At 40.6% G+C, this 72,089-nt stretch overlaps 1 protein-coding gene across 2 annotated transcripts; it reads left to right on the top strand.

Annotated features, from left to right (window-relative positions):
* The first annotated feature begins 36,652 nt into the window (after positions 1-36,652).
* LOC106586021 (short stature homeobox protein) lies at positions 36,653-55,171 on the top strand. 2 transcript variants are annotated; one of them, XM_045707749.2, is made up of 5 exons: positions 36,653-37,026; positions 38,508-38,716; positions 45,395-45,452; positions 45,736-45,845; positions 49,342-55,171. In XM_045707749.2, exons 1-5 carry the CDS (start codon positions 36,777-36,779, stop codon positions 49,579-49,581), a joined length of 867 nt encoding a protein of 288 aa, XP_045563705.1. In that variant the 5' UTR covers positions 36,653-36,776; the 3' UTR covers positions 49,582-55,171. The 2 variants fall into 2 exon arrangements, with proteins under 2 accessions (XP_045563705.1, XP_082824971.1); XM_082968845.1 differs by having other exon boundaries at positions 36,655-37,026; positions 45,757-45,845.
* Positions 55,172-72,089: the final 16,918 nt, after the last annotated feature.

The following is a 72,089-nucleotide window of genomic DNA, read 5'->3' as shown; positions in this document are numbered from 1 at the left end:
TCACCAAATTAGATCTCAGGAGCTCTTATAACTTGGTGCGTATCCGAGATGGAGACGAGTGGAAGACCGCATTTAGTACCACATCGGGCCATTATGAGTACCTCGTCATGCCATATGGGTTAAAGAATGCTCCCGCTGTCTTCCAATCCTTTGTGGACGAGGTTCTCAGGGACATGCTCGGGCAGGGGGTGGTGGTGTACATTGATGACATCTTGATCTACTCCGCCACTCGCGCCGCGCATGTGGCTCTGGTGCGTAAGTGCTTGGGCGGCTGCTGGAGCATGACCTATACGTCAAGGCTGAGAAATGTGAGTTCTTCCAACAAGCCGTTTCTTTTCTGGGATATCGCATTTCCACCACAGGGGTGGTGATGGAAGATGACCGCGTTACGGCTGTGCGTAATTGGCCGACCCCTACCACTGTGAAGGAGGTGCAGCGGTTCTTGGGGTTCGCCAATTATTACCGGAGGTTTATCCGGGGTTTTGGCCAGGTGGCAGCTCCCATTGCCTCACTGATGAAGGGGGGTCCGGTGCAATTGCGGTGGTCGGCAGAGGCGGACAGAGCCTTCCGTCATCTGAAGGTTCTGTTTACCAACGCTCCGGTGCTGGCGCATCCGGATCCCTCTTTGCCATTCATAGTGGAGGTGGACGCGTCCGAGGCTGGGGTGGGAGCTGTGCTTTCGCAGCGTTCGGGCGCTCCTCCGAAGCTCCGCCCCTGCGCTTTCTTTTCTAAGAAGCTGAGCCCGGCGGAGCGCAACTATGATGTGGGGGACAGGGAGTTGTTAGCCGTGGTCAAGGCTTTGACAGTGTGGAGACATTGGCTTGAGGGGGCACGTCATCCTTTTCTCATCTGGACCGACCACCGTAACCTGGAGTACATCCGGGCAGCGAGGAGACTTAATCCTCGTCAAGCCAGGTGGGCCATGTTCTTTATGAGGTTTCAGTTCACCCTTTCGTACATCCCGGGTTCTCGGAACCGGAAGGCCGACGCACTGTCACGTCTCTACAACACCGAGGAGCGGACCATCGATCCCACTCCCATACTCCCTGCGTCCTTTCGGCTGATTATTTTAGAAAGAGCGGGTCCAGATTGTCTAGCCCAGCTGATTTGTAGGGATCCGGATTTTGCAGCTCTTTCAGAACATCAGCTGTCTGGATTTGGGTGAAGGAGAAGCGGGGGGGTGGGGGGGGGGGGCTTGGGCAAGTTGCTGCAGGGGGGGTTGAGCTGTTGGCCAGGGTAGGGGTAGCCAGGTGGAAAGCATGGCCAGCTGTAGAAAAATGCTTATTGAAATGATCGATTATAGTATATTTATCGGTGGTGAGTGTTTCTTATCCTCAGTGCAGTGGACAGCTGGGAGGAGGTGCTCTCATTCTCCATGGACTTTACAGTGTTCCAAAACTTTTGGGAATTAGTGCTACAGGAAGCACATTTCTGTTTGAAATAGCTAGCCTTAGCTTTTCTAACTGACTGAGTACATTGGTTCCTGACTTCCTTGAAAAGTTGCATATCGTGGGGGCTATTCGATGCTAATGCAGAACACCACAGGATGTTTTTGTGCTGGTCAAGGGCAGTCAAGTCTGGGGTGAACCAAGGGCTATATCTGTTCTTAGTTCTTCATTTTTTGAATGGGGCATGCTTATTTAAGATGGTGAGGAAAGCACTTTTGAAAAGCACTTTTCTGAAGATAGATGGGAGTCGATCAATTCACATATGGTGTCCAGAGCACAGCTGGGGCCTATAGGGGGTCTATAACAAGTGGTAACGGTGAGAGACTTGTTTCTGGAAAGGTGGATTTTTAAAAGTAGAAGCTCGAATTGTTTGGGCACAGACCTGGATAGTATGACAGAACTCCGCAAGCTATCTCTGCAGTAGATTGCAATTCTGCCCCCTTTGGTAGTTCTATCTTGTTGTAAAATGTTATAGTTAGGGATGGAAATGTCAGGATTTTTGGTGGCCTCCCTAAGCCAGAATTCAGACACGGCTAGGACATCCGGGTTGTGCTAAAGCAGTGAATAAAACAAACTTAGGGAGGAGGCTTCTAATGTTAACATGCATGAAAACAAGGCTTTTACGGTTACAGAAGTCAACAAATGGGAGCGCCTGGGGAATGGGAGTGATGCTGGTGACTGCAGGGTCTGGGTTAACATCTACATCACCAGAGGAGGAGTAGGGTAAGGGTACGGCTAAAGGCCATAAGAACTGGTCGTCTAGTGCTTTCGGAACAGAGAGTAATAGGAGCAGACTTCTGGGCGCGGAAGAATAGATTCAAGGCATAATGTACAGACAAGGGAATGGTAGGATGTGAGTACAGTGGAGGTAAACCTTGGCATTGAGTGAGAATGAGAGAGGTTTTGTCTCTAGAGGAACCATTTTAGCCTGGTGAGGTCACCGCATGTGTGGGGGGTGGAACAAAAGGGCTAGCGAAGGCATAGTGAGCAGGGCTGGAGGCTCTACAGTGAAATAAGACACAAATCACTAAACAAAACAGCAATAGACATGGCATACTGACATTAGGGAGAGGCATGTGTAGGCGAGTTATCATAGGGTCCAGTGAGTAGCTAGGCGAGCTGGAGACACAGTGATTCAGACAACTAGCAGGCCGGGGATAGCAGGCTAGCAGAAGGGCCTCAGGGGGACATTGCAACGGAGGAGCCTGTTTAACCTGTTAGGGCTAGAGGGCAGTATTGACACAGCCGGATAAAAAACGTACCCGATTTAATCTGGTTACTACTCCTGCCCAGTAACTAGAATATGCATATAATTATTGGCTTTGGATAGAAAACACCCTAAAGTTTCTAAAACTGTTTGAATGGTGTCTGTGAGTATAACAGAACTCATATGGCAGGCCAAAACCTGAGAAGATTTCATGCAGGAAGTGGCCTGTCTGAGAAGTAGTGTTTCATCTTGGCTCTTTTTATTGAAGACTGAGGATCTTTGCAATAATGTGACACTTCCTACGGCTCCCATTAGGCTCTCAGAGCCCGGGAAAAAGCTGAACGATATCGAGGCAGGCTCTGGCTGAAACACTTTATCGCTTTTGGCAAGTGGCCGCTCAGAGTACTATGGGCTTAGGCGCGTGCCCGAGTCGACCGAATGCTTTCTTTTCTTTTGTCTGTTTACCTAAACGCAGATTCCCGGTCGGAATATTATCGCTTTTTTATGAGAAAAATGGCATAAAAATTGATTTTAAACAGCGGTTGACATGCTTCGAAGTACGGTAATGGAATATTTAGATTTTCTTTGTCACGAATTGCGCCATGCTCGCCACCCTTATTTACCCTTTCGGATAGTGTCTTGAAAGCATGAACAAAACGCCGCTGTTTGGATATAACGATGGATTATTTTGGACCAAACCAACATTTGTTATTGAAGTAGAAATCCTGGGAGTGCATTCTGATGAAGACAGCAAAGGTAATAACATTTTTCTTATAGTAAATCTGACTTTGATGAGTGCTAAACTTGCTGGGTGTCTAAATAGCTAGCCCTGTGATGCTGGGTTATCTACTGAGAATATTGCAAAATGTGCTTTCAACGAAAAGCTATTTTAAAATCGGACATTTCGAGTGCATAGAGGAGTTCTGTATCTATAATTCCTAAAATAAATGTTATGCTTTTTGTGAACGTTTATCGTGAGTAATTTAGTAAATTCACCGGCAGTGTTCGGTCACATGCTAGTCACATGCTAATGTTAAAAGCTGGTTTTTGATATAAATATGAACTTGATTGAACAAAACATGCATGTATTGTATAACATAATGTCCTAGGGTTGTCATCTGATGAAGATCATCTTAATGCTACATTTAGCTGTGGTTTGGGTTTATGTGACATTATATGCTAGCTTGAAAAATGGGTGTCTGATTATTTCTGGCTGGGTACTCTGCTGACATAATCTAATGTTTTGCTTTCGTTGTAAAGCCTTTTTGAAATCGGACAGTGTGGTTAGATTAACGAGAGTCTTGTCTTTAAAATGGTGTAAAATAGTCATATGTATATTCCTCTGACACCGCCTAGCATACAAACTACAGTTCAAAAGTTTGGGGTCACTTAGAAATGTCCTTGCTTTTGAAAGAAAGCTACAGTGTCGACATTGTTAATGTTGTAAATGACCATTGTAGCTGGAAACGGCCGATTTTTATTGGAATATCTACAGGGGCTTGCGAAAGTATTCACCCTCAAAGCTGGGACCAAGAGACTGAAAAACAGTTTCTATCTCAAGGCAATCAGACTGATAAACAGCCATCACTAGCACATCAGAGGTGGCTGCCTATAGACATAGATGGGGAATGACAGTCCACTTTTAGAAATGGATCTCTAGCCACTTTAATAATGTTTCCGTATCTAGCATTACCCAAATCAAATCAAATTTTATTGGTAACATGCACATGGTTAGCAGATGTTATTGCGAGTGTAGCGAAATGCCTGTGCTTCTAGATCCGACGGTGCAGCAGTATCCAACAGGTAATATCAACAATTCCACAACAAAACCTAATACACACAATCTAGTAAAGGAATGGGATAAGAATATGTAAATATACAATTATATGGATGAGCAGTGACAGAGCGGATAAGATGCAATAGATAGTATAGAATAGATAGTGTAGGATACAGTATACAGTATATACATATGAGATGAGTAATGCAAGACATGTACAGTGGCTTGCGAAAGTATTCACCCCCTTGACATTTTTGCTATTTTGTTGCCTTAAAACTTGGAATTAAAGATTTTGGGGGGGTTTGTATCATTTGATTTACACAACATGCCTACCACTTTGAAGATGCAAAATATTTTTTATTGTGAAACAAACAATAAATAAGACAAAAAAACTGAAAACTTCAGCGTGCATAACTATTCACCCCACCAAAGTCAATACTTTATAGAGCCACCTTTTGCAGCAATTACAGCTGCAAGTCTCTTGGGATATGTCTCTATAAGCTTGGCACATCTAGCCACTGGGATTTTTGCCCATTCTTCAAGGCAAAACTGCTCCAGCTCCTTCAAGTTGGATGGGTTCCACTGGTGTACAGCAATCTTTAAGTCATACCACAGATTCTCAATTGGATTGAGGTCTAGGCTTTGACTAGGCCATTCCAAGACATTCCATTATCATCAACCATCACTCCTGTTTTCCAATGGCACATTGTTTTAGCAAATCCAAGTTTATCATTTTAAAAGGCTAATTGATCATTAGAAAACCCTTTTGCAATTATGTTAGCACAGCTGAAAACTGTTGTCCTGATTAAAAAAGCAATAAAACTAGCCTTCTTTAGACTAGTTGAGTATCTAGAGCATCAGCATTTCTGGGTTTTATTACAGGCTCAAATTGCCAGAAACAAAGAAATTTCTTCTGAAACCCGTCAGTCTCCTCTGGTTCTGAGAAATGAAGGCTATTCCACACGAGAAATTGCCAAGGAACTGAAGATCTGGTACAACTCTGTGTATTACTCCCTTTACAGAACGCCACAAACTGGTTCTAACCAGAATAGAAAAAGGAGTGTGAGGCCCCGGTGCACAACTGAGCAAGAGGACAAGTACATTAGAGTGTCTAGTTTGAGAAACAGACGCCTCACAAGTCCTCAACTAGCAGCTTCATTAAATAGTACCCCATAAAACACCAGTCTCAAGGTCAACAATGAAGAGGCGACACCGGGATGCTGGCCTTCTAGGCAGAGTTGTAAAGAAAAAGCCATATCTCAGACTGGCCAATAAAAATACAATATTACGATGGGCAACAGAACACAGATACTGGACAGAGGAAGTTTGGAAAAAAGTGTTATGGACAGACAAATCTAAGTTTGAAGTGTTCGGATCACAAAGAGGAACATTCGTGAGACGCAGAAAAAATGTAAAGATGCTGGAGGAGTGCTTGACGCCATCTGTCAAGCATGGTGGAGGCAATGTGATGGTCTGGGAGTGCTTTGGTGCTGGTAAAGCGGGAGATTTGTACAGGGTAAAAGGGATCTTGAAGAAGGAAGGCTCTCACTCTATTTTGCAACGCCATGCCATATTCTGTGGACGGCACTTAATTGGAGCCAATTTCCTCCTACAACAGGTCAATGTTGGGGGCGGCAGGTAGACTAGTGGTTAGAGCGTTGGGCCAGTAACCGAAAGGTTGCCAGATCAAATTCTCGAGCTGACTAGGTAAAAATCTGTTGTTCTGCCCCTGAACAAGGCAGTTAACCCGTGCTTCTACACCTGCATTGCTTGCTGTTTGGGGTTTTAGGCTGGGTTTCTGTACAGCACTTTGTGATATCAGCTGATGTAAGAAGGGCTATATAAATACATTTGATTTGATTTGTTCCTAGGCTGTCATTGTAAATAAGAACTTGTTCTTAACTGACTTGCCTAGTTAAATAAATAAAAACAATTATGACCCAAAGCACAGCTCCAAACTATGCAAGAACTATTTAGGGAAGAAGCAGTCGGCTGGTATTCTGTCTATAATGGCGTGGCCAGCACAGTCACTGGATCTCAACCCTATTGAGCTGTTGTGGGAGCAGCTTGACCGTATGCTACGTAGAAGAGCCCATCAAGCCAATCCAACTTCTGGGAGGTGCTTCAGGAAGCATGGGGTGAAATCTCTTCAGATTATCTCAACACATTTACAACTAGAATGCCAAAGGTCTGCAAGGCTGTAATTGCTGCAAATGGAGGATTCTTTGACGAAAGCAAAGTTTGAAGGACACAATTATTATTTCAATTAAAAATTATTATTTATAACCTTGTCAACATCTTGACTATATTTCCTATTCATTTTGCAACTAATTTCAAGAATGTTTTCATGGAAAACAAGGACATCTCTAAGTGACCCCAAACTTTTGAACTGTAGTGTAGGTCCTGGATGACAGGAAGCTTGGCCCCAGTGATGTGCTGGGCCATACGCACTACCCTCTGTAGCGCCTTACGGTCAGATGCCGAGTAGTTGCCATACCAGGCGGTGATGCAACCGGTCAGGATGTTCTCGATGGTGCAGCTGTAGAACTTTTTGAGGATCTGGGGACCCATGCAAAATCTTTTCAGTCTCCTGAGGTGGAAAAGGTGTTGTCGTGCCCTCTTCACAATTGTTTTGGTGTGTTTGGACCATGATAGTTCTTTGGTGATGTGGACACCAAGGAACTTGAAACTCTCGACCCGCTCCACTTCTGCCCCATCGATGTTAATGGGAGCCTGTTCGGCCCTCCTTTTTCTATAGTCCACAACCAGCTCCTTTGTCCTGCTCACATTGAGGGAGAGCTTGTTGTCCTGGCACCCCACTGCCAGGTCTCTGACCTCCTCCCTATAGGCTGTCTCATCATTTTCAGTGATCAGGCCTACCACTGTTGTGTCGTCAGCAAACTTGGCATGAGTGAACAGGGAGTACAGGAGGGGACTAAGCACGCACCCCTGATTACAGTGATTAGAAATGTAACATCAGTGTAATTTACGCCTGTAATACTTAACATTAAACATTTTGTCGGAAGCCAATATTTCATTTTGAAAGGGATCTGTTGTTTTTGTGTCATAAGGATGTTTACTACTGTCAACCTTATAATAAACAACACTGGAATTGGAGTAACTGGAAAGTTCATCTGCATATAGATTCACTTGTAACTTTTAATAGTCCTTTCACTTTCCATTCTAAAATGATAAAAATTATATTTAATGAGGCTAAACGTTTTCAGCGCGAGAAAGCAAACATGTTAACTTTTCCTTTAGTTTTGTATATACTGTATATCCAGGACTTTAGAAGGGTGGGATACATTGAAAATGAGAGTTTGTTACAGCCATTGTACAGGCTCTGGATTTTATTGTTTACCACAGCCTCATTCCCATCCCTATACCCCAGCTACAGCCTCAATCCCATCCCTATACCCCAGCTACATCCTCAATCCCATCCCTATACCCCACCTACAGCCTCAATCCCATCCCTATACCCCAGCTACAGCCTCAATCCCATCCCTATACCCCACCTACAGCCTCAATCCCATCCCTATACCCCAGCTACAGCCTCAGTCCCATCCCTATACCCCACCTACAGCCTCAGTCCCATCCCTATACCCCAGCTACAGCCTCAATCCCATCCCTATACCCCAGCTATTGCCTCAGTCGCATCCCTATACACTATACCCCAGCCCCAGCACTATACCTCAGCCCCAGCACTATACCCAGCCCCATTAGAAGTCCCAGCCTAAGCCCCAGCTAAAACTAGCTCACTTATTGCCTATCCCCAGGCAAGCCCTGTACAACCTAAGCTGTTTTCTGAGTACTGGGAACCTATTATTAGTGCTTGTTAAATAGAGTGATAATGTCCATCTGTATTTCATCGGTCTGTTCTCTACTTCCACTTGGTAAGAACATTATCACTTGCTAAGTGTGTCTGGGCAGACTCCAAATTTTATCTGACACACAGTGTAGACACACACATAAACCATCAAACAAACCTCAACATGACAGTGAGTAAATATTTAAAAGTGTGAACCAAGGAGTGACACGTGCGCAAGCACACCGTTTTTTGCATCTCTGATTAGATATTTTATATTGCTCTAATTCTGGTTGAAATAAAATCCCTTTTATTTCAACAGGATTTAGGACTACAGTAAATAAACTATCTGATCACAGAAGCAAAAGACTGTGTGCTTGTGGGTATAGTAATTCACAGTGCGGGACATCTGGGCACAGCGAGGGGACCTTCCACACGGGCGAACTACACGGACTCCCGTGCCAGAGAAGAGGCCCCCAGAACCGACCGGCAGTATTATGTAAATTTAATTTAGTTAATTCAGTGGCCCTATTTGAGGGAAATCTGCCACAAACACCTGCCACAGTTTCAGAAGACAAGGACACAGATCCGCTATGACACGGTCTTTATTAGATAAACGAGGCAGGTCCCCCATAACAGCATTTGGTGGAAGGCACCATCAATTCTCGTGCATTTAGATCACAGAGATTGAAGATGACACTGAGAAGCTCCAGCTCACTAGACTCTAGCCTCACGGGGTGAAGGCAGGGTGTGTGTGTGTGTGTGCTTGTGCGTGCGTGTGTGAGTGCATGTGTGCATGTGAGTCTGTGTGTGTGTGAGCATGAGTGTGTGTATATGTCTGACTGCTCTTGTGTGTGTTTACTTTCTGTCTCCCCGCCAAAAAACTGACTGATGTATTTTTCAGCTTCAGTTCCACAATCAAAGAGGCTCTTGTGGCTTTTCTGATGCATCATGTAAATTTCATAAAGATGGGAGCAGAGCAGAGGAGAGTCAGGGAGTCAGAGAGTCAGAGACAGCAGTAGAAAGCTTATTTGTTGTCTGTTTGTCTTTAAGTCTGACATCCTGTCTTTGCTCCTGTCTATCTCACTTCTCCTCCACTTACTCTCTCCTCTTTGGACATGGTGCTAGTCAAAGAGTGTGTTTGTGGGTGAGTGCCTTTGTGTGTGCATGCACGTGTGAGCGTGCATGCGTGTGGTGTGGTAGTCAGAGAGAGATATAGCTCCCAACTTTCAACACAAAGCCAGAGTGAGACATGAAGAGATATCAAGCCAGGACTGGGTTTATGAAAGACGATCAAAGAATAAGAGCAAGGCCTATAACATGTGGAGTAAATGTTAGGGAACATTTGCTGTCATGTACTGTACATATCACTTGCGATGAGTCGAAGAGTAGAGGAGGAGTACAGAGAAGGAGTGAAGAAATTAAGTGTGTGTGTCTGTGTGCACTTGGGTGAGGAACAGGGCTGCGGGCCCACACATACAGTATATTCCTCAGCTGCAGTGTTGGCAGGTCCTGAGCCTACTGTGTACTTTTGTAATGATTCAATTGGCCCATACAGCATATGCTCCCCTCTGCATCATAAAGTTCAATTAAACATTTTGTAATTTGATTTGTGTGTGGGTGTGTGTGTGTGTGTGTGTGTGTGTGTGTGTGTGTGTGTGTGTGTGTGTGTGTGTGTGTGTGTGTGTGTGTGTGTGTGTGTGTGTGTGTGTGTGTGTTTATTGAGTTCAAAATCAGCAAAATACAATAGTTTAGTTTGTGAACTTTCTGTAATGTTTGGTCTGGCCAATTTGGGAGGGTCATCTGTTCTAGTGGATGACTCCAAGGGTTGAGCTGAAGTTGAAGTATTAGTGGCTAATACAAAACAATGATACTTGTTTCAAGCCATGGATCTTTGTGTTTGTCCAAAAAGGCAACAGTACAGGCAGGGAAAAGGCTAGTAACTTCATCCGGGAGATCAAGCAATAGGTTGATAACAGGAAATCCGATTGGCTAAAGTACAGGCAGGGAATAGGCAAAAGGCGTCATTAGTGAGGCAGGCCAAAACTATCATACACAGGAGGATAAAATTATGGGAAAAAAACAGAGCTCCGAATAGAAGTGTGTCACAAAACAAACAATACCTCAAAATGATGGGGTGCAAAGAACTGAACCAAATAGTGTGTGATAATGACATACAGGTGTGTGAACAGATAATCAGAATTCAGGTGATTGGGATCTGGAAAGTGAGCTGCGTTCAGGGGATCTATGTGTTTGAGAGAGTGAGCTGGAAAGTGGGTGTAAGGGTCCTGTGTGTAGCTGGTGTAGAGAGTCAGGCACAGGACAGCAGATATAAGTAATCAACGTACCTTGCTCAAAAAGACAAATTTACAAAGTACCATCACAAGCCCACAAAGACGGATCGAATTACAATAAACAATCACTCACAAACACAAAATGGGGAACAGAGGGTTAAATAATAAACAAGTAATTGGTTGAGTGAAGCCAGGTGTGTAAGACAAAGACAGAACAAATGGAAAATGAAAAGTGGATCGGCGATGGCTAGAAAGCCGGTGACGTCGACTGCCGAATGCCGCCCGAACAAGGAGAGGGACCGACTTCGGCGGAAGTCGTGACAGTGGGCTGGAAAGTGAACTGCGTTCAGGGGATCTACGTGTTTGAGAGTGTGAGTTGGAAGCAGACATTACAAAAGGTATTTGCCTAAGATATAAGGTTTACATATACCATATACTTACAATCTGAAAATGAAACTGTTGGTGTATACAACATAATTACAATCTGAAAATGCACATCGCCAAGAGGTTCAAGAATCTATATATGATAAATAAATAAAATAATCACACGTCTTAGGCCTGCATTCAATCTGAAGGGCATTCTAGAGCGCAGTTGACAATGTGGCTTTTAAAGTCAATGTTCGTCCCTCGGTCATTTTTTGTGGAGATGGCATTCATGTTCAACGCTGCAAATGTCGGCTCAAACGGAGGAAGCTTGTAAATGTCAAGTACTATCAAATCAAATATAATTTTATTGGTCACATACACGTGATTAGCAGATGTTATTGAGGGTGTAGCGAAATGCTTGTGCTTCTAGCTCAAACAGTGCAGTAATATCTAACAAGTAATATCTAACAAATGACACAACATATACCCAATACACACAAATCTAAATAGGAATGATTTAAGACTATATACTGTTAAAGTCGGAAGTTTACATACATCTTAGCCAAATACATTTAAACTCAGTTTTTTTACAATTCCTTACATTTAATCCTAGTAAAGATTCCCTGTTTTAGGTCAGTTAGGATCACCACTTTATTTTAAGAATGCTAAATGTCAGAATAATAGTAGAGAGAATTATTTCTTTCAGCTTTTATTTCTTTCACCACATTCCCAGGGGGTCAGAAGTTTACATACACTCATTTAGTATTTGGTAGCATTGCCTTGAAATTGTTTAACTTGAGTCAAACGTTTCGGGTAGCCTTCCACAAGCTTCCCAAAATAAGTTAGTGAATTTTGGCCCATTCCTCCTGGCAGAGCTGGTGTAACTGAGTCAGGTTGGTAGACCTCCTTGCTCGCACTTGCTTTTTCAGTTCTGCCCACAAATGTTCTATGGGATTGAGGTCAGGGCTTTGTGATGTCCACTCCAATACCTTGACTTTGTTGTCCTTATGCCATTTTTTCCACAACTTTGGAAGTATGCGTGGGGTCATTGTCCATTTGGAAGACCCATTTGCGACCAACTTCCTGACTGATGTCTTGAGATGTTTCTTCAATATATCCTCATAATTTTCCTCCCTCGTGATGCCATCTTTTTTGTGAAGTGCACCAGTCCCTCCTGCAGCAAAGCACCCACAACATGATGCTGCACGGATGGGATGGTGTTCTTCGGCTTGCAATTCTCCCCCCTTTTCCTCCAAACATAACGATAATGGTCATTATGGCCAAACAGTTCTATTTTTGTTTCATCAGACAAGAGGACATTTCTCCAAAAAGTATGATCTTTGTCCCCATGTGCAGTTGCAAACCGTAGTCTGGCTTTTTTTATGGCGATTTTGGAGCAGTGGCTTCTTCCTTGCTGAGCGGCCTTTCAGGTTATGTCAATATAGGACTCGTTTTACTGTGGATATAGATACTTTTGTACCTGTTTCCTCCATTATCTTCACAATGTCCTTTGCTGTTGTTCTGGGATTGATTTGCACTTTTCGCACCAAAGTACATTCATCTCTAGGAGACAGAACGTGTCTCCTTCCTGAGCGGTATGACGGCTGCGTGGTCCCATGGTGTTTATACTCGCGTACTATTGTTTGTACAGATGAATGTGGTACCTTCAGGCATTTGGAACTTGCTCACAAGGATGAACTAGACTTGTGGAGGGCAACAACTCTTTTTCTGACGTCTTGGCTGATTTCTTTTGATTTTCCCATGATGTCAAGCAAAGAGGCACTGAGTTTGAAGGTAGGCCTTGAAATACATCCACAGGTACACCTCCAATTGACTCAAATGATGTCAATTAGCTTATCAGAATCTTCTAAAGCCATGACATCATTTTCTGGAATTTTACAAGCTGTTTAAAGGCACAGTCAACTTAGTGTATATAAACTTCTTACCCACTGGAATTGTGCGACAGTGAATTATAAGTGAAATAATCTGTAAACAATTGTTGGAAAAATTACTTGTGTCATTGTCAAAATAGATGTCCTAACTGACTAGCCAAAACTACAGATTGTTAACAAGAAATTGGTGGAGTGGTTGAAAACCGAGTTTTAATGACTTCAACCTAAGTTTATGTAAACTTCTAACTTCAACTGTAGATATGGATGAACGATGTCAGAGCGGAACAGACTAAGATACAGTAGAATAGCTTAAAAAACAGTATTTACATATGAGATGAGTCATGCAAGATATCATTGACCTGGCCAAGGTTTTCGACTCTGTCAATCACCACATTCTTATCGACAGACTCAACAGCCTTGGTTTCTCAATTGACTGCCTCGCCTTGTTCACCAACTACTTCTCAGAGAAAGTTCAGTGTGTCAAATTGGAGGGCCTGTTGTCCAGACCTCTGGCAGTCTCTGTGGGTGCCACAGGGTTCAATTCTCGGGCCGACTCTTTTCTCTGTATATATCAATGATGACGCTCTTGCTGCTGGTGATTCTCTGATCCACCTTCTTTTGACACTGTTATTAACTAACCTCCAGACGAGCTTCACTGCCATACAACACTCCTTCCATGGCTTCCAACTGCTCTTAAATGCAAGTTAAACTAAATGCATGCTCTTCAACCGATCGCTGCCCACACCTGCCCCCCAGTCCAGCATCACTTCTCTGGACGGTTCTGGCTTAGAATATGTGGACAAGTACAAATACCTAGGTGTCTGGTTAGACTATAAACTCTCATTCCAGACTCACATTAAGCATCTCCAATCCAATATTACATCTAGAATCTGCTTCCTATTTCGCAACAAAGCATCCTTCACTCATGCTGCCAAACATACCCTCGTAAAACTGACTATCCTGCCGATCCTTGACTTCGGCGATGTCATTTACAAAATAGCCTATAGTATCTCTACTTGCACATGTCATCTTCTGCACACCTATCACTCCAGTGTTTAATTGCTAAATTGTAATTCTTTTGCCCTATGTCCTATTTATTGCCTTACCTCCCTTATCTTACCTCATTTGCACACACTGTACATATACTTTTCCTATTTTGTTATTGACTGTATTTTTTTTTATTCCATGCATAACTCTGTGTTGTTGTTTGTGTCGCACTACTTTGCTTTATCTTGGTCAGGTCGCAGATGTAAATGAGAACTTGTTCTCAACTAGCCTACCTGCTTAAATAAAGGTGAAATAAAATAAAATAAAAATATGTAAGCATTATTAAGTGAATGAGATACCTATAATAGTATAGACAAGAGTATATACACGAGATGAGTAATGCCATATATGTAAACATTAAGTGACTAAGATCCTGTAGAATAGTATAGAATACAGTATATACATACTGATTGAGATGAGTAATACAAGAAATTGAAACATTATTAAGTGACTAAGATACCATAGAATAGTACAGATACATATGAGATGAGTAATGCCAGATATCTAAACATTATTAAAGTGACTAGTATTCCATTCCTTAAAGTAGCCAGTGATTTCTAGTCTATGCCTATAGGCAGCAGCCTCTAATGTGATACTGATGGCTGTTTAACAGTCCGATGGCCTAGAGATAGATGTTTTTCAGTCTCTCGGTCCCAGCTTTGATGCACCTGTACTGACCTCGTCTTCTGGATGATAGCGGGTGGACAGGCAGTGGCTCGGGTGGTTGATGTCCTTGATGATATTTTTGTCCTTCCTGTGACATCGGGTGCTATAGGTGTCCTGTAGGGTAGGAAGTTTGCCCCCGGTAATGCATTAAGCAGACCGCACCACCCTCTGGAGAGACTTGCGGTTGCGGGAGTAACAGATGTCGTACCAGGCGGTGATACAGCCCAAACAGGATCATCTCAAATGTGCATCTTGAAAAATTTGTTTGAGTTTAAGGTGACAAGCGAATTTCTTTAGCCTCCTGAGGTTGAAGAGGCTCTTTTGCGCCTTCTTCACCAAACTGTCTGTGTGGGTGGTTCTTTTCAGTTTGTCAGTGATGTGTACACCAAGGAACTTGAAGCTTTCCACCTTCTCCACTGTGGTCCCATCAATGTAGAAAGGGGGGTGCACCCTCTGCTGTTTCCTGAAGTCCACAATCATCTCCTTTGTGTTGTTGACGTTGAGTGAGAGGTTGTTTTCCAGTTACCACACTCCCAGAGCCCTCACTTCCTCCCTGTAGGCTGTCTCGTCATCGTTGGTAATCAAGCCTACTATTGTTGTGTCGTCTGTAAACTTCATGATTGAGTTGAAGGCATGCTTGGGCACGCAGTCGTGGGTGAACATGGAGTACAGGAGGCGGCTGAGAACGCACCCTTGTGGGGCTCCAGTGTTGAGGATCAGTGGAGTGGAGGTGATGTTTCCTACCTTCTCCACCTGGGGACTGCCTGTCAGGATGTCCAGGACCCAGTTGCACAGGACGGGGTTCAGACCCAGGACCTCGAGCTTAATGATGAGCTTGGAGGGTACTATGGTGTTGAATGCTGAGCTATAGTCAATAAACAACATAGGTATTCCTCTTGTCCATATGGGATAGGGCAGTATGCAGTGTGATAGCGATTGCATCGTCTGTGGATCTATTGGGGGCAGTAAGCAAATTGAAGTGGTCTTGGGTTGGAGGTTAGGTATAGGTGACTTGATCCTTGACTAGTCTCTCAAAGCACTTCATGATGACAGAGGTGAGTGCTAGTCATTAAGTTCAGTTACCTTTGCCTTCTGGGATACAGGAACAATGGTGGCCATCTTGAAGCACGTGGGGACAGCAGACTTGGATTGGGAGAATTTGAATATGCCCGTAAACACACCAGCCAGCTAGTCTGCGCATGCTCTGAGGACGCGGCTAAGGATTCCGTCTGGACCAGCAGCCTTGCGAGGGTTAACGTGCTTAAATGTTTTAATCACGTTGGCCACAGAGGAGAGCCCACAGTCCTTAGTAGCGGGCCGCATTGGTGGCACTGTATTATCCTCAAAGCGTGCAAAGAATGTGTTTAGCCTGTCCGGAAGCAAGACGTCAGTCTCGGCGACATGGCTGGTTTTTCTTTTGTAGTCCATGATTGTCTGTAGTCCCTGCCACATTCGTCTCATGTCTGAGCCGTTGAATTGTGACTCCACTTTATCTCTATACTGATGTTTAGCTTGTTTGATTGCCTTGCGGAGTGAATAACTGCACTGTTAATATTCTGCCATATTACCAGTCACCTTTCCATTGTTAAATGCAGTGGTTTGCGCTTTCAGTTTCGTGGAATGCTACCATCCATCCACGGTTTCTGGTTAGGGTAGGTTTTAATTGTCACAGTGGGTACTACATCTCCTATACACTTCCTTATGAACAAAGTCACCGTATCCGTGTATGCATCTAGATTATTTTCGCATGCTACTCGGAACCTTTCCCAGTCTATGAGATCAAAACAATCCTTTAGTCTGGATTGCTATTGGTCAGACCATCATTGAATAGTACGAAGCATGGGCACTTCCTGTTTGAGTTTCTGCCTATAGGACGGGAGGATCAAGATGGAGTCGTGGTCAGATTTGCCGAAAGGAGGGCGGGAGAGGGCCTTGTAAGCATCCCAGAAGTTTGAATATCAATGGTCAAGAGTCTTAGTAGCTTGAGTAGGACAGTCAATATGTTGATAGAATTTCGGCAGCCTAGTCTTCAGATTTGCTTTGTTAAAATCCCCAGCTACAATAAATGCAGCCACAGGATATGTGGTTTCCAGTTAGCATAAAGTCCAGTGAAGTTCCTTGAGGGCCATCAAGGTTTTGGCTTGAGGTGGGATGTAAACGGCCGTGGCAATGACAGAGGAGAATTCTCTTGGGAGATAATATGATCGGCATTTAATTGTGAGGTATTCTAGGTCGGGTGAACAAAATGACTTGAGTTCCTGTATGTTCCTCGAATTACACCATGAGTTGTTAATCATAAAACACACCCCCCAACCTTCTGCTTCCCGGAGAGATATTTATTCATGTCTGCACGATGTACTGAGAATCCTGCTGGCTTTACTGACTTCAACAGAGTATCCCGAGAGAGCCATGTTTCCATGAAACAAAGTACGTTACAGGCCCCGATGTCTCTCTGGAAAGAAATCCTTTGTTATCCGAAGACTGAACATTAGCGAGTAATATACTCGGAAGCAGTGGGTGGTGTGCGCGCCTCCTAAGTCAAACCAGAAGGCCGCCTCGAGTGCCTCTCCTCCTCCGGCGACGTTTTGGGTCGACCTCTGGAATAAGTTCCATTGCTCTGTGGAGAGTGAACAAAGGATCTGCTCCAGGGAAGTCGTATTCCTGGTCGTAATTCTGGTAGTTCTGGTGATTTACCGCTGCTCTAATATCCAATAGTTCTTCCCGGCTGTATGTAATGACACAAAACATTTCCTGAGCTAATGTAAAAAATAGTACATAAAAGAAGTTGCAAAGTTTTCGAAGAGCTAGTGGCGATGCTGCCATCTCCGTCGGCGCCATCTTGTTCATCGATGTACGATGTGCCTTGAGATTAAACCCAGCCTTACTATAGTGAGATTAAACCCGGCCTTAGTGTAGAGTTATAACATCATAATATGTATTTACACTAACAAATTACAAGACTTGTAGTCTCACATTCCCCATAAAAACCTGGACCATACTCCAGACAGGTGGTAACACACTGTAAACCCCAAGTTATTTTTAATTCAAATACTTCTAGTAAATTTTACTCAAAGTCAATGATAGGTCATTATTACTTATAATGTTTACCTGGTACTAAATGAGAAGTCACAACAAGTATGTTTATTTAAGATATGATAACAAATTAACATTTTATCCAGCATGCTCTACCGCAGGTTGATTTTCTTTTTGCATGTATATTCAGTGATTGATTAAATGTTATGCTACACACATATATATATATATATATATATATATATATATATATATATATATATATATATATATATATATATATATATTGATCCTAAACTAATCGAATCATTGAATTTTTGCAATTGTATTTTTTTTTTAATGTAACCTTTATTTAAATAGGCAAGTCAGTTAAGAACAAATTCCTATTTACAATGACGGCCTACCCTGGCCAAACCCGGACAACGCTGGGCCAATTGTGCGCCGCCATATGGACTACCAATCATGGCCGGATGTGATACAGCCTGGATTCAAACCAGAGACTGTAGTGACGCCTCTTGCACTGAGATGCAGTGCAAATGGCTTGGGTAGGTTCCTCCCACTGTTCTTAACCCTGGCGGGTGAATACAAATTTCAACTGTTGGATAGATGCTGGCTAGATTCCAATAGGAATTACACATCACTTTACAAACCAGCATAATGTGAATTACAGTTAGGGTTGCAATGTTCTGGTACATTTCCCAGGTTTTTTATTATTATTATTGAAAATGTTTGGGAAAGTTTGTAGAATTTTGCAACCCTACTTGCAGGCCTGATGTGGCCTATAAACTAAATAAGGCGTTATGATATATGTAATGGTTCAATTATAATATTTGCCTAAGAACTCACTTGGTGAAGGCCATGGGATTGAAAATGAATGACTTCAACAACCATGCCTCTGTCAAAAACAAATAGAGGCATGGGTGGTAACTCCCACTCCCAATTCAATCGAAAAGGCAAGGCACACTGTGAAAATACTGGAGGCGTTGCTTAGTGGGGGCATTACGTTTAAGCAGGGGCGCAACTTTGGTTTTAGAAGTGGGGGAGACGTAGTTATTATTACATTTTTTTTATCCAGTCGGGTAAACACTCCAAACAGCCTACCTGACCGCTCGGAGGCGTCCGCATGACCCTAAAGCACACCATTGTCTCGTTTTGTATCACATTCCAATGGGGGGGACAAAAATGAAAGTTGTACCCTTGAATAAAAGTATAGCTTACAAAAACTGCATTTGTATTACTCATATGAAGGTAGTACTGCTCACTTCAGCTATTTAAGTTTCTTAACTTGTTTTTTTTATGTAATCAGTTTCCTAAAAATGTTTGAGTAGCCAGAACTTATCCTGTTTTACAGTGTACTTTCTGTTTGACAGGCGAAACCAGAGTCCCTCTTCATCACTTCCAGGACTCTGACACGTTCTCGGCTGCGACACCGCCACACATTTGGGATGTTTTATTGCTAAATATTGATAGTGGATGAATGGAGCACCAGATGTCTATCAAAACCTGGGCCATCAGTGAAGTGGGTCCAGCCCTCTTTCGACTGTCTGTCACCACACACACACACACATGCGCGTGCACACACACATACGACACCGAAAGCATATTAGCTGGATTACTGAGACAGGCAGAATAGCAGTTTGTTTCAGAAGAGGAAATTGTTTGGAGGGTTGAGTTATTTTTCGAGGTAGAATTCAAACTTGCGGTAACACTTTCTATGAAGTACATACATTTAATGCTTTATAACATGTTTTATTATGTTACCTTTTGCGTTTAAAGTGTAAGTGAAAGAGGATGTTAATGTGCTTCATACTTGGGTATGAATGGCTAGCTAGCTAGTGACAAGACTGCCTCTCTAAACAGGAATGCCACAGCTAAATTGCCTATCTACAGGGAGAGATTTGATAGAGCCGGGAGATAGTTAGCTAGCAGCAGTTGGCACTGTCAGACTTGTGGCCAAACAGGCATTTTCAATGCAGTTGACAGTGATAAACAGCTTTGCTTTAAAATGATCAATCAGGCCGGTTATGACTTAGGAAATGTATGCCTTTCCTACGCACGCCTTTCCTAAACACTTCTCAGTATTTGGTATTCAGACTTACCTTATTCAGTCGTGTAACGAGCTCTGCAGGTGTGGCTACCTAGCGTGCTCTGAATAGGCCAACAGATTTTCTTGTTGAGTTTTCATTCAATAGGGTTTTCAGTACATGTATCTTAAACCATCAGTTTAAATACGGTGTACCTTTTAGTTAGAATATTGTAGACAGTCTCAATAGAATATAACTACAGAACGAGTTCAGAATATTAGGGATCAATGAAAGAAATCCATCTAAATATATGCTTATTCGCCTCCGTTTCAGCACCAATTGGTGTACATAGAATTATAATAGGGAGAATAGTGTACAATAGTAGGCTATACCCTCGTCTATTGCCTGCACTAACCATGGGACAGTGTGATGACATGGCCAAGATTGCGCCATGCATCACGTTCAAACAGTTACAGCTTCGCTCCATAATGATTTAATTAGCATACATGTCTTTTTAATATATTATCCACTGTTACTAATGATCCTCAGCAACAACCACACGGCCATGATGGCTTTCACAGAAGAAGCAAATGAAGGTTAACGAAACAATGTAATTAAGTGGAATGATAATGTAGGCTATATCAACTGAAGGGAAATAAAAACAATGATTTATTTTATTTCACCTTTATTTAACCAGGCATGCTAGTTGAGAACAAGTTCTCATTTACAACTGCGACCTGGCCAAGATAAAGCAAAGCAGTGCGACACAAACAACAACGCAGAGTTACACATGGAATAAACAAAACATACAGTCAATAACACAATAGAAAAAAGTCTATATACAGTGTGTGCAAATGAGGTAAGATAAGGGAGGTAAAGCAATAAATAGGCCATAGTGGCGAAATAATTACAATTTAGCAATTAAACGCTGGAGTGATAGATGATACACTGGATAATAATACACTGGAAGTTGAATATGTGTGGTTATTAGGTCTACCGACAGTTGATACGGATAGTGGCTAATATTTGACATGACAGAAATATGAAGAGTTAGTAGGGGTAGCCTATAACGAACACATTCGCGAGAGCAAGTTAAAAAGCTGTACAATTTAAATTCAGCATAATGGCACAGCATTTCATAAACTTTACTGTGGGAAAGTTGATATGTTGATATGCTTCAGTTTGCTGCCATTTGACTGGTTTCACGTTTGTTTCCAGCAATTCAAATAGAGCTAGAACTAGTGTAATTCATGTTTACAATTCCCTTATCCAAACGGATTAGTCATTTACCTAGTATGGTGTTATTTCTATCTGAAAAAATGAAGTAGGTTCGCTATAGACCTTATTCATGGTTTCCTCATGCATAAAAGTGGTGGAATTATTAGGGAATTAAGTCAAGGTCAGAATACGGCGTGTCTGTAGACACACCTCCAGCACGTCTTATTTTATTTGATCTCCACCCCAAACGAATAGTTGGTGAATAGCATACTATTGTCATGCTTAGGTTCAAGGTCAGAATACGCATAGAGAGAAAAGTGCATAAGAAAGGAATTACGTTCCATATATGTGCACTTAACTTAGGTCGGAATTTCCCCAATAGTGAATAATAAGGAGAGAAAGGGAAAAGGAAAAACAGGGCTCTTTTTTATTTTCTTAATTATTCATGCCCAGGAGGAATGCTCTCTCTCCTTTTTTTTGTCAGCTGACACATACAGGTGCTGTAGGCCACTGTGGCACAGACTATGTGTGTGTGTGCGTGCGTGTTTTCATGTGTGCGTGTGTGTGTGTATGTGCTTGTGTGTTTGTGCAATTGTCAGTTTCCTCATGAACGAGTGTGTTTCTGTCTCTACAACGTCTGTATGTGTGTACATAGGTGACACAGACACCAATCCCTGCCGTGACAGAAGGAGCAGCATTTCTTGCTGCCACAAATCAAAGTGAAGAAGGGAAGAGAAACAATAAGCAACAATAAGCCCACTGGTTTGAGCTGATGGAGCTGTTTAGATAAAGACAGACAACAGCAGCCTGTAAAGAGACCCTGCCCCGCCATCTAACCATCTTCAAATGAAGTAATGAAGGAGACAAGTGCGAAGCCAGACACGGCTCTCCTGTTCGGCAAAGGTGCAGCACTTGCTTGTGCGAATTCTGGCAATTAAAAATAATTGGGAAGCAGGTTTAGCCTGCAATTCTTCCAAGAGTGCCAGTTATGATCTAATGAAGGTTCATTAGGCAATGCTGAATGCTGAAAGCTGAGAGTGCCGTATGACAACAGCAATTAGCCGGTATCATAGGCACACACACAGATACACAGACACATCCACACACAGAAAGAAATCATGAAAAATATATCGGCCAAGATTAGCTTTTCCAATTAACGACCAATTCATTAGCTAATTGATTTCTTATTAGTTACAGGCAGAAAAGCCTGTTTGGGGTTCTGGCGTGGGTAATTAACAGCATTTACACCATTAGTCAATCACCTAATTCTGCAGGAAAACAACTTTTAAGCAGGCACAAAAGCTCTCCAAAGGCTGGGGGCCATTTTGCTTTCTGGTCTTTTCCTGTGTGTGTTAAGTTAGCTCTTTAATATTGTGAAGGGGATCCTCTACTTCTCCCCCTGGTCGGGGCTTAGAATCATTAACGCCTGTTATACGTTAAATTCTATATTTAACGTGACAGTGAATCCTCTCTTTTTCTCTCTCTTTCAGTGAGTATCTCACCTAGCTATATATTAAGAGTATCAAATTGAGGGGGAATGAACTTAATGATTGGGGCGGCAGGTAGCCTAGTGGTTAGAGTGTTGGACTAGTAACCGAAAAGTTGCACGATCGAATTCCTGACGTGACAAAGTAAAAATCTGTCGTTCTGCCCCTGAACAAGGCAGTTAACCCACTGTTCCTAGGCCGTCATTGAAAATAAGAATATGTTCTTAACTGACTTCACTAGTTAAAAAAGGTAAAATAAAAAAATATATAAAAAAATTGCTTGTGGCCACAGATGCTGGTTTTGACTTCTGATGGTTTTTTCCCTCCTCTACCTCAACACCTGCCTGGAGTGGAGACAGACGGTGACAGGTGGGTTTTGCCTTAAAGCACAACAGAGAGCAAAAGAGAGAGTACAGGCTGTAAAAAGGGAAGACCATCCTCTAATTCCCTTCATTTCTAATCCTAGATACTCTACATCAACGTATTGTAACTTTGTGTGAATCCTTGGACAAGCCTGCTCCACTGGTTCATTCTTCTGGCAATGTGTGCTGCACTAAACAACTTTTATCCGGTAAAGATTATTTCCCATAGAAGTATTTAGGTTTGATGCTGTGATGTTCATTTGAAGGGGAAACTTGGCGCTGCCTCTGACTGGGTGGATGGGAAATTGGAGGAAGACTTCCTGCAATGAGATCAAGGTCAGGTCATTTGACCTCACTCATCCAGCCTCTCAGGTCATTTGACAGTGTTGATGCCCATTCTGTGCTCAAATGTTGGATAGCTGTAACACCCTGGCCATAGAGTGGGGTTTTTTGTTCTTTATTTTGGTTAGGCCAGGGTGTTACATTGGGTGGGCGTTCTATGTTCATTTTTCTATGTTTTTGTATTTCTTTGTTTTGGGCCGTGTGTGTGGCTCCCAATCAGGCACAGCTGAAGTTCATTGTTGCTGATTGGGAGTCACACATAAGGAGCCTGTTTTTCCTTTGGGTTTTGTGGGGGATTGTTTCTGTTGAGTGTTTTGCACCTGACAGGACTGTTTGGCTGTCAGTTTTCTTGTTTTTGTAAAGTGTTCACGTTGTTCAATTAAAATCATGATGAACACTAACTCCGCTGCGCCTTGGTCTACTCTCTCTCCCGACAGCCCTTACAATAGCTTTCAAATATCATTTTAGCAATTTAAAAGCAACCTTTTTTTTCCAGTTCGTTTGAAGTCTTGAGTTTGCGTTCAGTTGATCAAAAGGGATTGGTTTTTAATTTGCACAGTACTCCAATACAAGGTACATTTTTTTGCATATAGGAGGACTTATACACTTGTCACAAAATCAGTCCTTTTTTACAATAGATGTCGTTAATACCTATGGATTCACTTAGTTCTTACAGGTAGAGTGTAAGTACAGTATAGTGACATATTTTACGGAGCACTTACAGCTGCTTATCCCCATAGAGAAAGGATAGAGGTGTGTGAGAGATGAGAGGCAGTGATTTGGCCCATCAAAGCCAGCCTTCAGCCAACAGACACAGGCTCAGTGTGCTGCCTGATGGCTCCTACCAGGACTCTATCCTCTCTCTCACTCCCTCCCTCACACGTACGCACACACACTTACACCCAATGGAATACCCCAGACCGTGTGTGTGTGTGTGTGTGTGTGTGTGTGTGTGTGTGTGTGTGTGTGTGTAACATGTTTATGTTCACATATACTCAAAAACACCCCAGGCCCCTGCATTGAGAGAGGGGTTGATTCTGTGTACCCCTGAGCTCCAGTACCAGTGAATACCAACAACTCCAACAATGGGGTGCCCAAGGGGACATAGGGACCCAACTAGACAGATGGGGGGGGGGGGGGGGGGGGGGGCAGTGACTCTGTTTAGGGACATTTACAGATGGTGACCCCCCCTTTCTACTCCTTTGCTCTCCCCCGTCCCATCTCCCCTCCCCCTTCTCCTCTGTCTTCCTTTCTCCTGTTCCCCTCTATGCCCCTCTCCCTCCCTCCTCCTTTCCTCTGTTTCCCCTGTACCTGATTCCTCTGCTCTCGTCCTTACTTTTCCACCCCCCCCCCACCCCACATTCTTCTCTACTCTTCCATTCCTCCCCGTCACCTCTATGTTCCCCTACATTTCTCCCTCTCTCTCCCTCTATGTACTACACTTCTCCCTCCTCCACAACTCGTCTCCCCTTCCTCCCCCCTTCTCTTTCCCCTCTGTCCCTTTCCTCTGCTCCGTCATTCTGTATGCTGTTGCTAATTAACCCTAATGAGCCTGGCTCAACAGGGCATAAATCAAGATTTGTAAATTACTGCAGCCTCTCTCTCTCTCTCTCTCTCTCTCTCTCTCTCTCTCTCTCTCTCGTCCCTCCCATCGAAGACAGAGGAGTAACGGAAAGTGTCTTTCTCTGTAGAACTCACTCTAATTGCATGATTTGAGAAAGTGTAGCTGGGCTCTATAAAAGCATGTCTGTGTGTCTGTGTCAAATGGCCTTGCTCTCTGTGACCGACACCGTAGGGACCCCTTATAGCCCGCTATAGAAACACACAGACACACTCTCTGTCTATCTCTCTTAAATAGACACTTACTGTAAATGGGCCTCATCGGTCTCTAAAGACGTTGTTAACATGTTGGTTGGAGCGTTCCTCTGCCAAGGGGAACTTGATCCATCTTCACATTAGCCAAATTAATTCATGCTACAGGCTGTGACTGACTAACACGCTCCTATTACACTGTAAAACCATGAAATGTGACACTCTTAAAACCTAAACGTCAGTGTTTCAAACTTAAACAGCATGCATTTAGATTTGCTAATAAGTGTTCTCACCTTAAACACAGGCATTTAGAATACAATATTAAACATAATAGTCAGATTTTTCCAGTCAGTTTCCAACCAGGAGACCACCAATATCTCCTAAGTGTTCGGATTTTAAACACTAGTGTTTACTTTCCCATCATCATGTTTAGAGTGCATTTAGTCATTATAAATTGATGACTTTCCATGCCTTTTATTCATGGAATGTCTGTCAGCTTACCTATATTTCAGCACAACTGAACAGGCCAGTTGATTCAAAGAATATTTTAAATTGCATGGTGTTGTTGTTACTCGACTGTGTTGTTCATTTCCGTTAACTCTCTCAGAGTTAAAAAGACATGGGACGAGCCACATTATCATATTTCCCAGCATGCTTTATCGCAGCTTGATTTTTTTTTTAGACTCGTTTTTTTATATATATCTGTTTCCTCATGCACATTGATTGATTTATTGATCTTATACAATTAAAAGATAAATAACTAAAACATGTCTATACTGTAAAGGGTTGGACTTATTGCACCTGTTACTGAGATGGTTGTTCCAGTTTAGATGGTTTAGGTAGTCTTGTTAGTTAAGTTCCTCGCCATGCTAGTCATTCTGAGTGCAGGTTGTGGGAGATAAAATATTGAAATTTTGGGATATCCTTCCTTTGGCTGTATTCCAATAGGAATTACTAATCACTCCACAACCAACGTATTGTGACTTCAAGGTCTGATGTGGCCCATAGTGATAGGCATTCCAAGCCTTTTTGGTGAACCTGCTCATTTGGCTCCGTTCGTGTAAAAAGACCTGGCTCTTTTGGCTCCCAAACGGCTTTTCGTTAAAAATGTTTTAAAAATCGACCTAGAATCATGAAAAAGGTAGGCTACCATTATCTCAGCGTAGACCAGATTGATGCGCTCTCCCCACTATTTGTTGTTTTTGCAGTAAGGATTCGCCCCATACATATTATTATTTAGCAACTTACCTATAGAGAAATGCTTTGAGCTCAAGATGAAGTAGTAGCAGTATGCAAATCAGAGAGCCAAACGAACAGCTCTTTCACCGATGCAATTCAGTTCCCGACTTTGGCCTAAAGGATTTTCAGACCACAATGTCAAGGATAAAAAGGCCACAACTAAAGGCCTTTTGAAACATTCACTTGCATAGTAATTTGACAAAGGCTTTAGGAGGAAGTGTATTTATTGAATGCAACAACCATGTCTCTGTCACTAACAAACACAGTCATGGGTGGGTATCTCTCACATGTTCTCGAAAGGCCTGCTGGGAAACATGCAAATACTGCTTTACACCCGACAGTGTTAAAACAACTCTCCCAGTGTTAGTGTGCTGAATAAATGCGTTCATTTGCTTAAAAAGTATTACAGTGACTAAACATGTTCTGGTGTTTACAATATAAACACTGTGATGCGTTTTCATTGACATTTTAAATGCCTTGACGCGTTTAAAAAGTCTTACAGAAAAGTGTTTCGTTATATGTTCAGATCATACAGTAAACACTTGGTTTTTACAGTGTAGGGTTTTGGCCAGCACATGATGCAACCACCAGGCAAAGTTTAATAGTCATTTAATAGGAGGTCATTGAACATTTTAAGTCAAGTCCAGAAAAACAACTAAATACAGAATACAATGTTGCATACAAATATCTGAACCTCTTAAAATAATACCAGAAGCTAACTAGAGCAAGTGTCATTAAGATTAAGAAAGTGTATGCGCAGTTGGTATTTATTATGTGTCTTGGGATTACGATTTGTAGTTCAATTTTGTCTTTATACACATCTTCAATTAGGAAGATGATGCAATTCAGTGACCCATTATGAAATATCCAGTAAAATCCCAACATTCAGTTCATCTCTCAACAATAAATATTTAATAGATATTCTTGCTCTTACAGGGTTCGATGCCCACACAGCACAATATCCTCCCCACACAAACCCTTTCATATTCCTCTTCGGGACCAAAATAAAACATAACATGAACCTGCTACGAACGGAAGGATAAAACACCACAATGTATATAATTTATCATTTATATTTATACTATTGATTTGTATTCATTCTGCTTTTATTATGATTTATTTTCCTGGAGGTCTGTTTGGCTACTAACCCTAACAACATCAAGGGTGTATTCACAAGGAACTTAACGGAACCAAGCGGAAACAAATGAGACGAAACAGGCAGGGACCTACCTGAATACCAATAGAAATTCAAATTTTCGTTGGGAAACATTTTCGTTGCCATAATTGTGGATTTTGTTGCCCCTTCTGTTGACAAGGCTCTTTCAGAACTGCAATCTGCCATTTTTTTCTTAGCAGAAAGCTTTTTTTGAACTAAAACTGGTTCTTAATGCAAGTAGAACTATGTATATGTTATTTTCCAAAAAGCTTACAAATCAACAGTATCTGATGATTTATGAATATGTGCATAGGATGGTTATCACATTGATTGTGTTCAAGCATATAAATATCTGGGTATCTGGATTGACGAACAGCTATCTTTCAAAAAGCATTTTAATGGGTAAGTTAAAATGGGCTTCCTCTATCGAATAGGGCATGCCGTTTGTTAAATAGCAAATCATTCAGTTGACAGTTGTTCTGCCTTTAGACTATGGCGATATCGTCTATATGAATGCAGCTGCCAATGTATTGAAGCCATTGGATGCAGTTTATCATAGATCACTAAGCTTTATTACTGTGATTGGTACTGGACCTATCACTGCATTCTGTATCAGAAAGCAGGCTGGCCCTCTCTTAAATCTCGTAGATTAATGCACTGCCCTTTTGTTTATAAAGCCCTCTTGTGCAAACTTCCGCCATACCTTAAGTCATTGTTAAATTACAGAAATACGAGTCACCAGACCAAATCACAGGGATAACTAATTGTGGATATCCCTTCGGTCTCCACTGAGTTAGGTAGAATTAACTTGTGGAATCAATCTCCAGAACTCTCTAAAGTTGTCTCACCTAGCTACCTTAAGATGAATGCGCTAAATGTAATTAACTCTGGATAAGAGCATTTGCTAAATGACTAAAATGTTAAATGCTAAAAAGATATATATATCACAACCCACCACTGGAGGGAGGAGGGATTAATGGAGACAGAGAGTGATGTGAGGAGATAAATAAATTGATAAATACAAAGCTTGATAAGGAAGTGCAGTAGATGAATGGATAAAAACAGTGAAAGAGAGCAAGAGAGAGCAAGTGAGAGCAGAGAGGGCGATGTTTGATTTGGAAGAATTGTCAATACATTACTGTATTTTTCCTGCAAATATGCAATATATTTCAGGGTATAACGTAAATGTCATGCCTTCTTTGAATCTGAGGCCTCTTTGCCCTGTGGGAAAATAGCAGACAGAAAATACATGAGGAAAAATAACAATCCAAAGAGACCAAGATATTCCCCCACGGCCTCCCACTGATTTGTACACTAATGTTCAGCAGAATCTGGTATTTTTGCCACGTTGAATTATTTTGCCCTCAAACCAGATGGCAACAGATACTATAGTCTGTAGTCTATTCTCTACAGACCGGCTCTCTAGTAATGGTGGGAGGCCTAAATGAAGGCACCAAATAAAACCGCAAATACCCAATACAAGTCTAAAAGCCTCAAGACAGGCAACAGGCCTTTCATAAACAAACACCATTAATATTGACTGTAATTAACAATCCCCTGGAATTATATTCAGAACATTAGAACAGTCCGTTACCAGAGGATAAATCCAAAATAATTGTGTTAATATTTACATGTTTATCAGGCCATATCAGAATTACAATAAATATTCTGAAAGGGGCAACACTGTAGTTACATCAGAATGTAGAATCCCATGTAACATATTATTCAATGTGGAGTGTGACCATGAATTATGTAAAAGATGGGTTCAATGTTGTCCTTATGCTCCTCTGCCCAGTTTTTAAACTGAGAGCAGAGCAGACCAGCACAAATGAGAGCAGAACAGAGCATAGCTGTAGTACAGTACTGTACAGTTGGTGTTGGCACTTGTCCTAAAAATCTGGAGAGGCAGGAACCAACAGATGCCATACTAAATGAGACTGTGTGTCTGTTCAGTGGGCATTCCTTTGAAGCTAGCATATCTCAACATTTTTTGGGATAAATCATTGAACTATCGATCTCTAGAGTACCAGATTTCTTAACTTATTGATATTGCAGGTTAGCTATTCCCTGCCCTGTGCAAAGATGATGATTTGACAATGAATTAAGTCAATTTGTTGAAGAATTCTAAATGGAGAGCTCACTGACATTTAGGAAACACAATCTGCCATATATCATGATTTGGCTGGATTATGAGTCAGAAAATAAAAACATACACAGACATATACTTTTTTATATTGGTAAAGTTTATTAAATTAAAATTGTAAATGTCTTTGACAGTCTTTAGCTAAATCTGTTCACCTAAAACATGCTGGTTTGCAAATATCTGCCATGTAATTACTTCATTATGAAGATACATTTCTTTGCTTGATATCATTTCTTGTCATCTTCTGCAAAACTACCTAGTAAATCATTATAAGTGTATCTTTGTTTACAAACTACTGCCAGCCCATGCATGTGTTTGTTTTCAAAAAATTGGAGCATCTGCATGTGAGGGGAGTCTACTCAGTATTTTCCCAGGACCCCAAGCTGTCACAGATGCCAAAGGTTACCCTAACCTCGGTACTCAGTAAAAATACAAAACCACTGCATCAATTGGCCACGTTATACTGTGGGCTAAATAATGCCCTGGTGGCTTACACCATTATGAAAAGGTTGACCGTTTTTTCCCACCTATAATCATCATAGAAAAGTAAACAGTCATCTTATATCGATGGTTGAACATGTAGATTTTTCTCTTTTGGCCATCCATTGGTGGAAATGAATAAACAGTGCAACTGGGTCCTATTAGGCTGTTTTAATGTAGAGGAGCCCAGATTGATCACAGATGCTCAAATGATTATTCAGCCTGCCGTTTCCAATGCCAAACAAACAGAAGGGGTAATACTCTTATAAGGAGAAGACAACTTCTGTGTTCACAAAATAGATTTTTACACTCCCCGCAAAGAAATCAAATTTGAATTAAAAGTGTAGCTAAATGTCCGCGGTGTATATTACGATAGAAATGTGTGTCAAACATGACAATTAGGCTACCTCAATTCATAGGTCTATTTGTAGCCAAAGAGACGTGGGCACGTTATAGGCTAGATGTCTGGCATCAATTTATGAGAAAATTACAAAATGATGAAAACAGATGGATGATTCTTACAGGAAATTGTTTTTATATTATTGATCAAATTATTCATTTTTTTGTGTACCATTAACTCTTAACAATTATATGTTTTCAATTTCAGACGGTTTGATTTATGTTAGGTAGGCTATCCCCTTCTCTCAGACTGTTTTGAACAGATGATATTCTAGTATACAGTGCCTTCAGAAAGTTTTTATACCCCCTGGCTTATTCAACATTTTGTGTTAGACTGAATTCCAAATTGATTTGACAAAAACAGAAATTTACCCATCTACACACAATACCCCAATACCCCATTTCACAAAGTGAAAACATGATTTTAGAATTTTTTGCTAATTTAAAATAAAATACAGAAATGTCTCATTTACACAGTTTTTACACCCCTGAGTCAATACATATTAGAAACACATTTGGCAGCAATTACAGCTGTGAGTCTTTCTTGGTAAGTCTCTAAGAGCTTTACACACCTGGATTGTACAATATTTTCACATTATTCTTTTTAACATTCTTCAAGCTCTGTCAAATTGGTTGTTGATCATTGCTTGATGGCCAATTTCAAGTTTTGCCATAGATTTTCAAGACGATTTACGTAAAAACTGTAACTAGGCCACTCAGCAACATTCAAGGATATCTTGGTGAGCAACTCCAATATATTTGTGCCTTGGGGTTTAGGTTATTGTCCTGGTAAAGGGTGAATTTGTCTCCCAGTGTCTGTTGGAGAGCAGACTGAACTAGGTTTTGCTTGTGCTTAGCTCTTTCCCTTTTCTTCTAATCCTAAAAAAACTCATTAGTCCTTGGCGATGACAAGCATACCAATAGCCTGATGCAGCCATCACCATGATTGAAATTATGAAGAGTGGTACTCAGTAATGTGTTGTATGGGATTTGCCCCAAACATAAGGCTTTGTATTCAGGACACAAACTTATTTTTTTGCCACATTTTTTGCAGTTTTACTTTAGTGCCTTATTGCAAACAGGATGCATGTTTTGGAATATTTGTATTCTGTACAGGCTTGCTTCCTTTTCACTTTATCATTTAGGTTAGTATTGTGGAGTAACTACAATGTTGTTGATCCATTCTCAGTTTTCTCCTAATCACAGCCATTAAACTCTGTAACCGTTTTAATGTCTCCACTGGCCTCATGGTGAAATCCCTGAGCGGTTTCCTTTCTCTCCGGCAACTGAGTTAGGAAGGACGTCTGTGTGGTGACTGGGTGTATTGATACACCATCCAAAGTGCAATAACTTCACAATGCTCAAAGGGACATTCAATGTCTGCTTTTTATAGTTTTACCCATCTACCAATAGGTGCCCTTCTTTTCGAGGCATTGGATAACCTATCTGGTCTTTGTGGTTGAATCTGTGTTTGAAATTCACTGCTCGACTGAGGGACCTTACAGATAATTGTATGTGTGTGTTACAGAGATGAGGTAGTCATTCAAAAATAATGTTAAACACTATTATTGCACACAGAGTTAGTCCATGCAACTTATTATGAGACTTGTTAAGCACATTTTTACTCCTAAACTTATTTACGCTTGCCACAACAAAGGGGTTGAATACTTATTGACTCAAGTCATTTCAGCTTTTCATGTTTTATTAATTTGTAAACATTTCTAAAAACGTCATTCCACTTTGACATTATGAGAAGAAGAATATCTGCAAGCAAAAATGAACATTTACATAAGTATTCAGACCCTTTACTCAGTACATTGCTGAAGCAACTTTGGCAGCTTCGATTCTTCTTGCGTATGTCACTACAAGCTTGGCACACCTGTATTTGTGGAGTTTTATCATTCTTCTCTGCAGATTCTCTCAAGCTCTGTCAGGTTGGATGGGGAGCGTCGCTGCACAGCTATTATCAGAGCTCCTGCTGCGCCACTCAAGGACATTCAGAGACATTTCCCGAAGCCACTCATGCATTGTCTGTTGGAGAGCAGACTGAACTAGGTTTTGCTTGTGCTTAGCTCTTTCCCTTTTCTTCTAATCCTAAAAAAACTCATTAGTCCTTGGCGATTACAAGCATACCAATAGCCTGATGCAGCCATAACCATGATTGAAATTATGAAGAGTGGTACTCAGTAATGTGTTGTGTGGGATTTGCCCCTCTAAGCTGTGTGCCTTCGCCCCAGTCTGAGGTCCTGAGCACTCTGGAGGTTTTCATCAAGGATTTCTCTGTACTTTGCGCCGTTCATCTTTCCCTCATCCTAACTATTCTGCCAGTCCCTTCCGCTGAAAAACATCCCCACAGCATGATGATGCTGCCACCACCATGCCTCACCGTAGGGATAGTGCCAGGTTTCCTCCAGACGTGACGCTTGGCATTCAGACCAAAGAGTTCAGTCTTTGTTTCATCAGACCAGAGAATCTTATTTCTCATGGTCAGAGTCCTTTAGGTGCCTTTTGGCAAACTCCAAGCGGGCTGTCATGTGCCTTTTACTGAGGAGTGGCTTCCGTCAAGCCGCTCTACCATAAAGGCCTGATTGGTGGAGTGCTGCAGAGATTGTTGTCCTTCTGGACGTTTATCTCATCTCCACAGATGTACTCTAGAGCTCTGCCAGAGTGTCCATTGGTTTCTTGGTCACTTCCCAGCCCAAGAATCTTCTCCCCAATTGCTCAGTTTGGCCAGGCGGCCAGCTCTAGGAAGAGTCTTGGTGGTTCCAAACTTCTTCCATTTAAGAATGATGGCCACTGTGTTCTTGGGGACCTTCAATGCTGCTGACATTTTTTGATATTCTTCCTCAGATCTGTGCCTCGACACAATCCTGTCTCGGAGCTCTAAGGACAATTCCTTCGACCTCATGGCTTGGTTTTTGCTCTGACATGCACTGTGAATTGTGGGACCTGATATAGATAGGTGTGTGCCTTTCCAAATCATGTCCAATCAATTGAATTTACCACAGGTGGACTCCAATCAAGTTATAGAAACATCTCAAGGATGATCAATGGAAACAGGATGCACCTGAGCTCAATTTCGAGTCTCATGGCAAAGGATCTGAATTCTTATGTAAATAAGGTATTTCTGTTTTGTATATTGAATAAATCTGCAAAAATGTCAAAAAACCTGTTTTCACTTTGTCATTATGGGGTATTGTCTGAAAATGTATGAGAAAAAATGAATAATCAATTTTAGAATAAGGCTGTAATATAACAAAATGGGTAAAAAGTCAAGGGGTCTGAATACTTACCAAATGCACCGTACATAGTTTTATAAGTCTCTAGGTCAAGCAGGGCTGTGAATATTATGGTTTAAGTCTACCAGCTCTCACAGTCTCATGTCAGAATTAAATGTTCATCATGTTTCTCAAACGTCAAATTTCAAAGTGTTTAAGGGTAAGTTTAACCCCAGCCCTAACCTGAATTTTTAAGAATAGGGTTAAGTTCAGGCATTTACTCCAAATTCTTAGGGTATTAACTCTGAATATAAAAAAAGACAATGTATTGGTGGATTTGAATTTGCAAACTTTGGAATCAGAGGCAGATGCTTACATCCATCATCCATCCCTGTCCACAACCCTCTTTCAAAATCAATACCTACTTGAAGGTAACAGTGCTCACGGTTGCCCCTAGTGGCCGGTTTCTATATCATCTCTGGAGGTCCTCAGACATGGATGGACGTGGAAAACTGACTTGTATCATGGGTGACCTGTCTGGTTTAAGTGAGCTTCGAATATGAAGGTTTAAGTGAAATTCGCTGTGAACCCCTAGTTATAGTAATACTACATGTTTGTATTCATTAACAATATAATGTAGGCCTAGTTTAACATGTGGCCTAAAAGACTTGGTTGAAACTTCATATGGGCAAAGTAACACTTGATAACAGGAAAGTCATATTACTCAGCTACAGTATAATAGGTCACAACTTTCAGCTGGCTACAGTATAGGTGAATGACTATCCTGACTTGCCTTGGATACTCTTCGCCGCACTAGTGAAATAAAATACGCTATTAAGAAGTACTGAACAGACGGTGGGAGGGGTGTTGAAAATGTTGGAGATATAAGACAAAGGGGAATATGATCCATGCTCCTTTACGGATGTTGCGCCACTAAACTATGGCGACCAAGTGACATGAATGCTTCTGTGTATAGAACATCAGTCTTCGATTTGCGCTGGTCGATAGCGTTGAGCCTGTCGTTGACTTGGCTCCACATGTGGATACTCCACTTCAATTGGAATGCACTCACTAATTTTCAAACGTTTCGGGAAAAAAATAATCACTTTGAAGTTTCACAATTAAGATCCTGCTGATGAAGAGAAAACCCTCGTTTGAAATGGATGTTAGATGAAAGGACTCACAATTTCAAATATGTCACACGTGGTTGTTGTCGTTGTTTTACATTACATTTACAAGACGACATTACTTTTCGATGTTTTTATCCTAAATATTAATATTGTACTACCCACATAAATTATGTTGGTTTCATTGGCCAACAATTACTATGTTGTTATAGGCTAATGCAAGCAATTTTAATATCATTCATGATTCATCCTGTAGAGCACCTATAGTGAGAGTTTGGTAACCTGGCACCTCTAAAACAGCCTAGTGGTTAGAGCGTTGGACTAGTAACCGAGAGGTTGCAAGTTCGAATCCCCGAGCTGATAAGGTACAAATCTGTCGTTCTGCCCCTGAACAAGGCAGTTAACCCATGTTCCTAGGCCTGTCATTGAAAATAAGAATTTGTTCTTGACTGACTTGCCTAGGTAAAATAAATTAGTTGTTGGCCTCTTTTGAACCCTCGACCCTTCACTAATACTGAACTATAGCTTATGTTTGAAGATAGCAACCAATATTGGCATGATTTTAAGAATGGGTTGTGATGAGTCCCATTGCAGAAAAAGTTAGTGTTATTAGGATGTAATTCGTTATTGACCACACACGCACATCAAGTCTAAGTATTCAATATGGAGACTCGGAATACCGAATTATGTTGTGAGGAGGATTACGTTCATTAACAACAAAGGGCGCAGTTCATGGCACGGGGGAAGTCCCTCTGCCTGCGCGCGACGGCCACTGAGATGTGAGACGGGTTTTGTGATAAATGGAGAGATATCAAAACACGCACTTAAAGAGCACAGCTTTACTGAGCGCCTTCACACTGCCGGGGCTCTCCGGGTAGAAAACCCCAGGGACAGCTCTCTTCTCTCGGTGTTTGAGCTGGACCCATACATGCATTTTAGACAATGTTCAGCTATTATAGCCAACATCTATTTCCATGAAAATCCTAGTTATAAATAAGGGAACATTTTACACCACATGTAATGTTATTGATTATCAATGAATTTTAAGGAACATCCAGTTCAACATTTAGTACTCCCAGAGGTTTTCATTAATATGAATTATGAACAAAATGTCTAGGCCTACTTCAGATTGAGCAAACAGACATGTAAAGTCACTGAGATTTGTTGAATTGGATTGGAAGTAGAAGCCCCTATAAATGTACGGGGGAATGTTAGCCGACCTCCTGGCAATCATCTTTTTATGCATGCATGTCCTTCACTAATAATAGATGCATTGTAATCGTAAATATTTACTCACTCATAGTTTGACGAAATTACCATTACAAAAGGCAAATAATCTGGAATTTTTCTTTGCTCTCCAAAACGTCGTAAAACAGTATTTGTTGCCTATCATTAGATTATCATGAATGAATTTATAGAATTTGTATAATCATTAGATTATCATGAATGAATTTATAGAATTTGTATAATCATTGGCATGCGATTTATTTGCAAATATTTCAAAGTGAATTACAATCTCAGAAAATGTGTGGACTGGAGCCTATTTTGAAATTATTGTCATAAATGATTTTACACCTGCACAACAAAATGAATGATATGATATAGCCTATGCTTCATATAGCCTAAATATAATTATCCCTAGAGAAAGTATGCGTAAATGTACTCGAATCATGGACCACCATTGTAGACAGCTCATACAGCATCATGCCAATGTTTTCCACTGAATTGTAAATCCCAATAGTTAGAGCAAATGTATTATATTCTCATTGTCGGGTGTTGTTTATGTTATTGTGATTTTAATTCTTACTTGTCACCTCAAACAGATAGCAACACCAGGAGGAGCAAACCCAACCACTCCGTATTCACATCTCATAATCACGTTAATGAAATTATCGTTGAATTAATTAAACATAGGCCTACAGATCTCGCACGCTTTTCGCCGTAAGTCACCTTAGGCATTTTAATGACCCGTAATTCACTTAACAGCCTCCGTCGAAGCATTGATTTCTGGAGAAGCTGCTGAAAGTTGAATTCAGACAAGTCGAGCAGCCCATAATTGCCCAAGACACAGAGATGGGGGCTGGGCTGAGGTGGCGGTGTATAAATAGTGTGCTCTCAAAAACACAATCATAACAGCAGGAGTGATATCACGACGGAGCGCTCTACGAGCAGACGGCTAAGGTTATATAGGTAATTTTAAAGTGGATTTCCGTGCTCAGGACCACGGAGCGGCCATGGAAGAACTTACAGCGTTCGTCTCGAAATCTTTCGACCAGAAAACCAAGGAGAGCAGCAAGGAGAGTATAACGTACAGGGAAGTTTTGGAGAGTGGCTTGGCGCGGGCGAGGGAGCTAGGGAACTCGGAGACAAGTCTACAGGACATAACGGAAGGCAGCAACCACTTCCCAGTACATCTATTCAAGGAGCACATAGAGCTAGAGAAAGAAAAACTCAAGGAGTTTAACGTTTCAAGGGCCACAGAAGGTACGTTTTTATCCACCCGCTCGAGTTGTAGCGTGAATGGCTGAGATGCATCGCGTTCGTACACGGACCAAGCCCTTGGTTTTTACAATAACTGACACCGATTGTAAAAGTATTGTGGCCAAAACATTGACAAGCTCAAAACTGTAACGAAAACATTTCGATTACTGCAGTTATTGTTGAAAGTATCTCGCAAACACAGGTCGTAGTAATTTGTAGATTCTTTGAAACACTTTTCTCTATAATAGCCTATTTTGAATGTAATAGCATACTACGAATGTAACCTATATAATATCAATATTATCTCACTGCTGTCGTTCATTGTAGCGTATTAAATAGCAAATCATATCGATGAATAATCACGTATTGATGGCGATGAGATTTTGGATGCAGCTGCAGAAGTTGGATGCATGCTCTTGCACTGTAATAGGCCTATCGGTGTCTGGGTGTAAGTTCTCCACTACCTTTTTGTATAGCACACAATTGGTCCGTCTATAGGTCCGTCTATAATGATGAAAAACAATTGTTACAGGCAACACATAAGGTGATGATCAGTAATAATGATTTACCAAGACTTTAGCCCCGGTAATAATATGTTAATAACCTGTCATCAATAACTATCCGAACATAACTGTCTTTTAAGTAAAAACGATTAACTTGTGAAATCTTGTAAAATATTCAGATTTATAGACTTTAATACACCAAGTTATGTTATTTATCAGGTTTATAATTTTAACTGCCATGGAAATGGTTTGTTGTATGATAGATAGGCCTATGATATCATATAAAACATTTCACGACAAGTAGGCTAATAGGTTGTAGTTAGGTTACAAACTCGAGGAATAACTTTTTTTCAATCTAGAGGGAAAAAAAAGATAATCATTTTTAAAAAATATAATTCACAACTTGCTGTAGAACAATGACCACTATAATTTTCCAAAATAATAATCACATTAAATAATAGCATATAATGGGTTGGTTTTGGGTATAGCCATGCTCAGTTTTAGATAGTGAGTAGTGTTGCGTTTTCGGCAGGGCATTCCTGCCAATAAAGGTGCCATGTGCAGTCTGTTAAATGCCATTGAGGAAATTATAATTAGACCTGAACGTCACATGCTTTTATGATCGAGGATATCATAATGTGTGTGAATCATGTTCAATATAATATAGCCTGCATTTTGGTAATTTATTTCTAAATACATTTGTAAATTGTATTTTGACCAATAGACATCGAGCTTCTGAAAAATGTTCTCTTCTCTTTCTCTGGCTGGCTACCATTACACATTCTGTGTGTGTGTGTGTGTGTGTGTGTGTGTGTGTGTGTGTGTGTGTGTGTGTGTGTGTGTGTGTGTGTGTGTGTGTGTGTGTGTGTGTGTGTGTGTGTGTGTGTGTGTGTGTGTGTGTGTGAGTTGTAGTTGCAGGTGTAAGCGTTTGTTATGTTTAATCTAGAGGTGTACTGTATTTTAAAACGTGTGTTCACGCAGGGATATATGAGTGTAAAGAGAAGAAGGAGGACGTGAAGTCGGAGGACGAGGACGCACAGAGCAAACTGAAGCAGCGGCGGAGCAGGACAAACTTTACCCTGGAGCAGCTCAACGAGCTGGAGCGCCTGTTCGACGAGACTCACTACCCCGACGCCTTCATGCGGGAAGAGCTGAGCCAGAGGCTGGGACTGTCCGAGGCAAGAGTGCAGGTAACACCCGGTCTCCATCAACTGAAAGTGAAAACAATAACTATAACCCTGCAGGTATACGCTTTTGGACAAAACCCTAGATAGGTCTGTTCCTAATTTTCATCAACGTTTTGTACCAAAAATATGTGGGCAAAAAAAAGTTGCGCTTTTGGGTGGAAAGCATAAAGGATTGTTGTAGGTCTCGTTTCACAGAGCCTTCGTAGCGTTAAGATAATTTTTAGAACATTCTTACCTTCTTAGATGCTTTTTTTACCCTTCCACGTCACTTTGTTCACAGAAGATCTTCGCTTAACACAGAATCAAGATGTTTAGGCTATCCGTCTGACTGTGAATGCCGCTAACTTCTGAACAAAGTTAACTACAAATAGCCTACAATGTTGCCAAATTATTTGCAATTGTTACAATTTGATAAAATGATGCTTCAAATGAAAATCGAGATGACTGCATTAAAACATAGGCTACATGGGCCTATATAGGCTAGGCCTATTTACATTTGGTGTTATTTATTTATTCAGGAGAAAAAAAAACATCGAGAGTCTCAACACAACAACCAAATATAATATGAAACAAAACAGCAATCAATACAATGTAAATTCAAAAATACAGCACAACACAAAATGTAAGAAAAACAGTTACATTTATTCCTAAACTACTAGGTCCTCAATCTACACATTAAATTGCCCGAGCGGCACCAGAACATCCAATTGTAATGGGTTTTCTGAATTGTTCCAGCGATGAGTTGCATTAAAACTAAAAGCAGATGTATCTTATTTGATCGAGACCCGAGGAACCTCAAGAGTTAACCAACCCACATGTTTTTATACTTCAACAACGAAGTTAGGTAAGTCAGAAGCTTGTGTAGCAGAGCTTTGTAAACAAAAAAGGATTAGTGAAGTGGTCTACGTGACTTTAATGAGGACCAGCCAACCTTTTGATACAGGATGCAGTGATGAGTATTAAAACTGTCACTTGTGATAAAACGATGGATGCTATGCTAGACGGCATCCAAAGGTTTAAGAGTAGCCTAGTGGCGGCTTCATTCTGGTAAATGGTGTTACCATAGTCAAGAACTGGCAGGAAAGTTGAGTGTACAATATACTTCCTGCTGTTTAAGGAACTAAAATGAAATCATTTTAATGTTCAGCCAATTTTGTGTTAACATTTGGCGACTGGGCTACAGGTTGTAATTATTTCCTCAATGTGTTTCACGATGTGTGACAACATGTGCGCAATGATGTACCCAATCGTGGGATTTAGTACATCATTATTGGGTAAGCGTAATAAGCCGCTTCAATAGACTATTTACATCTATAGGTGGTAATACAGTAACTCTCTAGGAGCTGACCCGTCATCAATAATTATAAAGTTAAGGTAAACTGATGCGAGAACAGCGATACTTTTCTTTCGATCCTATCAGTATCTACATATGGTCTAACGACGCATTTAGCAAACGTTCTACGTGCTTCTTTGGGAAACACTTAAAAACGTTGGCTCGTAAATAACGATGCATCTGGTACGATCATCACAATGCTTAAATTACATGGTAACTGGGAAACGAGGCTCTGAACATGTTAGAAAAAAATGCGTGAGTTTGCCAGATTGAGACGTCGTGGCATGTGGATTTATAGGGGGCGAGTCAAGAAAATTAGGCCTACTGTAATTCGTGTTTCAAAATAACAGTGGATTTACATGAGTAAAATATGTCTAGTGAGAGCTATCTCTTCAACATCAGATTTGCAACTTTTCTGTTTACACTAGCCTTAGTTGTGGTGTGGCCAAAGGCAAATTCGTGCGTCATGTGTGAGTGCAGCTACCAGCATACCGTAAATCCAATTCAAACTATACAGGAGCTTCTCATCTAAACCATATTGCACATAATGTTGCACACTTAATTAATGCAATGATTTACAAATGTGTGGACATTGTACAGCCTTTAATTTTGAATTTGGCTAACAGAGAAAAACTTGTGGTTTACTGGCCAAATTAAAAATTAAAGACTGTAAAATATCCACACATTTGTAATCATTGCATTAATTAAGGTAATTGAGGTAATTTTTGCATGGACATGTGGTGTGGAAGAGCCAAATGTCTTTACACTGTACCGCTCAGAGGGGGGTATGTGGTGTAGATGTCCTACACTAACACCGGAGGTTGTGTGGGAGACATCTCTTAAATATGTATTTGAATCTAGAGCCTTCTCTTTACACTACACAAGTATCTCTATTGGACCTAGTTTGTGTTGTCAAAGAAGTGTAGTGTAAAGCGGTGGGCCCTATATGGATAAGATGGATGTAATGTAGGGCCTAGATCAGGAATGATGTATGGTCACAAATGAAACACGTTGCAGAAGGCTATACGGCCAACACTTACGGGCAATGCAACAGCCTACTACAAACCATATTGATAAGCATACAATTTAAAAACTATGTGGCTATAAAAAAAATCGAATGTTTAGATACACTTAGACTTACTTATACAATGTATGTTGTCATATTGGTAAAGGTGAAATCTTTTGAAAGCTGTTACTTCACATTGATTTCATAATTAAATAAATCAAATTGTTAACCTGTCAGGTTTGGGGTATATTCATTCTGAAACAGCGTCTTACTTTCCTTAAATTTCGTGAGATAAACACTTTAGGATAATAGTTTCCGGTGTACTTTAAGAAAGACAATGCATATTCAGGGATTTATAAATAAGATAGCGCTGAGGTTTATGTTTTATATCATTTATTCACCCACTTGCAATTGTCACTGGTTGGCTTAATTTCATAAACTATAGGCCTAATATTATTTTTGGTTAGCCCTGCCTGTTCTCTTGAGGCCCAGTTATACCGAGATGTAACCTACACACACCAGATGCCACGAGACAAACATATCATGCAATATAAGATACAGCAAACTGTGTGGATGTAACTGTCTCGATATTGTGGAAAGCCACGTGAGTTTATTACACAGATTGACCTCAAGACCTCGGTGAAATTAGTTTGGCTATGTTTCTAAATTAAATTTCAGGGAAATACTTATCATGGATGGTATCAAGTACAATAACAGACCAATAATAGTGCAATAATAATAACAATAATAATATTAATACTGTACTGGTTACTGTTAAACCTGTATTTATTTATTTTTTCCATTAAAACATTATCAAGCAAATGCATGACATGATAACAATGGCCTATTTTTTTTAAATATTAGACCTATCAAAATACTGTTGCTTTAAAGCAAATACAATTACACCTACAGCCGTTGCCACGTCATAGTTGCTCAAAGTGGCACTGGGTGCATTTAAACCTGTCTCCTATCTCCTGGCAGATTATTGTAGAAGAAAAGTTGCTTATGTAGTTAAATAAAGGTTAAATAAAGAATTAATACAAATAATTATGTGCTTCGGAAAGATCTTACCACATCATTAAAATGTATGAAGAGATTGTACGAGTGCTTAGGGGACACCCGTGTAGGCTATATGTCAGTCACCTCCTTTCCTCCCGCGTTGTCTTCGTAATATCTGACATTGGCTTGATATACTGTTCCCTTAAAAATGGATTAGAAATAGGCTAATTCAATTCTGCTGCAACTCAGTCGGTGGGACACCTCATGTTCTGAGATCTAATCGGAGGAATAAGTAATATTATAAGTCTACACCCAGTAACAGCTTGCAAGCGCAACATAAAACAAACATGTAATTGTAAATGGCCTAAATAAAATTCTGCTTAACAGGATATGACATTTAGCCGTACCTGCTAAAACGCAATGGGAGAAATATTTACAACAATAACACACACGATCAACACATAGGGCTATTTACTGGACTGAAATCGGCCGTTAGGGCCAAAATCAAACACATTTAAAAACTACGTCGCAGCCTCTCCTGTTCATGACTAAAGGACCGGTTTTCGATTTGAAAGCCCAAATGAATCTGAAGAAAATTGTACGGCAGGAATGTGGTAGATAGAAGGGTATTAACCTGCAGAAGCCCTACGCCGCGCGCAGCTGTCGGAAATCTAATGGAAAGTTATGAGAGCTTGGTGAGGAGCGTGGAGTAATTTGATTAGCCCTACGACTAATATATTTAGGTGTCTGGTGCAGAGCTAAATTAAATGTCACTATTCACTGTCTTAATAAAAATCCAAAGGAAATGAAATTATGGTGTTTGTGAAGCGCATCATTGAGTGGTCCTTAATGGTGAAATTACTGTCGCAACCAGTGTAGTTCACTTTGACTATCATTCTGGTACGAAGGCTAATTGGAATTGATCCTGAGCTGTATACTTTTTGATTTATTTGTAGTTGTTGGGTTAATACAGACCTTTGAGGAACAACAGCAGCAGTGATTAAAAAGCAGACTAATTAAATACACCTCGTGATATAGCCAAGCCTTAAACAATCAAATAATACAATTAGCAGTATAAGAATAATGATATAGCCATAGCCTATAATAATAATAATAATAATAATAGTAATAGGAAACAGGCTAATAATAGGCCACAGTAGCCTATTCTTAAATTACTATCTTCTAAACACAACATTAAACAAACATTTGTTTGCAATATGCAATGGAGGGACAGATTGAGGTTTATATATTTTAGTTTTATTTAACCTTTATGTAACTAGGCAAGTTAGTTAAGAACACGTTCTTATTTAATCATCTGTGGGCAGGCAATGTCAATAATGCATACTTTATCGACAAACGTATTATTGCAGTCCAATCCAAACGCCTTTAATGATGTTCACTTGTGTAAAATGGCTGCGGCACCATGAATAATTAGACAGCGCCCTTTGTGGTCATCTAATCGCGAATCCGGCTACTGTAAATGATAATCATAACTGAGGTCGGAGGGGAGAGGAGATAATGGATTAATGGAGGGAAATTAGGTTGATGATAGTTAACAATTGGCTATGCTGCTTCTGCAACCTGGGGAGCAATGGGGCGTAGTTAGATTACACAGAGTAACAGTGACCTTTTTGACACGTTTGTTTAGCACTAGGCCTACATATATTTTACTGTCGACATTATTGTTAGGCTATACATTGTCTGCCGATATTTTGTACACAGCAAATTATCCAATGTTAAATCAACACTGACAGTGTCTACTGTATATGGGTCCACACGTTTCAGTGTTAAATTAGAACACTGCTTAGTGAAAAGCCTTATTTTCATATTTCCCAGAGTGCCTTGACTTTGGAGTGAAAACCACCTATTACAGTATTTTTTAGTGACAGAGGCAGAGTCCTGTGGCCTAAGCAAATATGTTATCATTCAAATAAAATTTGTTGTGCATTCTCTAATTCGGGTAGATTATTTAAGATTGTTTTAAATATCTGTGTTTTTGCATATACATTGATTGATTAATCTTATGCTACACAACGATAAATAACAAATGTATCTAAACTAATCCAATCAGTCAGATTTAACCTGCACCTGTTACTGAAATGGTTGTTCCAATTTAAATGGTTTAGGTAGTCTTCTTATCAACTTTCCTAACCCTGACAGTCATTCTGAAAACAAGGTGCGGGTTAATAAAAATTCCAACTGTTGGATAGCCTGGATTCCAATAGGATTACACATCACTTTGCAAGCCGGCGTTATGTGACTTGCAGGGCCTGATGTGACTTGCAGGGCCTGATGTGGCCTGTAAACCAGGAGCTTCCTAACACCATTGTGTTAGGGTAAAATTAGGCCATCAAAGTAAGGCCTTATGATATACACTACCAGTCAAAAGTTTGAACACACCTACTTATTCAAGGATTTAAAAATATTTTTTCTATTTTCTACAGCGTGCAAAGCTGTCATCAAGGCAAAGGGTGACTACTTTGAAGAATCTAAAATATATAATATATTTTGATTTGTTTAACACTTTTTTGGGTTACTACATGATTCCATATGTGTTATTTCATAGTTTTGATGTCTTCAACATTATTCTACAATGTATAAAATAGTAAAAATAAAGAAAATTGGAATGAGTAGGTGTGTTCAAACTTTCGACTGGTGCTGTATGTATTTTCATAGAGTTACAATTTTATAATGGAATTTGCCTAGGTACTCAATTGGTGAAAGCCACAGGCCTTTAAATTGAAATAATTAGATAGCCATGTCTCTGTCACTAACAAATACAGTCATGGAACTTAAGTATAAAATTCACTCGAAAAGAAAAGGCATCATGGGAAATATGCAAATTAGGCTTTACACCGTGCAGTGTAAAAACAACACCTCAAAACGATTTACTGTAACACTACAGTTGTTAATTTCTTACACTGAGAAAGAGTAACAGTGTTGGCACTAAGCAAAGTGAGTCCAGTTTACTCTAAATCAAGTGTTGTTTTACACTGCATATCTCTCTACAGTAGAACTATGCAAACACCACAATCATGTTCATTTGATCACTTTAAGAGTAGAATGGGGAACACTGCAAGTTAAATCTTTAACACTTTTTAAAGTTTTATTTTATTAACACCAGTTCAGTGGGACTCATATGTTCACTGAAAATAGTGTACATGTACATTTGACACTTTCCAAGTTAAATGGGGAACACTGAAACAGAGTTCAATCTTTAACACTTTAAAAGTCTTATTTTAACACCAGTACAGTGGGCTCAAATGTTTACTGAAATTAAGGTACAGTTAAATGTATACCATTGATTTTGCTGTGTATTCAAAGCTTACATTTTGGTTTCCAGGTTTGGTTTCAAAACAGAAGAGCAAAATGTCGAAAACAAGAAAACCAGATGCATAAAGGTAAATTCTATTTTACTATCCATCTATTTGTTTAATGATTTATGTTGTGATGATTATTAAGCTTGTACTTTTACACTAGCAAATGTTTATTCCACGTAATTCAGTGTCATGTAAAAGCTTGCTATATTTTGTGCATTACCTACAATAATTATGCGCGCATGTACTTTATTATGTCAAATTATTATATTATTACGTGCAAAATGAAAAATGTAAATCTTGTAAACTTTGACCTACCATTTCAGCCTGCCTTATAATCAAACATAACTATCTCACTGTCTGACAGACACTTCTTCCTACTTTCCAGGTGTCATTCTGGGCACTGCCAGTCATCTGGATGCCTGCAGAGTAGCGCCATATGTCAACATGGGAGCTCTACGGATGCCTTTTCAACAGGTGCTTTGTTTTCTATTTTTCATGACGAATCCCACTTTAATTATTTACTTAGAAAATGCATGCATGAGTGATTGTACACGAGCAAACGTCAATATTTAACATCCATTAACTGACAAAAAGCTATAGTTTCTAAATGTGTTAGCATGGTTGAAAGGTCTGATGCAGTCATACAAATTCACGCTACTTTCCCCCCTCTTTGATCCATTAGAATGTGTAGTTGATATTGAGCCCCAAATTATAAACAACCACACTTCTCAATCATCGCTGAATTGAGAGAGATAGGTTGCGGTTTTCAAACACTCGGGTGGCAATTGAGAATTCTATGAAGCTGGGGGGGCATTGTGTGAGTGTGCACAATTCAAGTCAACCCCAGAACACCTTTCACCTTTGGGGTGTGTTGAGAGTGGTGTGTGTGTGTGCATGTGTGTTGGAGAGTCATTTGATCTGGCGGTGTCTGTTTTTGCGGCATGGCCACTGCGTTGTCCGCCTCACCCCTGTGAAAAGCTTGGCTCTAATTAAGCGAACACCTCGGCAATGGGAGCACATAAAAGAGATGATGAAAGCAGAGACTGGAGAGGGCTCTGATGGATATTGATGGTGAGCTGCATTTGCAGGGAGGGAGGCATGAGGCCTGTGTACTGAGAGAGAAGCACTACCTCTACCAGGCCTGAGACAGACAGCAATCCAGGGTTACCACCCATGACTGTATTTGTAAGTGACAGAGACAGGGTTGTTTAATTATTTCCTTTTAAAGGCCTGTAGCTTTTACCAAATTAGTATCTAGGTGAATGTTATCATTAAAATGAAACTTTATGACAAAACGTTACACATATCGTAAGGCCTTACTTTGATGGCCTAGTTTTACCCTATCACTATTGGTGTTAGGAAACACCTGGTTTACAGGCCACATCGGGCCTGCAAGTCACGTTATGCTGGCTTGCAAAGTTGGAAACCTATTGGAATCCAGCCACAGTTAGTGATGTTACGTTTGGAACCAGAGCTCCGAGGCATGCTACCAAATCACTAAGCAGCTAACTTCAAAGCAGTGTGCCAATTCGTGTATCACTTTATCAATGACGTCTGAAGCTTCATTTGACCACATGCTTTTTCAAACCATGTGTAGCAGAATGTGAGATCCCACTGATTTTGTTGTGGTTCCGATGCTTTCTTCGTTTCTAAGCTGCTTTCATACATGACCTCTACTGGACACCGTACTTACCAATATAGTTAGGATTTTGTAAATGTAATTTCACCTGACAGATGGCTTAGTAGGTGGAGTAGGGAACTATGGAACATTCAGGGACATGAGGGTATGAGGTCAAATCCTGTTGAATACACCCAATTTAAAAATTTTTTAAACGTAAATCGTGAAGCTTCCTTTAACCACATGCTTTTTCAAACCATGTGTAGCAGAATGTGAGATCCCACTGATTTTCTTGTGGTTCCGATGCTTTCTTCGTTTCTAAGCTGCTTTCATACACGACCTCTACTGGACACCGTACTTACCAATATAGTTAGGATTTTGTAAATGTAGTTTCACCTGACAGATGGCTTAGCAGGTGGAGTAGGGAACTATGGAACATTCAGGGACATGAGGGTATGAGGTCAAATCCTGTTGAATGCAGACTATTTAAAAAATGTTTTACGTGAAACCGCACTTTCTGCACTGTTGTTCAAATAATTCATTGTATATAGTATATTATAACCTGGGTCGTTAGAGCCCTGAATGCTGATTAGCAGAAGCTTATATTTAAGCAATAAGGCACAAGGGAGTTTGTGGTATATGGCCAATATACCACGGGTAAGGGCTGTATCCAGGCACTCCGCATTGTGTCGTGCTTAAGAACAGCCCTTAGCCGTGGTACATTGGCCATATACCAAACCCCCTTGTGCCTTATTGCTTAAGTATAAGCTTCTGTCTTATGCATTCTAAATAATGCCATGGATTCAGTAAAAAAAAAAAAGAGTGAACTTGAAAGCAGAAAAGTGAAGCATGACGTAAGCAAGTCTGAAATGTAAAAGTGGAAATTACAAACTTTAAAAGCCTTTTTTTAACCTCGAATACACAAGGGCTTCCCGAGTGGCACAGAGGTCTAAGGTGTTTCCTCTGAGACATTGGTGCGGCTGGCTTCCGGGTTAAGCGAGCAGTGTGTCAAAAAGCAGTGGCTTGGCAGGGTCGTGGACGCATGGCTCTTGATTTGCCTCTCCTGAGTCCGTACGGGAGTTGCAGCGATGGGACAAGACTGTAACTGCCAATTGGATATCAATAAAAAAACTGGAATACACTACAAGTTTGCATTTGTTGCTGTGCAGGAAAATTCCTTCAACAGGATGGTCAAATTAAGATATGGCATCTGAAGCGTCCGTAGCATTTCACTGATCCGTTGAGCAAACTTTACGACACGCTAAGAGATCCCTTCTGAAAGAGGGGCTCCCTTCTGTGTTTGACAGACAGTCTAGACTGATACATTTGGAACAAGGCCCTTTGTTTGAATGTTAGCCATGCCTTATGAAAAGTTAGTATCCATGCATCTGGAATCGGGCCTCTTTTTTGAGTGTTTGGTAACAGTGCCACTTGGTAACCAAGGAGAAGAAACCTACTGGGTATTTATGCACTGCCTCGTGTCTGTGGGTCCTGTCACTGCAATGCAGTGAGAGTACAAATACTGGTCAGCAGTATGCAATGAAATAACGTCCAAGAAAGCATATTTTGGGGTTTACATTAATTCTCTCTTGCAGTTAAACAACTTTAATTTCAATGATTTTCCAAAATAAAAAATTGGTAAAGACAGCTTGCTCGCTCTTAAAATGTTTACCATACGTTGCTTAAATTAAGTGTTATTTGGGTTGGATGAGAAAGCAAAAGGCATTCCACTTCTCTGTTTTCTGTGGAGTTTGAAACACATGAGAAATGGCACGAGGCAATGTAGCTCTCCCTCTGAAGTACAGGGATGTGTAATTTTCACCTACTTCTCAAAAGAATTGCCAAGAATGTGAAAACTGATATTCTATGCTCCTTATGACTCGTTTTCCCTTTGCTCAGGAATATTTATGGATAAATATTTATAATCCTAAATACGTTAATCTTGTTGGGGTGCAAAATTGTTTATTTATGCAGTTGAATCCATAATCAGGATAACAAGACATTGCATATTTCCAAGGTTATGAGGGAGTTCTCAGTGAATTAGACAAATCTGTGTAGGGTCTTAGAGAAACTTTGATTCCAGGCTGTGAAATTGGACATTGTGTCTGTGAAGTTATGTATGATTCATTAACTTTAAGAATAGCTGACATGAAAAAAGGACTCTGAGTGCACTTCCCAACTATTCTCTTAGAAAACACAAAGTAAGCAACAGCTTCAAGGGGGTAGAACTTGAAGGGGAATTTAATAGTGTCAAACTGTGTAACCTAAACCTTCAGCTCTCCTCACATACACACAGCCTGAAGGGCTGGGAAGGACTCACTAACCTAGGGTTTGTTTTTGGTTGTCCTGCAGGTTCAGGCCCAGCTCCAGTTGGAGGGCGTGGCTCATTCTCACCTGCACCCTCACCTGGCAGCGCACGCACCCTACCTGATGTTCCCACCCCCACCCTTCGGACTTCCAATCGCCTCGCTCGCGGACTCAGCCTCTGCAGCGGCGGCCGTGGCCGCGGCTGCCAAGAGCAACAGCAAGAACTCTAGCATCGCCGATCTCCGACTCAAGGCAAGAAAACACGCTGAAGCTCTGGGTCTCTGACCTCACCGGGCTTCCCCTCCACTTGCCCCACGCCCTCATAATCACCCACTTCTCACACAAGACTGAGCCCAGTGATCGGGTCTGACACTTACAGCTTAAACAAAAAAAGATAAATAAAAACACTGAGAGGGAGAATGTAAGAGAAAGACAGAGAGAGAGAGAAAAAGAAAGACACAGGTAAAGAGAGGGGTAGAGGATAAGTGGAGGAAGAGGAGGAGGAGGAGGCGGTGGAAGATGGAGGATGGAGCGAGAAAATTGTCACAAAACCAGCTATCAAAACAACCACTTGTAGAGAGAACGGTAATTAAATACCAATGAAATCTCCTTTTACTTTTCGCCCAACAGGCAGGACTTCTGCGGGGCCAGTGGCTCAGTCCACTCCAGGCACACATCACAAGTCCAGGACCGTACAAACACATGTGGATGTCTGTCTGAGCTGAGGGACAGGGCCAGGCCAGGCCAGGGCCAGGCTAAACCAGGCCAGACCAGACCAGGAGACTTTAGAACAAAGCAAACTGTCAAAGCAAGCAAGCAGGGCCAAATACTAGAGCCTCACTGAATCCGATGCCGTCACGTTGACTTTACAGACTGTTGCATGTGTGAGAAAAGGCACTGACACCACAAGGCATCGGACCCGCTCTAAACTTTACACACAAAAAAGACAAACAAAAAACAAAAAAAAGAGATAAGAAATGGCCACTGTATTGTTTCCTGCCGCTGCCCAGTGCATGAGTTTGATTGCAGGACTGCAGGTCTATCATGGAGCCTGGCCTTTAAATTGTATCTGACCTAACGCCCCAACTCTGTTGTATCACTGCCATTCAAACCGCCCTCTATACCCTCATCCACAAGGTCAATGGTCATTTGGGTTTGATTTCCTTAAAACTGTTGACTGACAGGAAGAAGCGATTCGAATCCCTTATTTCTCTGCTTTCGGAGGACTAAGATATGTGTTGCCAGGAATGTGTTCGAGTCCAAAATGTTTTTTAGCTTTTCTCCTCACATTGTTCTCTCTCTCTAGCTTTCTTTCTTTCTGTTTATCGTGCTATTTCCTAGGAATAGAAGTGAAGATATTCTTTGCACTTCAGGTTTTGTATGTGGGCGTTTACAAATGGCACTACTAGAAGGTACTACTTTACTAAACGAGGTGGGAATAGGAACCAATTTGGTTTTTATCATGTCATCAAAAAGAGACGTTCACGAAACGTTTCGAAGGATAAAGGGTATAACTGCAATTTTTTTGTAATTTTTAAAACATGAAGGAAGCATCAGTTAAACTGAAATGCACTTTTGTGCAGTTTAAGTGCAATACTGTAAATATGAAAAAGTTTAAAAACAATAATAAACAAATTGTTAATTGTTCATTTTAAACAAATGATTTTCAGTCATTTATTTCATGCACTGATAAAATCGGTGTGTCTAATTTCTTTGCCAAACAGATCTGTTTTTTCTAAAGCATTGTATTATGTTGCGAACTCATCCTCAATCATGTGCCATAACTTCAGAGATTCAATGGTTTTCAAATGTAGTTTTGTACACACCAGAACACTTAATAGCCTGTTTAGGTAGACATGAGCACATGTGTTTCATGCTGCAGAAATTAACAATTGAAAAACTAGGATCTGAAATAATTTATCATAATTGATATGGGACAAAGAATTTATGTTACATTCCACCAAAGATTCTAACAAATTTTACAATATATGTTATAGGAACAACAAAGCCATGGCAGTGTTGTTTAGGCCTGTACATATTAAACGTTGCATGTTTAAGTTGCAATTTCATGTTAAGATAAGTAAGATAATATCTACAACCTAGATAAATAATGCCTACCAGCTAGGATAAAATGTTGAACACTTGTAAATTCAAAGGGTCTTTTTTTGTGTCATTGAGAAACAGATCTCATAGTCAATAATGCCTCGGAGTCTGTAGATCGCTGTAAGGTCTACCTCAAACAAGGTTTTATCAACATTTCCTCAGTTCACAAACCACCATTAACTGTTGTTTAGCAATGTCTCCATTTTAAATTAAACACGTGGGTGCTTGAATTGATTATTTTAGAAAGTTTATACAATTATTAAATAGTTGAAATACAAGTGTACATTTTTACATGGCTTTGCATTTATTTGTATATGTTTTTTAAATGTTACATTTGCAAAGGGGGATAGATGCGTGTCTGTTGTGCATTGTTTGCCTAAAATGTAGCATGTCCGAGTTTACAAACATTTCAGGGATTTGATTTGATTAAGCTCTATGGAATTTGTTATCCCCACCACAAGTATTATCATTTCATTTGCAAGCATGCTAAAACATGATCACTATACCTTTTTTTTCTTGTTTTTCTTTTGATTCACAAAATATGAAATGTACATCTTGTAAACTATCAATACATTTATAAATATTTGTATTTCAGTTTTAAGATACTTAACTCCATTCCAGATGAATCAAAACTATATATATATATATAGCTCTGTGAGGGATTTTGGGCCATAGAAGGGTTACATTTAGCATTTATTCGATTCTTATATATTGAGTGACTTATAATCATACAACAAGAGGCTTTAAACCGAAACATGATCATCGTCATCAAAACATTCCGGAAGTGAACACCGTAGTACACATTAATAGAGAATTGTATGCCAGATCCCCTTACTTAAAGCAATAGCCTGGTACTTTATGAGCTGATGTAGATTAATGCTGTATGCCCATCGTGACAGGTTACAGCCGATGCTCAGGGGTTGTCTCAGGTTGAACCTACCAATCAATATCAATATCAATATCATTCCAGCTCTGACATTTACGCAGTTTCCATGTCAGCCATCAGAGCTCAATCTTACCCCACACCAGCGGAGAAAATTGAGCCGCTATGAAATCCAGATGTACGCCAGCATCATGGCCCCAAATCTGTAACCCTCTGTTCAAATGACAGAGATAGTACTGAGATGAAACCTGAAAATGTAAGATACTTTAACTGGAGCAAGAGCAAGGCTGTTGTGCTTGTACACCCTATAAGGTTTCTGCACATTTAATTTGTACATACATCAAGTTTGAGTGATATAATCGCAGACTGATCGGCCTGTATTTATCCACTGGCCTCTCTGGCTGGGGCCTGCTGGGCCAGGTCTAAAAATAACAGCATCCTTTTATGTGTACTAATAATTATCTAGGCACACACAGTCATCCATCAACCAGCAATGAGCCATGGCTGCTTTGTCAACATGTTAAAGCTGTTTATGTTGGCCACAAGTCACAAATAAAATAATAATGTAATAATAGGGGAAGGGGCTGTGTATGTGTGTGTGTGTGTGTGTTTGTGTGTGTGTGTGTGTGTGTGTTGAGGGAGGGAGTATCTAAAGTGAAAACCATGTTGAAGTCGTGTTTCATTTAAACAATTTTATTAGAGGGTATATTTTGTGGACGGTCCACTGATGTCCTTCCCTTGTATTGTACTGTTAGCATTAAGCATTTGAGATGTACATATGAAAATATAAACAAATTAATCTAATTGAAAACCATGATTAACTTCTTAAAATATTGTGGCCTACTTCAAGTATTTGTGAATCATTTATTGATTGTGTGCTCTGAAACCAGTGGGATGGCCCAACAATAATATTGTCAACATTTAACTTTTATTTGGGTACCCTGATTTGTAATTGAAGTTATCCAAACTCTGTCTGAAACAGCTTATAGCAAATATTCCCCTCCCAGAAAATGTTCACAAGCTTTCTCACTGTGCCAGGGCTCAAGTTCTGCAAGAGATGGAACTCTGAAAATGCGAGGCCTGAGGCTTTTAGCCATAGCTACGCTCTATGCTAGCTACTCTGTGAGAGAGGGGTCACGTGCAATAGTTTTGATCACCTCTTGTGAATGTCACACATAACTATGGTCAGATGGACTGGACTGTTCATGCTCTCTGCGGCTTGACAGTGCAGTTGCAGTGACATGAATTCAGGCAGCTAAGTCTAGATAGGCTCAACATACAAGACAGCAAAACATAGTTTCTGATATGCTACCAGTGGTATAGAGGAAGGTAAACTCATGGAAACGCTGTTTACGCACCCTTTTTACCCACCTTTTGCTGAAAAATGCATTGAAATTATAGGGACCATTACTTTACATTTTTGAGTTAATCTTGTTTCATTGCTGTTTATTTGGCTCTAAGAACTCAGAGAACCAACCACCCAGTGAAACCTCAGCTGAAAACAATTGAGGTAAAGTGCTGGGGCGGCAGCGTAGCCTAGTGGTTAGAGCATTGGACTAGTAACCGAGCTGACAAGGTACAAATCTGTCGTTCTACCCCTGAACAAGGCAATTAACCCACTGTTCCTAGGCCGTCATTGAAAATAAGAATTTGTTCTTAACTGACTTGCCTAGTTAAATAAAGATAAAATATGTTCTCCCATGGATCAAAGACTGTCTTTCTGCCCAGTTTGTTTTGGGTTTGCTTTGTTGGCTAATACTTATAAATGTATCTGGTGCCAATGGCAGTGAAAACTATATTAGAACTAACATCTTACGACTAGGTCAACATTTTTATCTTCGCAGTGAGGAGAAAACTGTCAAGAATTTCAGGGGGTTTTGTAGCTTAAAATTATATATTTAAATGAAAATATTTGGCTTATCTCATCTTATTCATCGCACAAACCATATTGTTATTTATTTCACAAATAATGTGATAACATGGAAATGTTGCTTTCCCATTACAATGAAATGTCAATTTAATTATGGGTCCTTATATCACAATATCATTACATTCTCTAAACAAAGACATTTTACGTTATTATAAATGGACTTAAACATATATGTTTTGGCAAACATGAAAAGAGATTCTTAGAAAATAAGTAGAATTGTTTGGTTAAAAGTTACACTATATGTCACCTTGAATAGCTCTTTCCTGCAAAGTGCACAATGTACTTATAACCAAAAATAACAAATGTGATTAAAAAAACATTAGCAAATGGTAGCTTGGAATGCATGCAAAGCTGACTAAGGCATTTGACATCCCATGTCTGTAGATAATTCTACTTCAAGTGTAAGCGTTCTATTTCAAATGTAAGCATTCCTGATCTAGTATGAGCATTCTAGTTCTACCATGGGCAGTCTAGGTCTATAGCTCTACTAGTCTAGAGAGAGCATATTAGATCTCACTGGGGATGTTGTAGTAGCTTAGTCCTGTGAGCTTATTTACCGGCTGGGATCAGTTCTCTCTGCTCCCTACATCTATCTCCATCTGTTGGAAGTCAGCAGTAAGCAGTGGTGTAAAGTATTTAAGTAGAACTACTTTAAAGTACTACTTAAGTAGTTTTATTTGTGTATCTGTACTTTACTATACATGTTTTTTACAACTTTTACTTCACTACATTCCTTAAGAAAATATTGTACTTTTTACTCCATACATTTTCCTTGACAACCAAAAGTACTTATATTTTGATTGCTTAGCAAGATAGAAACATAATCAAATTCACCCACTCACCAACACCTGGTCATCCCTACTGCCTCGGACTCACTAAAAACACATACTTCGTTTGTAAATGATGTCTGGATGTCGGACTGTGCCCCTGGCTTTCCATAAATAAAAAATAAAAAATGGTGCCATCTGGTTTGCTTAATATAAGGAATTTGAAATGATTTATACTTAAGTATATTTTAAACCAAATACTTTTACACAAGTAGAATTTTACTGGGTGACTTTTACTTTTGAGTCATTTTCTATTAAGGTATTTTTACTTTTACTCAAGTATAACAGTTAGGTACTTTTTCCACCACTGGCAGTAAGGAGATGTTTAGCTGGGATATCCTAGCAGTGGCTAATGTATGGAATCCATATTAGGAACATTGTCATTCCTGGATTCTGTTTCAATGTAATAATGTCCACTCTGTTGCTGTTCACATTTCAAACAAAACATCTCCATGACTCTGATTTATGTTGAGTAGTTCTTATTCGTTCTTAAAGAATATCATGCAAACAGTGATACACAACAGTCCAACAGAGCTCTATTCTTCTGTTTTTACTTTATTCATCAACGGTTGAATATCAAACAAGCCATGATATCATTAAAAAGTCTGTTTCACAAAATGGCACTTTCATGAATGTAACGATGTGCGCTGAGAGTCAGGAAGCAAGTTCAGGGAGTGAGTGTTTTAATAAATAAACAACATGGAACAAGAAACACAAACAACGCACAGACTTAACACTGGAACAGAAACAATAACACCTGGGGAAGGAACAAAAGGGAGTGACATATATAGGGAAGGTAATCAGGGAAGTGATGGAGTCCAGGTGAGTCTGATGACGCGCAGGTGGCGTAATGATGGTGACAGGTGTTGCCCATAACGAGCAGCCTGGTGACCTAGAGGCCGGAGAGGGAGCACACGTGACAATTAATCTATTATACTTTAATCAATCGGTATTAATAACAATTGATTTGAATGCACAGCAAGGAATAATTATGACTTAATCATTATTGATTTAGACACCCATGTTACTGAATTCTTCAAAGTGTCTGTAAATTATATCACAATTAACTCAGTTAAATATACGTTATATTGTTCAGATTCACAGTGTAGGCTATATCTCAGTGGCTTGTCTTTCCTCACACAGCAGGTCATGTAGATATAATTTTATTGACACAGATGGTGGGTTCTATGGTTGCAGTTACATTACAGTTCATTGGTCACAGTAACTGACTGAATACGAAAAGTTTAACAACTTCAATAATTGAATTGTATAAATAATGCCTAGATTCAAACCTTAGTGATGAAGATCTGCATTATAGTGCAATTGAAACTTAAAGGCAACCCACTGGGCACCACACACACACACACACACACACACACACACACACACACACACACACTGGTTGAGTCAACGTTGTTTCAATGTAATTTGTCAACGAATTGTGATGTGAAATCAACATGGACAATACATTGCATTTGAAAAAAGCAATCAACCAGTACTGTTTATCTCATTTCAACCACCGTTGTAAACATTGAAATTAGGGTAAAACTTCAACTTAAATACATTGACTTAACCTGACTAGCAGGTTGTTACATCACTCTAATTATGTTGAAATCATCAGAACTATGTATAAGTTGAAATTTCGAAATTCCACATAAACCCCCCCAAAAAATGTTCATCCTATTTTCAGTTGGGTAGTTGAAATTATTTAGATTTTTTTTACTTGACTAGACATATTTTATTTAACCTTATTTCAATGTTGATAGTAAAATGGTACGTTTGAATTAGTTTCAACATCATGCTATCAACCTAAATAAACAAGTATATTGAAAAATATGAAGCCACAATCCAACAATTTATGCCTGAACAGTGAGTCCTACTGGTGTATGAGGAGCAATGCACTTCAATGAGAACAAGTCTACCATCCAGATGCTTAGGTCTATGTACGCTGCTTAGCTTTGGAAATAATCTGAGGTTTGCTGAAACGAACAATCAGGTCAATGCATTTAGACATTGACCAGCTTCCATACTCATGTGTAGACTACCTAAATCACATTGAATAGTTGAAAGGAACTCCTATAACATTTCTTATGCAAGATGTATGTGAAAGTAAATTCTGAGTGAGAATGATTTATGTAGGCTACATTGACATCTGATTTGCCCAACAAGGACACCATCATTTCAACATGTAGCTAGGTATATACTATAACTCATCCATGGTTTATTGGATCTTATGACGTTTAGAAGTAGTTACCATTAGCCCTATAAATAGGATGCCAAATTCATGATATTAATAACACTTTTACCTTGTATTATCCTCTAACCTACATAAACCCAATCTCACTCCAAATTTACTTTCACATACCTTTATTTAAGAACAAATTCTTCTTATTTAAGTTCTGAGTTATTTTCAACATTATTTAGGTAGTCTACGCAAATGAGTAGGGAAGCTGATCAATGTCTAAATGTGTTGACATGATAGCTCAGCTGAATCAAACACAAGCTTCTTTCCAAAGCTAAGCAGCATACATCGAGGTAGGATGGATGGTAGACTTGTTTTCACTGAAGTGCCTTACCCCTCATATACTAGTAGGAGTCAATGGACTGTGGCTTCATGTTCTATTTCTATATACTGTACCTCTTTATTTAGGTTGATGGCATGACGTTGAAACAATGATGATGATTCAAACATACCATTTTACTATCAACACTGAAACGAGATCAAATAGAATGTTTAATCAAATATGAAATTCTACATAATTTCAACATAATGTATATTAAATATAGGATGAAAAAAAATTCTAATTTCTCTGGGAAATTCAACACAATTTCAAAATAAACAGAGTTCTGAAGATTGTTTAAATTAGATTGATGTAACAACCTGTTAGTCAGGTTAAGTCAATGTATTAAAGATTTTCTAATTTCAATGTTTACAACGCTGGTTAAAATTAGATGAACAGTATTGATTGATAACTTTTTCAAATTCAATACATTTTCCACATTGACTCCACATCACAATATGTTGACAATCACAATGTTGATTCAACCAGTGTGTGCCCAGTGAGCATGTTCCAGTGTACATACAGTACCAGTCAAAAGTTGACACACCTACTCATTCAAAGGTTTCTTTATTTTTACTATTTTCTACATTGTAGAATAATAGTGAAGACATCACAACTCAAAAAACACATATGGAATCATGTAGTAGCCAAAAAAGTGTTGAACAAATCAAAATATATTTTAGATTCTTCAATATAGCCAATCTTTGCCTTGAAGACAGCTTTGCACACTCTTGGCATTCTCTCAACCAGCTTCATGAGGAATGCTTTTCCAACAGTCTTGAAGGAGTTCCCACATATGCTGACAAATTGTTGGCTGCCTTTACTTCACTCCGTTGTCCAACTCATCCTAAACCATCTCAATTGGGTTGAGGTCGGGTGATTGTGGAGGCCAGGTCATCTGATGCAGCACTCCATCACTCTCCTTCTTGGTCAAATAGCCCTTACACAGCCTGGAGATGTGTTGGGTCATTGTCCTGTTGAAAAACAAATGATAGTGGGACTAAGCGCAAACCAGATGGGATGGCGTATCGCTGCAGAATGTTGTGGTTGCCATGCAGGTTAAGTGTGCCTTGAATTGTAAATAAATCACTGTCAGTGTCACCATCAAAGCACCCCCCACACCATCACACCTCTTGCTCCATGCTTCCTACTCTGTGTCTCACCAAGACACAGCGGTTGGAACCAAAAATCTCAAATTTGGACTTATCAGACCAAAAGACAGATTTCCACCGGTCGAATGTCCATTGCTCGTGTTTCTTGGCTCAAGCAAGTCTCTTCTTATTGGTGTCCAGAAGACAACAGAGAACTTATCTAGAGTAGTGGTTTCTTTGCAGCAATCCGACCATGAAGGCCTGATTCACACAGTTTCCTCTGAACAGTTGAGGTTGAGATGTGTCTGTTACTTGAACTCTGTGAAGCATTTATTTGGGCTGCAATCTGAGGTGCAGTTAACTAATGAACTTATCCTCTGCAGCAGAGGTAGCTCTGGGTCTTCCTTTCCTATGGGGATCCTCATGAGATCCAGTTCCATCATAGCGCTTGATGGTTTTTGCGACTGCACTCGAAGAAACGTTCATAATTCTTGAAATTTTCCGGATTGACTGACCTTCGTGTCTTAAAGTAATGATGGACTGTCATTTATCTTTGCTTGTTTGAGCTGTTCTTGTCATAATATGGACTATCTTCTGTATACCACCCCTACCTTGTTACAACACAACTGATTGGCTCAAACGCATGAAGGAAAGAAATTACACAAATCACATTTTAAGGCACACCTGTTAAAATGCATTCCAGGTGACTACCTCATGAAGCTGGTGGAGATAATGCCAAGAGTGTGCAAAGCTGTCATCAAGGCATAGGGTAGTTACTTTGAAGAATCTCAATTCTAAAATATTTGTTATTTGTTTAATTATCACCTTTTTGCTTACTACATGATTCCATGTGTTATTTCATAGTTTTGATGTCTTCACTATTGTTCTACAATGTAGAAAATAGTAAAAATTAAGAAAAACCCTGAAATGAGTAGGTGTGTCCAAACTTTTGACTGGTATTGTATGTTGGCTCAATCGGAAATTGCCTTTAACATTCAGTAGCGCAATAAAGGTAACCTTCAATGCTATGGATTGAATCTAGCCTCAACTTGTAATTTAGTTTTTTTGTTGCCAGTTTTTAATTGACTAATTTCAAACAAAATCTACTTTAGTCCTAAAAGTGCAAGCACCACCCATGTGACACTCCAGGAAGGCTCAATCAAATGCTCAAAGTATTTGAAAGAATAGGACTGGGTTAATGTAACCTGTTTTGAATATAGACATGGTTTGTTGACATTGTGGTTCAGAAGAAGGGATTAAAACAAGTTAATATTTTGGGTTCTGATGTGGTAAGGCAGTTGTGCTAAGCTCAATAAGCATTTATACATTTTATTCTTCAATAATCAATGGTTATTTATCATAATAAAAATGTCCAAACATTGATGTACCTATCAGACTGCTGTCTCATATTACATGCACGTTTGTTTTTGAAGGGCACAGAAACATAAGGAGCACCATATTAGTTTATTGACTGCTTATGAACCCTTTTTTAAACACTGTTTATATGGTACCTTCGTGCACGGTACACATTCAAGTGCCCAAAGAGTCCACAAGGCAACAGAGAACTTATCTTATCCAGCTTGAACTCCTCTTCACTCTTGACTCAGTTCCTTCCTCCCCTCTTCTTCCCCCCCTTCAACTTCTCCTCTCTCTTCACCTCTCCAACTCGCCTCTCCCCATCAATCCCACAATGCAGCTCATCTCTGTGAACAGATAATAGCATCAAACCACGTTGCTGTGTGCGTGTACATCAAACAAACCTCTCATGTGCCTTTGGTCTCCACAGACGTTCGCCGTGGGAGGGTGGCAGGATTCCCCCCTCCTCCACGGGGTGGCTGGGAGGGAGGGATTCAGAAGAATGAGCCTCGAAGATCCTGGGCAATCAGACAGAGGGTGAATGTTAATGAAAAAGCAAACAGGCCACCGCAGTAAGTTGCGCTAGGATCCATGTTAAAGCAATCATTACTGCATTCCGCTCTCCCCGCAAACAAGGAGCAGTTGGGGGGAAAAAACTATCCAGACTAAGGGTCAAAGACATTTAGATGCAAATTGAACAACTTCCTGTTTTGGGGAGTCTTGTTAAAGGATGACAAAATGCTAATGTGTTAGAGAAAGAATTTTCCCTTCTTCGACCAAAAAATGTAATTACAGAGGAAATGAAAACATTTCATCAGAGTGGATGTCTTAGAGTACTATGAATGCACATCGATTTCTTAAACTCAAAGTTTAACCTGTTATGGCTAGGGGGCAGTATTTTCACAGCCGGATAAAAAACGTACCCGATTTAATCTGATTATTACTCCTGCCCAGAAACTAGAATATGCATATAATTATTAGCTTTGGATAGAGAACACTCCAAAGTTTCTAAAACTGTTTGAATGGTGTCTGTGAGTATAACAGAACTCATTTGGCAGGCCAAAACCTGAGAAGATTCTGTACAGGAAGTACCCTGTCTGACCATTTCTTGGCCTTCTTTGCCATCTCTATCCATTACAAAGGATCTCTGCTGTTACGTGACACTTCCTATGGCTCACATGGGCTCTCAGAAGGTGGCAAAAAGCTGAATCGTGGCTTTGCAGGCTCTGGTTGAAACAAAGTAGCGCGTTTGGGTAGTGGCTGGTTACAGTACTGTGAGACTCAGGCTCGTGCCCGCGACGACCGAAAGCTTTGTTTTCTTTCCTCTGTTTACCTAAAAGGAGATTCCCGGTCGGAATATTATCGCTTTTTTACAAGAAAAATGGCATAAAAATGGATTTTAAACAGCGGTTGACATGCTTCGAAGTACGGTAATGGAATATTTAGAATTTTTTTGTCACGAATTGCGCCCTGCTCGCGACCCTGATTTACCATTTCGGATAGTGTCTGGAACGCACGAACAAAACGCCGCTATTCGGATATAACGATGGATTATTTTGGACCAAACCAACATTTGTTATTGAAGTAGCAGTCCTGGGAGTGCATTCTGACGAAGACAACAAAGGTAATCAAACTTTTGTAATAGTAAATCTGACTTTGGTCAGGGCTAAACTTGGTCGGTGTCTAAATGGCTAGCCGTGATGGCTGGACTATCTACTGAGAATATTGCAAAATGTGCTTTCACCGAAAAGCTATTTTAAAATCGGACTCCTCGATTTTAGTTCTGTATCTATAATTCTTAAATTAATTGTTATGTTTTTTGTTCATATTCACTCCTAAAGAGAACGGATAGGTCCGGTTGGAATTTTATTGAAGATATATGTTAAAAACAACCTAAAGATTGATTTTATACATCGTTTGACATGTTTCTACAAACTGTAGAATAACTTTTTTGACTTTTCGTCTGGACTAAGTAAGCACGCACCTTGGGGATTTGGATAGTGAACCTAACGCGCGAACAAAATGGATGCATTTGAACATAAAGATAAACTTTATTGAACATTTATTGTGGAGCTGGGATTCCTGGGAGTGCATTCTGATGAAGATAATCAAAGGTAAGTGAATATTTATAATGCCATTTCTTAGTTTTATTGACTGTTTGCTTGTTGTTGGTGTCTTCTGGGCTGTACTCAGATTATTGCAAATTGTGCTTTCGCCGTGGACCTTTTTTGAAATCTGACAAAGTGGTTGCATTTAGGAGAAGTGTATCTATAATTCTGTGCATAACACTTGTATATTGATCAAAGTTTATGATGACTATTTCTGTAATATGTGTGCTCATTGTGCTCATTCACCGGCAGGTTTGGAGGGAAAACATTTCTGAACATTAAAACCTTTTGGGGCTAGGTGGCAGTATTGACAATTTCGGAACAAATATGTGCCCATTTTAAACTGCCTCTTACTCAAACTCAGAAACTAGGATATGCCTATTATTAGTAGATTTGGATAGAAAACACTCTGAAGTTTCTAAAACCGTTTGAATGGTGTCTGTGAGTATAACAGAACTCATATGGCAAGCAAAAACCTGAGAGAAATCCTACCAGGAAGTGGAAATCTGGATGCATGGGCTCTCTTCAAGTCGTTTCCTATTGAATACACTGTGACGTAGTAATAATTGTGCACTTCCTACGGCTTCCACTAGATGTCGACAGTCTTTACAAAGTTGTTTGAAGCTTCTACGATGAACAGAGCCCGAATGACAAGGAGGGGAAGTTGTTGAGGCAGGGGGTGACATCACTTCTTGGGGCGCGTTCACAAGGGAGGATCCTCCCGTTCCAAAACCTTTTTCAAGACACAGGAACCGTCCGGTTGAAATATTATTGAATCTTCACGTTTTAAAGGCCCTAAAGATTGATGTTTTACAACATTTGACATGTTCGAACGAACGTAAATACAACTTTTTTTAACTTTTTGTCGCGACATCGTCCGCACGCTTTCTACGCTTGGAGTAGCTTACTGGACGCATGAACAACAAGTAGTTATTTGGACAATCAATTATGGACTTTATCGAACAAAACAACATTTGTTGTGGACCTGGGATACCTAGAAGTGCCTTCTGATGAAGATGATCAAAGGTAAGGGAATATTTCTAATGCAATGTATGATTTTAGATGTCCCCAAGATGGCGGCTAGTGTATTTTTCTGAGCTCAGTACTCATATTATTGCAAAGAGTGCTTTCCTCGTGAAGCTTTTTTGAAATCTTTCATAACGTTTGCATAAAGGAGATGTTCATCTATAATTCTTTGAATGACAGTTTAATTTTGTATCAATGTTTATGACAAGTATTTTTGTAAATTGTGGCGCTGATTCACCGGCAGTATTTGATGGAAAATATTTTCTGAACGTCACGCGCCGATGTAAAATGCTGTTTTTATATATAAATATGAACTTTATTGAACTAAAAATGCATGTATTGTGTAACATGATGTCCTAGGAGTGTCATCTGATGAAGATCGTCAAAGGTTAGTGCTGCATTTAGCTGTGTTTTGGGTATTTGTGATGCATGCTAGTTGCTTTGAAAATGGCTGTGTTATTATTTTTAGCAGGGTACTCTCCTAACATAATCTAATGTTTTGCTTTCACTGTAAAGCCTTTTTGAAATCTGACAGTGTGGTTAGATTACACGAGAGTCTTATCTTTCAAATGGTGTAAAATAGTCCTATGTTTGAGAACTTTGAATTATGACATTTTGTGGTTTTAAATTTGGCGCTCTGATGTGTCACTGGCTGTTGAATAGTGCGGGACGATTTCATCCCACCTACCCTAGAGAGGTTAAGCGCCAATTTAAAATGGGGTTTTTGGATATAAATATGAACTTTATCGAGCAAAACATACATGTATTGTGTAACATGAAGTCCTATGAGTGCCATCTGTTGAAGATCATCAAAGGTTAGTGAATATTTTAGCTGTATTTCTGGTTTTTGTGATGCATCTAGTTGCTTGGAAAATGGCTGTGTGGTTTTTCTTGTGAAGTTTATGTCCTAACATAATCTAATTTTATGCTTTCGCCGTAAAGCCTTTTTGAAATCGGACAATGTGGTTGGATTAACGAGAGTCTTATCTTTAAAATGGTGTAAAATAGTTGATTGTTTGAGAAAATGGAATTATGAGATTTTAGTTGTTTTGAATTTGGCGTTCTGATTTTTCACTGGCTGTTGTCAAAATCAATCCCGTTAACCTCTTATGGCTAGGGGGCAGTATTTTCACGGCTGGATAAAAAACGTACCCGATTTAATCTGGTTACTAATCCTACCCAGTAACTAGAATATGCATATACTTATTATATATGGATAGAAAACACCCTAAAGTTTCTAAAACTGTTTGAATGGTGTCTGTGAGTATAACAGAACTCAAATGGCAGGTCAAAACCTGAGAGATTCCTTTACAGGAAGTGGCCTGTCTGACCATTTCTGGAACTTCTTTGCCATCTCTATCTTTTACTAAGGATCTCTGCTCTAACGTGACACTTCCTATGTCGTCCATAGGCGCTCAGAGCCCGGGAAAAACCTGAATGTCGTCATCCCAGCCCCAGGCTGAAACACATTATCGCCTTTCTCAAGTGGCCGATCAAGGGACTGTGGGCTTATGCGCGTGACCTGGCCGCCCCCGTCTTTGTGATTTTTTCCTCTGTTTGCCGAAAAGGAGATTCCCGGTCGGAATATTATCGCTTTTCTACGAGAAAAATGGCATAAAAATTGATTTTAAACAGCGGTTGACATGCTTCGAAGTACGGTAATGGAATATTGAGAATTTTTTTGTCACGAATTGCGGCATGCGCGCGACCCTTCTTTACCATTTCGGATAGTGTCTGGAACGCACGAACAAAACGCCGCTATTCGGATATAACGATGGATTATTTTGGACCAAACCAACATTTGTTATTGAAGTAGCAGTCCTGGGAGTGCATTCTGACGAAGACAACAAAGGTAATGAAACTTTTGTAATAGTAAATCGGAGTTTGATGAGGGCTAAACTTGGTCGGTGTCTAAATGGCTAGCCGTGATGGCTGGGCTATCTACTGAGAATATTGCAAAATGTGCTTTCACCAAAAAGCTATTTTAAAATTGGACATATCGAGTGCATAGAGGAGTTCTGTATCTATAATTCTTAAAATAATTGTTATGTTTTTTGTGAACGTTTATCGTGAGTAATTTAGTAAATTCACCGGATGTTTGCGGGGGGTATGCTAGTTCTGAACGTCACATGCTAATGTAAAAAGCTGGTTTTTGATATAAATATGAACTTGATTGAACAAAACATGCATGCATTGTATAACATAATGTCCTAGGTGTGTCATCTGATGAAGATCATCAAAGGTTAGTGCTGCATTTAGCTGTGGTTTTGGTTTTTGTGACATATGCTAGCTTGAAAAATGTGTGTCTGATTATTTCTGGCTGGGTACTCTGCTGACATAATCTAATGTTTTGCTTTTGCTGTAAAGCCTTTTTGAAATCGGACAGTGTGGTTAGATTAACGAGAGTCTTGTCTTTAAAATGCTGTGAAATAGTCATATGTTTGAAAAATTGAAGTTTTTGTATTTTTGAGGAATTTGTAATTCGCGCCATGCCTATCATTGGATATTGGAGCAGGTGTTCCGCTAGCGGAACGTCTAGATGTAAGAGTTTAACGGGATCCGAGCGCGAAGGGGTCTCTAAGAGGTTAGTAAAGGCACAGTCAACTTAGTGCATGTAAATTTCTGACCCACTGGAATTGTGATACAGTGAATTATAAGTGAAATAATCTGTTTCAAACACACGCAAAAAAGTGTTTGACCAGATACAAAGCCATTTCTCCGTTAACCTCTCTAGGGTCGGCGGGACGAAATCGTCCCACCTACGTAACAGCCAGTGGAATCCTGTGTCGCGTTATTCAAATACCTTAGAAATGCTATTACTTCAATTTCTCAAACATGCGTTTAGGTAAAAAGACGAAAGAAAATAAAGCATGGGGTCGACTCGTGCACACGCCTAAGCCCATTGTCCTCTGATCGGCCACTTGCCAAAAGCGCAAATGTGTTTCAGCCTGGGGCTGGAATTACATCATTCAGCTTTTTCCCGCCTTCTGAGAGCCTATGGGAGCCGTAGGAAGTGTCACGTTACAGCAAAGATCCTCAGTCTTCAATAAACAGAGGCAAGAAGCTCAAGGAATGGTCAGACAGGCCACTTCCTGTAAGGAATCTTCTCAGGTTTTTGCCTGCCATATGAGTTCTGTTATACTCACAGACACCATTCAAACAGTTTTAGAAACTTTAGGGTGTTTTCTATCCAAAGCCAATAATTATATGCATATTCTAGTTTCTGGGCCGTAGTAATAACCAGATTAAATCGGGTACGTTTTTTATCCGGCCGTGTAAATACTGCCCCCTACCCCCAACAGGTTAACAAAGTAACAGACTTTCAGAATGCTTATAGAAAAGCGCACTAAACATGTGCCGCACTGACACAAATGTAACTCATTTCAGGAAGCTAGGCTTATGTCGCACATCAATAATTCACAGGAGCGCCTTTTGAAATGTAACCTTTTTTTAAAATGCGATTTTTGGCAGAAATGCCTTCTGGAACAAGTGAACTTCCATGTGCCTTAATAACAAACTTGTATGCCATTTGTAAATACAAGTGTTAAATTACGTGCTTAGTTGGTTTAACCATGGAAAAATCCAGCAACCTTCCTGCTAGCCATGATTGGCTGAGACAATGAGTGGGCTGGACATGCCGAGAGATGAGTTCAGATTGGTCTGCCTTGTAGCACGCTTCTGTTTATAATTTGAGCTGGTCAGTATATGTAGGTAATCCTTTCTAACACAGCTTTCTTGAACTATATCACTAGTAGAACTGCATAAGTGTTGCTCTCCACTTTCTGGACGACTGAGTTTCGAAATCAGTGGAATTACAGTATGATAGCTTAGGAGATGGAGAAAATTCTGCCATTTGATTGCAAATATACAGACGGAGTTGAAAAGAGAACACAAAAGGCTCCAGAGTACATCTTCGAGGGCAACCATGGCATCCGTGACAGAGAGGGAGAAGCATCCATCCACATTGTGGCGTACAGCAGGTCAGCCACCAGGGGGAGACTCGTCGAGGCCTGGTGACAGATGGAGTATACATCACGAGGCAATGGCTCCATCTGCCGAATGTGCCAGGTCTCGACGGGCTCTCTGGCCAGGACTAATTGGGGCTGATTGGGGAGTTGGTGAGTAATCAAGGGCTGATTGCTCACCAGCTGTACAAGCCCCATAAAGATGCCAGAAAGGCAGCACACAGGGGAGGACTGGGGGAAGTAAGGTGACTTCCGTGTAGTTGGAGACGGTGCCCGAGCTAAGACGAGGGAGTTGAGTTTGTGTGCCCGACAGGATACAGCAAGACCCGAAGCCCAGAAGACGGTATCCCGGAGAGGGTCTCATTGGGGAGACCTATCCTTTTCTTTTGATTTATTATTTAATAAACACCCTTGAAACCGAGCTAATCATACTCTGTCCCTGTCTGATCTGTGTAAACGTCTTGACCAAACCCCCTGGTCTGCCACAAGTGGTAGAGAGTGTGGTCAATCTGATAACATGGTCAGATCAGGGTTGACGTTTACGCAGCATCAGCATGGACGAGTTGATAGCTCAGTTTGTCCGGGCCCAACAAGCATCGCCATGGAAAAACCCTGGTAAAAACAGCATGAGGACACCGGTACATCCTGGTGATAGTAGATTATGCCACCCGGTATCCCGAGGCCACTCCCCTACGGGTGGCGGTATCCAAGGGAATCGCCCAGGAGCTGTTCCACCTCTTTAGCCGGGTGGGCATCCCGAACGAGATCTTGACAGACCAAGGTACGGAGTTTATGTCCCGCCTCATGAAAGAGTTGTGTGCCCTCCTGCAGATCAAGCAGATCCAGACCTCTGTTTTTCATCCGCAGATGGATTCCACGCTTCAAGATTGCTTCGATCACGATGTACTCAGAATATTGAAAATTGTGCTTTCGCCAAAAAGCTATTTTAAAATCTGACACAGCGATTGCATAAAGGAGTTCTGTATCTATAATTCTTAAAATAATTGTTATGTATTTTGTCAACGTTTATCATGAGTAATTTAGTAAATTCACCGGAAGTTTTCGGTGGGAATACAATTTCTGAACATCACAAGCACATGTAAAAAGCTGTTTTTTGATATAAATATGAACTTGATTGAACAAAACATGCATGTATTGTATAACATAATGTCCTAGGAGTGTCATCTGATGAAGATCATCAAAGGTTAGTGCTGCATTTAGCTGTGTTTTGGGTTTTTGTGATATATATGCTTGCTTGAAATATGGCTGTGTGGTTATTTGTGTCTATGTACTCTCCTAACATAATCTAATGTTTTGCTTTCGCTGTAAAGCCTTTTTGAAATCGGACAATGTGGTTAGATTAACGAGAGTCTTATCTTTCAAATGGTGTAAAATAGTCGTATGTTTGAAATATTGAAATTATAGCATTTTTGAGGTTTTCGTATTTCGCGCCACGCTCTTCCTCTGGCTGTTGAATAGAGTGGGACGCTAATGTCCCACCTAGCCCATAGAGGTTAACCTTTCTGGGAAGGGGGTTCCGCTAGCGGAACACCTGGCCCGACAGCCAGTGAAATTGCAGGGAGCCAAATTCAAACAACAGAAATCTCATAATTACAATCCCTCAAACATACAAGTATTATACACCATTTTAAAGATACACTTCTCGTTAATCCAACCACAGTGTCCGATTTCAAAAAGGCTTGACAGTAATCCAAATGCACAAAGCGTGGGCGCAAAGTCTAGACGAAAAGTCAAAAAAGTTCCATTTGAGTTCGTAGAAACATGTCAAACGATGTTTTGAATCAATCCTTAGGGTGTTTTTATCATAAATATTCAATAATGTATCAACCGGACAATACTGTTTTCATTAGAAAGGAAAGGGAATGGAGCTCGCGCTCACGACCACGCTTGACTAAACAAAAGGCTTTCACCTGGGCCATCTGCTTAGAGTGCTCTTATTCGCTCCCCTTTCACAATAGAAGCCTGAAACAACTTCTAAAGACTGTTGACATCTAGTGTAAGCCGTAGGAAGTGCAATCTGACCCCACAGACACTGGATTTTCGATAGGCATTCACTTGAAAATTACAAACCTCAGAATTCCCACTTCCTGGTTGGATTTTTCTCAGGTTTTCGCCTGCCATATGAGTTCTGTTATACTCGCAGACATTATTTGTAACAGTTTTGGAAACTTTAGAGTGTTTCCTATCCAAATCTACTAATTATATGCATTTTCTAGCTTCTGGGCCTGAGTAACAGGCAGTTTACTCTGGGCACGCTTTTCATCCAAACTTCCCAATGCTGCCCCGTATCCCTAAAGAGTTTAAACACTGCCACTTTATATAATGTTCTCATACCCTACATTACTCATCTCATATGTATATACTGTACGCTATACCATCTACTGCATCTTGACATCTTGATGTAATGTATCACTAGCCACTTTAAACAATGCCACTTGATATATTGTTTTCTTACCCTACATTACTCATCTCATATGTATATACTGTACTCTTACCATCTACTGCATCTTGCCTATGCCGTTCAGCCATCACTCATTTATATATTTTTATGTACATATTCGTATTCATTCCTTTAGGCTTGTGTGTTTTAGGTAGTTGTTGTGAAATTGTTAGGTTATATTACTTGTTAGATATTACTGCATGGTTGGAACTAGAAGCACAAGCATTTCGCTACACTTGCATTAACATCTGCTAACCATGTGTATGTGACAAATACATTTGATTTGATTTGATGGGCTCGTCGAGCGCTTTAATAAAATGCTCAAACAGATGCTGCGGAAGGTCATTGAGCAGGACGGGAAGAACTGGGACCAGCTACTACCCCACCTAATGTTCTCAATCTGAGAAGTACCCGAATCCTCCACCGGGTATTTCCAGTTCAAACACCTCTACGGGAGGAGGCCACGCGGCCTACTGGACCTCGCAAAGGAGGTGTGGGAAGCCCAACCGACCTCATTACGCAGCGTGGTAGAGCACGTGGATTGGATGACAGCCATATGGCCCGTTGTGAGGGAACATATGGAGAAGGCCCAACGCACCCAAGCCCAGGTCTACAATCGGGGAGCCCAGCCCCGAGAATTCCAGGTGGGAGACAGGGTGCTGGTCTTAATCCCCACGGACGAAAGTAAGTTCCTGGCAACATGGCACGGACCATACGAGGTGATCGAGAAGCTGGGACCTGTCAATTACCGCATACGGCAACCGGGGAGAAGGAAACCTCAACAGATTGACCACGTGAACCTGTTGAAGAAGTGACACGAGAGGACAGCCTTGGCCGTGTTATGGTCGGGACCCAGGACACCAACGGTACCAGTGGTGGTCCCGAGCTATAAGGACCTCGACCCGGCCCAGAAGCAAGAGCTCAGGGAGCTTGTCGATCGGAACACGGCGGTGTTCTCCAAGAAGCCAGGCCGCACGTCCCTCATTGAACACCACATCCGTACCCGGCCCGGCGAAACGGTAAGAAAGAGGCCATATCAGATTCCGGAGGCCTGAAGGAAGGCCGTGAAACAGGAAGTGGAGGATATGCTGAGGATGGGGGTCGTTGAAGAGTCCCACAGTGCATGGTGCAGCCCCATCGTGCTGGTGCCCAAACCGGACGGTAGCCTCCGCTTCTGTAACGATTTCCGGGGGGGGGGGGGGGGGACGATATCAGCTTGTTCGATGCCTATCCCATGCCGAGGGTGGAGGAGCTCATGGACCGATTGGGAAAGGCCCGGTACATCAGCACCCTTGACCTGACCAAAGGATATTGGCAGGTACCGTTGGCAGCCTCTCCTCCCGGGAGAAGATGACGTTTTCGACACCAGATGGGCTGTATCAGTACCGGGTGCTCCCATTCGGGTGCTCCCGTCCACAATCCAGCGGCTGATGAAAAAAGTACTTCGACCCCACCAGCAGTACGCAGCGGCCTATTTGGGTGACATCATCATCCACAACCAAGGTTGGGAAGAGCACCTGACGCGCCCACAGGCGGTGCTGGACGAGCTCAGACAAGCCGGGTTGACCGGAAACCCCAAAAATGGCAAACTAGGTTTCGAGGAGGTGGAATACCTGGGGTATTTGATCGGACGGAGAGGAAGGTTCACACGGTACGTGACTGGCCCGTTCCACGCACCAAGACACAGGTCAAGTCCTTCCCGATTTATCCCCAACTTTGCGGCTATAGCTTCCCCCTCACCGATCTAACCAGGGCCCGCCTCCCAAAAACATTGAAATGGACGAACGAGACAGAAGCGGCGTTCAGCCGTCTGAAGGAAGCGCTGCGCTCCCATCCGATTCTCGTAACGCCCGATTTCCAGGTGCCGATAGTGGTCCAGACGGATGCGTGTGATACGGGACTAGGGGCCGTTCTGTCCCAGATACACGATGGGGAGGAGCACCCTATCATGTACATCAGCCAAAAGCTGGTTCCTAGAGAAAAAAGTACTCTATTGTTGAGAAAGAGTATCTAGTGGTGAAGTGGGCACCCAAATTCAAAAATGACAGTTGGAATTCCACAGCAGAAAATGTGTTTCTTGTTGCTAGACTACCAGTTACAGTGCTTTTAGCTTGCAGTTTGCACGTGCCTTCATGCAGATGGGATACAAAACATATAGCTAGTGCCTGCAAGAATTATATGGATTTAATATTTATCAAATGATTGACATCTTCTCAAAACTGAAATAAGCATAAAAAATTGTCCTTATTTAGCATATTAAAAAACATGTCAATATCCTGATATGGACCTCAGTCAAGAGCATATGCATTGTATGTGCTGAGTAAATATGATGTTCACATACTGTAGGCCTATCTTACGAGTGAATATTTGGCATACCATGTATGATATCCAGATGGAATCCAAAAATGATTTGTGCATGAAAGAAAAATATGGATTTCATATTTGACAAATGATTGAGCATGCGCTGAAAACTAAAAAAATG

Source organism: Salmo salar, chromosome 25, assembly GCF_965601325.2.
Source record: "Salmo salar chromosome 25, fSalSal1, whole genome shotgun sequence".
NCBI classification, from domain to species: Eukaryota; Metazoa; Chordata; class Actinopteri; order Salmoniformes; family Salmonidae; genus Salmo; species Salmo salar.
Note: the sequence above shows the minus strand (reverse complement) of the source record. Positions and strands in the feature narration are given on the sequence as shown.

Excerpts from the sequence above, each read along its gene's own strand:
- LOC106586021 (XM_045707749.2), top strand. The coding sequence starts at position 36,777 with ATGGAAGAACTTACAGCGTTCGTCTCGAAATCTTTCGACCAGAAAACC. Across the intron at positions 37,027-38,507 it reads CGTTTCAAGGGCCACAGAAG|GGATATATGAGTGTAAAGAG; the intron begins GTACGTTTTTAT and ends GTGTTCACGCAG. Across the intron at positions 45,846-49,341 it reads TACGGATGCCTTTTCAACAG|GTTCAGGCCCAGCTCCAGTT; the intron begins GTGCTTTGTTTT and ends GTTGTCCTGCAG.